Source organism: Xyrauchen texanus, chromosome 4 (assembly GCF_025860055.1).
Source record: "Xyrauchen texanus isolate HMW12.3.18 chromosome 4, RBS_HiC_50CHRs, whole genome shotgun sequence".
NCBI lineage: Eukaryota > Metazoa > Chordata > Actinopteri > Cypriniformes > Catostomidae > Xyrauchen > Xyrauchen texanus.
The window spans coordinates 41,372,996-41,445,084 of record NC_068279.1 but is presented as its reverse complement, the minus strand read 5'-3'; the positions used below and the strand labels follow the sequence as shown (position 1 = coordinate 41,445,084).

Sequence of the window (72,089 nt, the reverse complement as noted above, 5' to 3'; positions counted from 1 at the left end):
AATAAAAATAAAAAAAATGTATTGATTATTGATAGAGCAACAAATACTTTAGAGATAGCAGTTTGCTTTTGAGACACAGCTTATTCTAAATATCAGTGTCAGAAAAGGATGCACCATTTCGTTCATTTCAATTACATTTGTTATTTAATTCCATTTCAAGTATTTCCATAAACAAATGAATCTCCATTGTGATTGGATCGATCAATGTGAGCCCACTTAGAACATTTTTCATAACAAATCTTTTCAATCCATTTAAAGCTGAAGTACGTAATTTCTGCGCCACTAGCGCCACCAAATGGAATCGCAAAAATAAACTTTAGTGGTTTCTCGATGTCCATTCTTTTTGCGTTCTTGTGGACATGTTTGACGTCATCAGCCACCTTAAAAAAATAAACTAGTTATGAGGTTGTTGAATCTACATATCACAGCACATCTCAAAACTCACATGGATGCGTTTTATGGCGTGTTCACATACAATGCGAAGCGAGCGTTTCGCGATTACATACAAAGTCAATGCAAAGACGCAAATTCGTGCGAGGCGACGCGAATGGCGAGACTCGAATATGCAAAATCGCTTCATTCGCACCACCTGTCCTTTTCCGGAAGAGAAGGGGGAATACTCGTGGGTTTGCATTACTCACGCAAATCGAGTTTAAACACAAATTTAATCCTGCGGTCAAACTTGAGCGAGCAATGCAAAGCATTTTTTTTTTTTGCATTGTATGTGAACGCACCATTAGAATTGATAAACACCCATTTTCAATACAGTTTCTGAATATGCCTCCTGTCTGCCATTGGACAAAAAAAGAGGTAATTCCACCCCCAACTCACACAATTGGCTGAGGCAACATTATTGTGTTTGTATAGACTGGTCACTTAAAACAAACATTGGATTTTCATAGCGCTATATTGAAAAACAGTGCTTACAGTTTTCGAGAAAATTAAGCTATGAATGGTTTACTTATAGTTGACTCTACCTATTAAGCTGGGATAGGAGAAAGTATTTTAACACAGAAAAAATTACGTACTTCAGCTTTAAGAAAAACAATGGGTTTTATGGGGGCCATTAGCCCCTGCAGCAGGGGATTGTTGTAGGGGCTAAAAATACTATCCTTTCAGGTACTGGACAGTTATTTCAAAACTTTTGATTTAATGTACAAAAACTGAAATAACAAAAAAGTATTTTGTCTCAAATTAAATGTGATAATTTCAGGGATTTTCACAAGCTAAATAAATGTGCAACATTTTAAAATCGAATCAAATATTAGATAAAATTGCCTTAAAATAAACCTTTAGACATAACACTCACTGATCTCATTGATCAGGAACATTTTGCAGTGCACAGTGACAAACAGGTGTGTAGGAATGTTGTTGCTATTTAGTGATTTGGGCGAAAATAAAATGTGCCATTTACCACAAAGGGCCTTTAGCCCCGTTGTACCCTATTATCAAGCAAGTGGTGCAGAAGTTGCCATGTAACATACCACTCCAGTTCTTTGCCATCTTGAACATGTTGGCAGCTCTCACATACATGTCACACGCCTCCTCAACCTTGGAGGAACTCCTGCAATCAACAAAAGCGAGGAGGAAGGTTCACACCGTTCATTGAATAGTCAAGAGGCGAGGGGAGCAGATTTACTCAAGCAACTAGGCGGCGCTATTTGCATCTGTCGACTGCACTCGCACCGCGTGTTTTCAGACTTGAAATGGACAACATGAAGCAAGAAGAGCCCGAAACCAGCGTGAAAGCCCAGGCCCGATGTTGCTCTTTAGCCTGGAAGTACTTCATCAAAAACGAGGACGATGGCACTGTTTATTGCAAGCTGTGCAAAACGAACTTTAAGTTCTGTTCAAATACAGCTAATATGATTAAACACCTCAGAGTGAAACATCGACTGATCCTCCCCACAACCGCATACGGGGCTGAAAGACTCTTTGCGGAAGATCCGGAGCACAGCAGCATCGGTGAGTTGTCCCAGTGTTTGATTCAGACAAATAAAAACGTCGCTGTTTTTTTATTTTTATTATTATTTTAGTCATTTAAATACAGGAAGGCGCTCTCTTGAGTGTCCAGAAATATATTTATTTGTATATTTCATAATTGCAATGTGAGGCTACTTGGATTAATTTAGTTTCGATAAAATAATAATAATAATAATAATTGTAGACTAGGAAAATCATCTAAATGTATAGCGACATTATAGCTAAACACGAGCAACGCTCGTTATGTTAGTAATAATGCAGTTCTACAAGCTGGGATTATAAATAAAAACATTATAGACAGGATCATTACTTATTGCAAACACACATTTTATACTTAGCCCTTGTGTTACTGTTATATACGTTCAAGGTCTGTACATTCATTGTTGCCGAGCTGCAAATGTGCATCATTTCTGTATTTACCTTAAAAACGATCCAAACAACGAATGTGACGTTTTCATCTTCTTGTCTGCCTCAGCCATAATGGCCAAAGCTTCCTTTTCTTTCCCAGAATTATCCATTGTGTCAGGTCAGATTTGCGCTGGGCTCTGTAGAAAGATATCCAAGCAGTGTCCAATTCACGTCTCATGTAATCAAGTTATTTGTTTTATTGACGCATGACGCGGAAATCGGAAGTAAATTCGCACCGACGCAAACGCACCGTTGGGGATTGTCGCAAAATAAATATTTTCAAAATAACTGTGAAGCAGTTTTACGATATTTAAAGTACAACTTCGCTTATAAATAACTGTAAGCTGTTAACTCGCTTTACGTATGAGAATTATGCATGAGCGATTTCATTTTGTTATCCCCGCATAAACATACATTTTTTGAGGTTTTTCGCTTTTCTTGACTGTGCAATTTCCCCTGGAGCCCTAGTGGCCAACGCGCCAGGCACAGCCAGTTCTAGCGTGTTGGCGAACGCGCGACGAAGAGTATGCAGGTATTTTATGATGTTTTACTTTTCACACGTGAGGTATTGTTGCTTTTGAAGGCATTTTAAATATATAATTTATTTTTAATATGAATCAGCATCGGAGGTGATTAAATGTTGATGGCCATCATTATGCTGGCCCGGAAGAAATGCATCCAGTTAAACGTTGGATATGTTAAATGAAAATAATTGCGATTTCCACTTTGTGTATTGTATGCGTTCTTTAGTAGTATCCCCTAGATAAACACTTTGTGACGAATGATTGGGATATGCTGATGTTTAGTTATTATTATTTTAACATAAAATGTGTTATTTATTCTTGATCTTCACAGCAAGCAAAAAAAAAAAAAAAAATGCTGTCAGGTTGTTCATTTTACGTTTAAAGCACTTTCATGTCTAGCAGTATGACATAATCTATTCGAAACTATTTTCTCTCTCACATCAATAATCACAACAGTGCCCGCCCACCTTTTCAGCCTTCTTTGTTCCCATTCATCTCTTCTTTGGGATTTAATAGAAAACTTAATAAATTAATTCAAAGCCAAAACAGCTCAGAGGTGAATCACAACATTACAAACTTTGTTTTGAGGCAAAAAGGTATTTGAAAATTGGACAAAATGACAAATACTTTTTTTTTAGTATTGTATACATAACATAAACAGAATAAATACCGACTACAATTAAACAGAGAGAAAAGAAGAAAAAGATCAGGGGTCTAAATATCTTTTAAAAATCAATCATCCAAAAAGATTTTAAAATATAAATTCCCAATACGCTCTTAAGTCCTCGTGGTGGTGTAGTAACTCACCTCAATCTGGGTGGCGGAGGATGCATCTCAGTTGCCTCCGTGTCTGAGACCGTCAATCTGTGCAATTTATCTAATCTTAGCGCGTTACCGCAAAGACATAGCGCGACTCCAGGTGTGTCATGCCCGTTTCACACATACTCCGTTTGCAGTGTGTATTTTTTTCTGTACCTATGTTAACAGGTTAGAGCTTTTACACTGCACGCGGATGCAGTCCGTCGATCCGTTCCAGTTGCGGTGCATATACAGCAGGGCAGCGATTGTTTACGGACCGAGTCTATTTTTGCTGTGCTGCACCGCACTGAATTAAAGTGGCAGTGCATTGTTCACATTAAAATAGACATAGATTGTCAAGAAACTGTAATAATTTCATCATATACGCATAATTACAGTTAATGTGTTCTACAGTTACTAAATTACAGGGTCAAGAAAAACAAAAAAGTATGAATATAGTCCCAAAAGTTGCAAAATGCCATCATATATGATTTTTTTTTACCCTTAAAAAAAGACAGAGTGAACCCAAATGTGTCTCATTCTTCTCCTTATTAGCAACAGATATAGCGCGATAGCTTTTCTTCAGTCAACAACTCGAACTACATGTAAAACAAAGAAACACAATGATTAAAATTAATTTTCATACTGATTCAATGCCTTAAACAATGTCAAAGTTAACGTTTTGATTTAAAATCAAAATTCCTTACACATTTTTGATTTTGTGGCACACAGAATCTGCGGATCAGTAGCGCACTGCAAACGCAACATATGTGAAAGCACTATAGCGCGTGCTGCTCCTGTACCGGATACGCAACGTACACGGAGTATGTGTGAAACGGGCGTTAGTATGCGTTAATACTCGCTCTGCTACCCAGGCCCCCCTTGATACACATTTTTTCATGGAAAAGTGATTGTTAAAGTTCCTTTTTTATTTAAAACAATGTTCAAAGTAAAAATCAAAGGATCACTTTTCCAAGTTTGCAGCAGAACAGGCACAGGTAGTAAAGCTGCATCAGCAACACTAATTAGGGGGAATGGGGCTTAGCAGGGGTCAGCTTCAAGCTTGAACTCATTCCCTTTCTCTTTTTCTCTCTAGTACTTTTTAAAAGTTATTGGCAGGCCCAAACGTAATCTGTGTTCATAGAACTCAGCAGAAAACATCTGTCATTCCAGATCTAAACATTCCCCACCCCTTGCATGTTTGTATATGAAATATTTTGACTAATTTCATAATGCTTTTAGCTACCAATAAGAGTGTTCAGCTGCATTAAATACATTTTACTATGTTTAAATTCTTTCTACAAAATTGTGCTTATTTTCACTCAAATTAACAATGAAAATCTGTCTGGGCCTAGTTATTGGTAAACATATTTTGAAGAAGTATTTGCACCCATCCTGATTTCTTCTGTTTTTGTGTATACAGGATCTCGTGCTAAATTAAAATTTTTCAAAAATTCAAACAAAATCTGTCAACACAAAATAGAGTTTTAAATGATTATGTTATTTATTGAAGCAGAAAAGTTATCCAATACCAACTGGGCCTGTGTGAAAAAGTATTTGCCCCCAGTTACTAAATCCCCAAATCTATGAAACTGCATTCATAATGGGGTTCAGCTGGACTAGACACACCCAGACCGGATTACTGCCAGCCCTGTTCAATCAAATCAACACCTAAACTTAACTATTTCAACAGCATGAAGTTGGCTAAAAGGTCTCTCCAAGTAGCACGCAATGCCAAGGTCAAAAGGAATTATGAGGAAAAAGGTGATTGAAATACATCAGTCTGGGAAGGGTTACAAACCTATTTCAAAGGCTCTGGGACTCCAAAGAACCACATTGATAGCCATTATCTCCAAATGGAGAAAACCTTGCACTGTAGTGAACCTTCCCAGAAGTGGCCGACCCTCCAAAATTCCTCCAAGAGCACAGCGATGACTCATCCAGGAAGTCACAAAAAAGCCAAGGACAACATCCGAGGAACTGCATGCCTCTTTTGCATCAGTACAGGTCACTGTTCATGACACTATCAGTAAAAACACTGGCCACAAATGCCATCCATGGAAGAGTGGTGAGGTGAAATCCACTGCTAACCCAGAAGAACATTCAGGGTCATTTTAATTTTGCCAAAACACACCTCGATGATCCTCAAACCTTTTGGGAGAATGTTCTGTGTTCTGATGAGTTGAAAGTGGAACTGTTTGGAAGACAGGGGTCCCGTTACATCTGGTGTAAATCAAACACAGAATTTCACAAAAAGAACATCATAACTACGGTCAAACACGGTGGTTGTTGTGTGAATGTTGTGGGGACACTTTGCAGCTTCAGGGCCAGGGTGTCTTGTAATAATTGAGGGAAACATGAATTCTGCACAATACCAGAAAATCCTAAAGGTGAATGTCCAGTCATCAGTCTGTGAATTGAAGTTCAAGCTCAATTGGATTATGCAGCAAGACAATTATCCAAAGTATAGGAGTAAGTCCACCTCTGAATGACTCAAAAGAAGCAAAATTAAAGTTCTGGAGTGGCTTAGTCAAAGTCCTGACTTGAACCCGATTGAGATGCTGTGGTAGGACCTTAAATCGGCAGTTCATGCTCAAAAACCCTCTGTGGCTGAACTAAAGCAGTTCTGCAAAGAAGAGTGGGACAAAATTCCAACACAGTGTTGTGAAAGACCGATCTCCAGTTATTGGAACCGTTTGGTTGCAGTTGTTGCTGCCAACTGCAACCAAACACTTCCTATAACTGAAGATCGGTCTTTCACCTGGGGCTGGTTTTCAATACTGATATCTTGATTTTGATATCGGTTCCTAAACTATACTTTTTTTGATACAAAAAACTCAGCAGGAAAGCGACGTACACCGGTATTACTGCTGGTTGGACGCTAGGTGTTTCTACTGGATAATTTTCGGTAAACATGGCTTGGGTTAAGCTTACACAATAAAGCAAAACACCTTGATTTCAAACTTTGAACTTTATTTTTATTTATTTTAACTAAAAGTTCAAATGAAACTGGAAAAAATGTAATGCATTTAAAATGTGTTTTACAACTTTTTGAAAGATGGTTTTACAACAGTTGTGAACATCTCTCTGGCAAAGAAGCTTCATCAGTGCATTCTCTACCCGTCGGGTGTTTCGTTGTCCAGGAAAATATATAATGTGTGTGAATACATTTGTTTAGTTCCCTCCTTCACGATATATATATATATATATATATATATATATATATATATCTCTCTCTCTCTCTCTCTCTCTCTCTCTCTCTCTCTCTCTCTCTCTCTCTATATATATAAATCTCCAATTACATCGGAAACCTCTGGGCTGAGGGATTAGTGAATATCTTTGCTTTAGTGATTTTGCATTTAAAAAACGAAGAATTTAAATCAAATACATTTCCAAATGAAATGAAAAAGCAAATAAATATATATATATATATGTATAATGTACGTAACCACCTTTCCATTTACCGTCAGGCAAGAATCCCTCTTTTGGTTTCTCCAAACGTGTGTCTTTGTGTCTACGGGCAAATTATTTGTAAAATGCATTTGATAATAATAATAGCCTAATAATAATTTAATAGATTAAAGGGGAAATGAGCCAAATATTGTCATGACATGGTCAAAGGCATCCGCTATTGGTGATCACTCTGACCATCATTGATTCCAAGATCATCGTCTGTTTGCTCAACCCGAATGTGCATTTCTCTCTATAAATTAACAAAATGTTCAGAGAGTCTCTTGCTGGTTTTTCCGACACATTCAGGATCATTACCGCTTTTCCCGGTGTCACTGCGGCTCGCTTTGTAAAATTTATATTTTAAAGGCTCATTTTTATGGTTTGGTTTTTCTCTGTAATGTAGAACAGTGTTAGCAATGATACTTTATACATTCTTTCTCAGCCCTGAACTCAAACAATTTTCTGATATTAGTGTTTTTCCTTGATGCCTAAACAGAGCCAATCAGCAGCACTTTTAGATTTGGGCACATCTACCATGCTACATGCTTATCACTGACGTTGACGAGATTAACCCCTTAAGTATTAAAATTTGGTACCGAACAACTAGACATTTTTCGATTGTTTAGAGGCAATTCGGTCGGTGCCTAAAATGTATCAAACCAAAAGTTTAAGGGGGCAGTTTGTTTTTCACATGGGTGATATTGGTGTTGGATAATCTTTTTGCTTCTATATATATATATATATATATATTTGAAAACAGTATTTTATGTTTACTCAGGTTGCATTGTTTTATGTTTTATCTCGTTTGGAGATCTGAATCATTTTAGTATGAAAAATACACAAAAATAGAAGAAATCAGGAAGGTGGCAAATACTTTTCCACAGCACTGTATTTACTTTCCTGTGTAATAATTTTACTGAAATTAATCCTTAGAATTTTTTATTTCATATTTCACCACAGATATGGATCCTCCACCTCAAAGGTTTCCTGGAAGTCTTGGCACACCAAACCTTAAGAGAAAAATTGATCGTTTTTTGCCCTTTTCTGATCGACGCACATCAAAAGTGTGGAACCACTACACTCAGTTAAGTTTGCACCGTGTTGAGTGTAATCATTGTAAGAGACAGCTTTCCTTTCACAACAGCACCACTTCCATGAGAGAACACATAGGACGCAAACACGGCATTTGGGAAGGAGCAGCACCACCTCACAACACAGCAGGAATCCCCACCCCTACTTCCTTACATCCTCATATGGTTCAGAACACTTTACATCATAACAGATTAACAGCATGTAACACCACAGGGAATGTGCTGACTGCTGTATTTCAGCCAATGCTACCTGTTACTGTCAAAGAGGAACAGCAAGAGGTACTGCTTCCTGAGATGGGGGAGACCAAGCCTGCTCGGATCTCATGTGCCCCAGGCTTTGGTGGAGGCAGTACCTCTAGTTCTAATGCTGTTCCCCACCAAGTGAGCTGCCTAATGTATAATTTTTCTTCAGGGGAGATTAACAGCACAGCTGAAAGCCGTGGCAACTGCAGTGACGCAAAAGGCTGCACTAACAAGCGAGCTGAGGTGTTAACTGATCTTATCTTGGAGATGATATTTAGAGATCTTCAGCCATTGTCTGTGGTGGAAGAAAGGGGATTCAGACTCTTGCTGGGTTGCTTAGAGCCTAAATATTCTGTGCCTTCTCCATCTCTACTTGGCAGCCTACTTTGGCATCGCTACCATAATCTTAAACAATACCTTCAGCAGCATCTTAAGACTGGACTGGCCTCTCACTGTTTGGCACTCTGCACTGAACACTGGCAATCTGTAGAAGGATGTGGGGTTGGAGGAGATGGTCAGTCCTACCTTACGGTCAGTGCACATTTTGTAGATGCTCATTGGCGCCTGGCACGTTGTGTGCTTGAGACACGGCCAATACCAGAATTCAGTGGTAATGGATCTGGAATAGGGCATGCTCATTTTGTGGACACATTGAGAGCAATACTTTCTGAGTTCCAACTTCCAGAGAATTTTGTGTTCTGTGTTGTGCATGACAGTCCCTCTGGAACAGAGGCCAGGGGGCAAGAGAATATTGCCATTGATCCAGAATATCAACAAGAATTTGCTGGACCCAGCCACCCTCCTCCTAGTAATCTTCCTGAGGGTTGGGCACCTCTACTTTGTGCAGGACAGGCTCTGAAGCTCTGTGTCCAGGAGGGGCTTTGGGTTGAGACCGTCAGACAAGCTCTTGCGGATGCTCGGGGCATCGTCTTACATTTCCAGCATAATGTGAATGCTGCTACAGCTCTGAGCCAGAAAGCAGAGGCTGTTAGTAAAGAATCAGCAAACCTTGTGTTGAATGACCCCGAACGCTGGACCACTGCCATTGAGATGTGTGAGAGTCTACTGGATCTCAAATGGGTGATAAGCTCAGTATTAGAAGAGCAAAAAGTAGCACCGAACCTGGCAGATCATCAGTGGCGCCTTATACACGAACTTGTCCCCGTGCTTAAGACTGTCCGCATTGCAGCATCGTTTCTGTGCGAGGACATCAATGGCCCGATTTCTGCCCTAATGCCATGCCTCCAAGGAGTGTCCCGGCTCCTTGGACAGAAAATTGCAGAGTGTAGCTGTCCAGTGGTGAGGGGAGTTATGGAGAGAATTCGTGCTGGAATGGACAAACGCTGGAGTCTGAGTGATGAAGATGCTCTTCTGGACAGCCATGCTGCGCTGTCCTCATTTCTGGACCCACGTTTTAAAGAGTTGCGGTTTCTTAGCCCACACGCCCGCAGCAAGCTGCATGACAAGGTGAAAGAGCTGCTTTCGGCTCAAGCTTACACAAGTGAAGAAGAAAGGAGCGGAGAGAGGGTACAAAGTATGGAAATGGAAGACTGTGTGGATGAAAGAGGAGAACCTCCAATTTTTGAGTTGGATGATCCCATGCCAATGCCTGCGATGGCTTCTTTGGACTCACCTGAATCATGTGGCTCAGCAGAGGAGGGTGACAGCATTGAGTTTCAGCCATGCAAGCCCTCTGTTGCTGTGTCATCTCCAGAACAGGTAAATGCACTTGATGTTGGTTCGCCCATCAGCAGTCGTACTAGAAGAAGAATCAATAGAAGACCTTCTAGTGGGACTACTCTGACATCGTCATTGAGAGGAGATTTACAGCTCAATGCTCGCACACGAAAGAGTCCTATTCCCCAGAGTATGTATGACATTCTTTTGGGGGAGGACCCCACTGAAAGAATGCCTGAGATTCACCAGCAGCTGGAAAATTACATTGCAGAGCCCCTTTGTAAACGTAGCCTCTCACCACTGCAATGGTGGTGCAACAAGGAACACCGGTTTCCTGCTGTGGCTAGATTGGCAAGAAAATATCTATCCATACCGGCTACTGCCGTTTCTGCAGTTCAAGCCTTTGCTCCAAGAGACTCTCCAGTGACCCAAAGAAGGGCCACATTGGGATCTAAACATCTTGACCATATTTTATTTCTTCATCAGAACGCTGATTATGTAGATCAGCTAAAAGGTGGCACCTCTGGACTGGAAACTGACCAGAGGAATGCTGTAAGTGGGAACCAAAGCAGAGACAATCTTTACCAGACTCTTGTTTCCTATGAAAGTAAGACGAATGTGTCTGATGAGGAATCATGATCACGGTTTATGTATATATGGACAAGGTCATACTGACAGTTCTATTGTCAGAATGGAGGTAGAAATTTGCATTTGAACACAAGAAGGCTTTGTCTTATGCCACAAAATAAGCTCCTTTTAATATACTGCTTATCTGAAATGAGAGTTGTAGTGAGATATGAATACAATCAAGCTACACTGCTGTATTAATAAGCTTTGAAGTACCTAATGGTGATTCCTTGTACAAGGAGCTAGTGACATTTAATATAGTCTGGTCTCTAAGATATCTGAGGATTTGTGTAGTCATTGTCTTGTGACTAATCTAGATAATGTTTGACTAAATCAGTGATTGTAAACCACCTGTAATGCATTACATGATTATTATATGTTGTTACATGGTTAAATTCGGAATATAATGTTACTTTAATATTGTCACTTTATAGTGTTGTAAGCATTACATGGAATCCATTGTCAAGCTTGTGCATGCATTTCAACATCATCGCTTCCTCCTTAAATATTTATGATTGTTATGTACTAGGGCTTCACAACTTTCAATTTGTACTTGTCACTGTTACTCCACACACACTTGGCTTGTATGTAAACACTCCAATTGAACTCCATTAACAAATTAACCTTCTCTGATATCCACATCGCCCGTGTGGTTTGATTATAACATGCTTTATTAACACAATGTGCTAAGTGTCCACTTTCTTTTATACTTTTATATTTTGAGTAATCCTAAATGTATTTGGCCATTACAGTTTACTATTCAAAGCTATTAACACACAGCTACACAGAGAAAAGCTTTGTGGACAGAGGAATTATCTTCCTGCTGTCACCATATATATAACAAGCGCAACTGGCATAGGTGCAACTAGGGCTGGGTATCGAGTTCAATACATTTTAGGCACCGACCGAATTCCCTCTAAACAATCGAGAATCAAAAAATGTCTTTTCGTTCGGTACCAAATTTCAATATATCCCTATAGATGTAAAAGATGTGGAAAAGATAAAAAGTGTGGCTACATTTCACCAGGCTTGATGCCAACAGCACGCGATGCAATATTTGCGACAAGATAATTGCTGCCAAGACCGGCAACACAACAAATCTGATGAAGCACTTGACAGTGCACTGAATAAAATTAAGAGCAGAAAGTTGCTCCATCTTAGACTGCAAGAAGACCGAGCCAGTGCAGTTATCCTCTCAGCGTCCTGACACAGAGCTTCCTTGAACATGCCCACCACACGAGTCCTACAAATGACTGATGAATGCAGCTGCGCTATGACTGGGACTCTGACAGGTATGGTTAACGTTTAGCAAAAAAAACAACAAACAAAATCATCTAACTTGTAGTGGTACATGCTTGTGTACTTGTTAAATTAACATTTCTGTGCACGGTGACATAGTCCTATAAACTGGAACCTACATAACGTTAGATATTGTTTGGATGTATGGCTGTATGTGTATGTGTGTTAATAATTTATTTGCATACAAAAAAGTATCATGATCAGTTTTCTGGTTGTGTCTGATGATGACAATGAGTCAGGTTACCGCAGAAACCGTTGAGAGCGGCAAGCCCGGTGAAAAAGAAAATTGAGGACATTGAGAAAAAAACCCAACATGGATAAAAAAAACGGTGGAGCAGTGAAGATTTTGTGCCCAGGGGCCTCTGTTTTCTAAATCCGTGCCTGCTCGGGAGTTGAGTCTTTGAGTCTGGAAAAAAAAAGTCAAATCCAAAGTTTTGGAAAAAGTATTGTTTAGGAACCGAGATCAAGATATTTCTTGAACGATACCCAACCCACAATTATGAACTTGGAAATGAGGTACTGGTTGACTTTTTGCTACTTGCAACAGTGGACTTCATCCTTCACAGTGTACTCTATAGGCTGCATGTACATATTAAAGTGTTTTATCAAATATTTTGGAGTCTGGACATTACAGATGGAAATTGTTTTTATTTTGTTTAACAATACAATATTAAAAATGGAACATAACTAAACACCTTACAATATATAATAAACATTAAAACTCAACAATTTCTCACAAAGTTGTTGGATGATTCAGGGTTGCTAAATAACGCAAAGTAAATGTTTTAGTTTCATCCTGTTGTAATTTTCATTCTAAAATTGTGCCTTAGCAGTAATAAAAAAAACATCTAGCTCACATGGCTTTTATGAAATGTGAAAAGTAAAAGATAGGATAATCAGCTGACATGTGCATAACCAACTTAATATATCCTAATGACTATAGGTTTGTTGTAATCAAGGTATATGTATAGCATAACTTAATTCAAATGTATGCACTTTTAATGCAAAAAAGAGATGGGAGGCTCAATAGTAAATTTGTGAAAACATTGAATCTGAACTTTTTGAGAACATTTATAATCAGTCAAACGGGGGGGACTTTCAAAAAAAAAAAACATCACACAACAGTCACTGATCTAGTACATTTTAAATCTTTTTGTTTTGCCTTGAGTCCCATGTTTTTTGGAAATGTTTAATTCAGTTTAAAAAAAAAAAGTTAATTTAAAAATTAAAATCAAGGTAATGACACTTGTCATTTAAAAGAAATGGGCTACTCTATAGGTGAGGAAGCTCTAGACACCTATTCTCCACCTAATTCCCAAATATCTGAACATGTCTATGCCTAGTCAGTGACTTCTTAATTATATTTACAGTAAACTTAAATGTAATTCATGAGTTTGCAGTGGACTCCTCTACAACATTTAAGGGACATTTTACATCTGGCTTCTGCTCTGACCTTTGTCCTTGCTGGCCCACCGCTGTCTGGAGTTGTTCTGTCCTGATCAACATGGGAGAGTGTGTCTTCAAATATCTGTTGTTTAAAAGGTAAAAATTAAAAAAAATATATCTACCAATTTTAGAATAAAGGTGTAGAATGCAAAAATGAACTCATTAGTAATAAGCATGTCTCTTACTGTCCGTACATGTATCTTAACAAAAAACTAAAAATAACCTTCAAGCATCTGATTGGGTCATTGTATAATATATGTCTACAGCCTGAACAAACAGTACAGTTTAACACCAGATTAAGTAGTGTCATAACTGCATTTTCAGTGATGAATAGTGTTGAAAAATCTTCACAAATATTTCCTGTTTGTATAACTGTTAAGCTGATGTGTTATTTATTTTTTTTTAAATACGTCTGTGCGATCATGCACAACAGAAACATTGGCTCAACTATCTCAACCAATGAAAGATGGGAGGGGTTTACATTTCAATTTGGTGTGACACTAGTGGTGCAGAAATTACATGATTCTGTATTTCAATTTGTAGCTAATAGTATTTCAACATATTTATTTCAAGAGTTTTTCCAGTATTTTGTGTCTATAACCTGCTGCAAACCCCAACTTCAGAAGTTACTCTGTCTTGTGTTCCCTTCCGTATGTTCAAACTGGTTTTCTCTGGAGTTCTGGAACACCTTTTGGAAAAATGTAATAGAACATAGTCTGAAGACAAATACCACCACTCAAGTTTTTAGGTGATGCATATGTGATGTAAAAACGTATTTTGTGTTCATGTTCTGAGATGAAACATACAGAGTTCTTTCCACCTCCATCTTTTTTTCTGCCGCTCGACCACGTTGCTTGAACTTTTTCTGCTTCTTCATGTTATAGTAATATTCCACACACTGGGCAACTGATTTTGTCTGCAACTACAAAACAAACATCAATTTAGTAATTAGAGGTGCTTGCTAAAACAGATTACTACTGCTTATTCTTAGGGTTAAGGATTTGAACAAACCTTCCACCTTAAGTATTAAACTTTGGCACATTGCTCATTCAGCACCATTTGTTCAATGGACATAAATTATATCTCATATTGTGTCTTTACAAGGAGAGATGCACTCTTTCATCTGGCATACGATTAATACAGAAAATAAATAATCCCATAGATTTATGCTTTATGAGAGAACCAACCCATATGTACTGTATTGGCACCAGAATTTTAAAGAGATTGGGCTTCTTTTTACTTGGGCCAATAAGAAACCACCTAGGCCCAGGCATCTGAAGTAGAGGTCTCTGTGAAACAATAATGGGCATTTCTCAATCTGGTTTTCATACAGGGATGGGCATTTTTCAACTAAAATACACAAGAGATGCTGTCCGCACATTGAATAACAAACAGACTGAAAAAAAAGTCTATCAGATTTTTTTTATTTATTTTAAACTTGCAAAAGTTTTTAAACTATCCAGTGATAGTAAGGAATCTCAATGTAATAATCAGTGGGTGTTTCCAAACCAGGATGGGCATTTCTGAACTATCCAATGAAAGTAGGGAATCTCTGTGTAGTAGGCAAACCATGTAAAGTGGTTGAAAACGCCCACTCATTGGAAAACGCCATTTCTGCAGATACATGTCTATGACATCCTGGTGACTAGTTTTGAACATTCCAGCACTACTCTTAATTTCTTTAGAAAATATCAAAATCTAGTTTAGGAAGAACTGTTACCATTTCTATGTGAAATTACAGAGTAATCATACCACATTATGAATCTGTTGGAAGTCCTTGTCATGGTTAGTCAGAGCTTTTGTGAACAGTCTTATCTCGTGAAGGGTCCAGTGGTCCGAACCTGTCAATTGAAAAGAGCACTGTCAAAAAATAAAAAATGTCAAATTTTACAATCATATAAATTTATTGGGAAGTAAAGAGAAATTACCTGGGTAGTGGTAATCACTCAGAGGGTGCAAGAAGGTTCGATAATCTCCCCTCATTAACATTAAATCCAGTGCTGCCTGACAAGTGAATTATGGAGCTGTATCAAACAAACATCTGTAAAAAGGAAGGACTCAGCAGAACCATTATGCTCACCATTACGTTTCCTTGCACTTCATGAAGGCAGTGGAGAGCAAGTTCTATGTTGGTGCCTCCCCATGGTAGTGCACTGGAACAGCACATGTCTAGTAGCTCTGCAACTGAAGTACAAACAAGAGTATGCAAGCCAATCAAAAAATAAATAAATAAATCAAATGTGACCTTAGACATCCAGTAGAATTTTAATTTAACATGGTTCACTGCTAATTTGGTAAAACGAGAACTACTACATAAAAAGGATTGGGATTGCACATAGCTTTTATATAACAGTGGTGAAACACTTTCTTATGATCTTTTGCATTCATACGAGCAAACAGAAAAGTAAGTCTGAAGTAAGTTTGGAGCAGAAGAAATAGAAATAAACCTTGTGTAAATTGTCATCTTTACGCTAAGATAAAATGCTATTTCTAGCCATTTTACATGCACATGTTACCAGACACGATCATATTTTTTTTTATCAAGAAAATTCAGTTGGATCATAATTTCTTTTTTTTTTCTGGTAAGACCTTTGATATTAGGGCAAAAATCGTATTCTTGATCATTTTGGTATTTTCTTGTAAAAATATCTAAAAAAATCCTTCAAACAAGATCAGTTTGATTTCTCTTGTTTTAGAAATAACACTGCATAAGATATTCAGGTTTTTCACAGAATGTATTTTTAACATGTATTTTCTCTTACTGAACTGACAGAGTTTCTGTAGTCAAAACAAGTGAAAAAATCTACAAGAGCTGAAGAATTAATTACTGACCTTGAGTAATCTAGAGGAATACATTACAAACTACATTTTACAACATGTATTCTCTAATCTGTAGTGGAATACATTTCAAAAGTAACTATATCTATCTGCAAAGGTTTTAGGCACTTGTTAATAATGTTGTATAGTGAGGTTGTCTTCATAACTAGTTTTCATTTATCAATGAATGTAATTCAAAGTCCAGTAAACAAATGTTAAATCAATGTTTGGTGTGAACACCTTTTCCTTCAAAACAGCATCAATTATCCTAGGTACTCCTGGATACAGTTTTTCTTGGTTGTTGGCAGATAGGATGTACCGAGCTTCTTAAAGAATTCACCACCGTTCTTCTATCTAATCTCAGCAAAAAAAGAAACGTCCCTTTTTCAGGACACTATATTTTAAAGATAATTTTGTAAAAATCAGAATAACTTTACAAATCTAAATTGTAAAGGGTTTAAACAATGTTTTCCATGATTGTTCAATGAACCATAAACAATTAATGAGCATGCACCTGTGTAATGTCATTAAGACACTAACAACTTAAAGATGGTAGGCAATTAAGGTCACAGTTATAAAAACTTAGGACACTAAATAGACATTTCTACTGACTCTGAAAAACACCAAAAGAAAGATGCCCAGAGTCCCTGCTCATCTGCGTGAATGTGCCTTAGGCATGCTGCAGATGTGGCCAGGGCAATAAACTGCAATGTCCGTACTGTGAGACGTTTAAGACAGTGCTACAGGGAGCGAAGAAGGACAGCTAAACTTCCTTGAAGTGCTCTTCACTGATGAGTCATGGTTTTGTCTCACCAGGTGTGATGGTCAGACTCGCATTTATCATCGAAGGAATGAGCATTACACCGAGGCCTGTACTCTGGAGCGGGATCGATTTGGAGGTGGAGGGTCCATCATGGTCTGGGGCGGTGTGTCATAGCATCATCGGATGTCATTGCATTCAATCTCAACACTGTGCGTTACAGGGAAGACATCCTCCTCCCTCATGTGGTACCCTTCCTGCAGGCTCATCCTGACATGACCCTTCAGCATGACAATGCCACCAGCCATACTGCTCGTTCTTGTGAGTGATTTCCTGCAAGACAGGAATGTCAGTGTTCTGCTATGGCCAGCGAAGAGCCCGGATCTCAATCCCACTGAGCACGTCTGGGACCTGTTTGATCGGAGGATGAGGGCTAGGGCCATTCCCCCCAGAAAGGTCCGGGAACTTGCAAGTGCCTTGGTGGAAGAGTGGGGTAACATCTTGCAGCAAGAACTGGCAAATCTGGTGCAGTCCATGAGGAGGAGATGCACTGCAGTACTTAATGCAGCTGGTGGCCACACCAGATACTGACTGTTACTTTTGATTTTGTATCAAAATACAAAAGTATTTAGTTTGTTTGTTCAGGGACACATTATTCCATTTCTGTTAGTCACATGTCTGTAAAACTTGTTCAATTTATGTCTTAGTTGTTGAATCTTTTTATGTCCATACAAATATTTACATGTTAAGTTTGCTGAAAATAAAAGCAGCTGAAAGTGAGAGGACGTTTCTTTTTTTGCTGAGTTTATATTTATACACCTTCGACTTTCAACAATCACGTTCAGTTATAAAAGAGTAAATGAAACAATTGCTTGTTCAATGAATTCATTTGGCAATTCAGATGATACATTGGTACCAACCCTGTTTACTATATGACATCTCAGAGCAGTAGCTAGTGGGGTGAAATGTGGTAACGATTCTAGGAGCCCAAAGGTCCAGGGGGCTCCACAACAAATTTATTAATAGGAAAGGACATACCCTTGCTGTGAGATTGTTTTGTGCAATGGTTTCATTGTAAGAGTGTTAGTGTGTCTTCCCCACCCCTTTTTTGTGTCTCTGTGTTGGTAGATAGATCTTTCCAAGGATACCATACGAGCTGAGCAGGGTGTTCTTCATACAATGTGTACATCAGGTCGCGCAGTGCAGGAACCTCTGCCTGAAAACGCGAACCCACGTTAATCCTCCTAAAAGGCAAAGAATTTGTCATTAACACAGGGAAATGGACAACATTTTCCTTTGATAGATAAGTGTGCAGATGGGCAAAAATTATTCCAAAATAATATGTTTCTTTTTTATTTCTCTGGAAATAAATTACCTAAATTTGACATAGTATGTCAAAAGATCATGACCCCTTTAATGTAAATTTGATTAATTCAATTTGCAATTACAATATTAAGGGAAATAATTTGCAAATATTATTTTTGTAATAATCGTACAGCCCTACCTCAATCTAATTTTTAATTGCCTAGAGGAAAGCTTAGTAGAAAATTGATTATCTGCACACACTCTTCCCTACAGCTTAATACAACTAAAATGTAAAAGTTTAATTCAGTGCATCTAATTCAAGAATTTAATTTCTCTATTTGAATTTTGAACAATGTGGAAGTGACTCACGGCTTTATGTTGACAATTGTGTTGTCAATGGTTACAGAGATCCGATCTTTGCCATCTGCAGGGATTGATAATGTTATAAATATCTTAGGGAGTGTGCAATAATATAATTATGCTTGCATTTTTATTTTTCTCCATTCTTTACAAAGGTTTACTGTTCATCAATCATTGAAACACAATCAAGACTGGTATGATAGGTTTAGTGCTCACCACAGGCATTGTAGGTGCTGAATGGGGGTGGGTATGGCTGATTCTGAGACAGGGTGTTTAAGTAGAGTCCATTCCCAGGACGGAGAGGGCTCAGCATGGGTGGAGGGGTATATGGTGGTGGATGAAAAATAGAGCTCTGCGATTGGTCTGCTAGATAGGTGGGTGAGCGCAGCTGGCTTGGGTAACCACCTGTGGCAAAGCATCTCTGCCAACCCTTGGTTTCCTGATCATGGGTCCACTGTGGGGAGGATGGGCAAGGTGGAGGTGGAATGGGGATGATCAGGCAGTTTAAAGGGTCCAGACGAGATCTCTTATAGAAACCTTTACAGGTCTGTGACTTTTCTCCCTAGGAAAGATATTCACTTTTAACTCATTTTTGAGTGGTTAGTACAAGAATACATCTTTAAAATGTGCCAAACCCATAATAATAATCCCTCATCCTGGGACATTGACTGAATATTATTATTATTATAACTCAATTAAAATTGAGGCATTACCTGATCTGTAAAAGGTTTGGAGTCAGGAGTCACTGGAACAGAGACAGGCATGATCAGTGGGGACAGGTTTGTTCCTTTGGTCTTTCGATTTTGCCCTAAAGCTCCTTTTTGTCTTTCATCCTGTGACAAAGAAAAAAAAAAATATTATATCCGCCATGCACCATTCATTTAAAATATGAAATAGAGTCCACACTGTGCTCACATTAATATGTTGGTAACACTACAATAAGGTTGTAGTTCTAAAAATTAGTTGACATACATTTGTTACCATTAACTAACAATGAGAAATACTTTTTCAGCACTTTCTAATCTTGGTTTGTGTTAATTTCAACATATACTAATACATTTAAAAAAAATAAATGTTAGCATTAGAACAACATTATGAACCAACATAATGAAAAATATTATTTTGATGAATTAACATTAACGAAGATTACTAATGCTGTAAATAGTTATTGTTAATTGTTAATGTTACTTAATGAATTTACTAATGTTAACAAACTGAACCTCATTTACAAGTTCTACCATAAATTCAAATTACGTTCATAATACTATTGAAATGAATGATTCCATGATTATTCCAGTTGTTCAGATTACTAGATGAGGATTTATAACACATTCTTTTTTAACAAATTCCAGATTTCTCATGACCATGGGAACCCTGTGTATAGGATAATGTACATAAGTATGATGTTTTGTACCTTCAAGAAAAATGGGTTGACTTGGGCAGTGCTGAAAGATGCCAATGCCACCCGACTAGGTGAGACAAGGTAGGAAGAGCGTAGTCGTGAACGTTTATGACAAGTGGGCTGAGGAACAGGTAGTGGAGGGGTTGGAAGCTTAGACAGGACTTCCTTAGAATCCTTAGAGCAGGACTTCCTCTTCCTGCTTTTGGGCAATGGTGAAGAAATGGGGGACATTGCTACAGGCTCAGGAAAGTCACAGTCAAAATCCCTCTTTGGTTCAGGGTTTAAGGTGGAATTATTAAAAATGGAAAGCAGGCGTCGACGCTTTAACTTATTCTGAGGTTTGGGCTCTTTCAGACTGTGTTTTAGCAGGATGGGACAATTCTGCTTGGAACGGAACAAAGCAGGTGGCCTGAAGGAGCAACCCACACTGGAGGAAGCTGCCTTTCTGCTTGGTTGAAAGGATGCCATCTTGTTCCATTCTGAGAAATCAAGACTGCTTTCCATCCCATGGACATTTATTGAGTTTACTCTATCGTTCTGTGAAATTACAGGATTCTCTTGAACGGCATGGAGTACGGACTCTAGACCCGGGGCAAAATGAATGGTGGTTTGCATCTCTGGGCTTTCTTCGAGCTCATGAGACTCACTGGCTGTCGCTAAAGTCCAGCTTTTTTTACACATTGAAGAAAGGGGTTTTACTTTAGGTAAATGGGTGTCTTCTGCATAGCACCCTAACTCAAGCCCTTCATATGAAATGCCACAGCAGTTGAAGAGGTGTCCTGGATCACTGGAATATTTTAGCAGAGGATATGCCACAGACTTTGGGGGAGTGATAGAGAGACTGTGGCAGTCTGAGGTGCATGATCGGTCCTTGGACAATGCTTGATTTGAGGCTGGAAGGTCAATGTTGGACGTGCAGCTGATGGAGGAGGGAGACATGAAGTGGAGTCCATGTCGAGAGGCACAGTGATGTTTTAGAGAGTTTTTGTCACTGTAGGTTTTGTGGCAGCCACGCTGAGCACATTGATAGGTCTTCTTTGTCTGGTGGGTCAACATGTGGGATGTGCTAAAGGGAAATAGGCGATAAAAGTGTAATACTATATTATAAAAGATGCCATAACATAAGGCTGACTTTCAGTGAAGAGTCTGACTTTATATTTGTGCTCATGATTCAAAGTTTATCATTTCTAAAAGGAAACTACATTTTTTAAAGGATATATATATATATATTTTACATTTGTTGTAGTGGTGTTTGCTTATGTAAGATAAAATGCTAGGAATAATTTTTGTGTATTTTGAAGTTTCTTTGGCCAATAGTAACAGCATTTAATGTTTAGGGTTTTTTATGACCCCAATAGCATTTTTCATCATTGTATATTGACTTCGTTATTTACATTGAAATCAATGTTTTCCCACCTAATCATATCTCTTTCAAGAAAAATTGCTAATTTGTTATACTTTGGAAGTCTTTATGTAGAAGTCACACTAGCTATAGTGAAACTAACCAGTATAATAATGCAGGTTATTATAAGGTTAAAAACAGATATTAGCAAACCAAAATAAGTAAAATTAGTAAAAATCTCTTAAGAACACAATCAAATTTGGTCATCTGTGTCTTCCATTACAAAACGTTACAATGTTAACAGCAGTTTCTGCCACAATGTCATAGACACTCACATAGTTGTTATTGGGAATAAATGGTGGGAACTTGCTTTTAGTCACCGCTTTCATCATAAATATGTTAGTGTGATATGTAAACTATGATATTAAATTTTGTTTTATTTACATTACATTTTTCTATGATTTTCAATGTGTGAACCAATGCAGAATTGAAAGTGCACTTTTACCATAAATGGTCATCTCAAACCTTTGATTGAGCATGTTTTTTTTTTAATTGTTTTTTTAACTCATTAACCTTTTTTCCATATATAGTTGATTTGATCTGTTAAGCAAGAGCTCAATCTATTTTACATAAAAACAATATGCTAGACTTTCAATTCACGAAAGTGATCCCACATTATTTTTATTATTTTACTACTGCTTAAATGCTGAAGGCAAAAATGGTGTATTGTTGAAAACTGCAATGATAACGGATCAATCTTTTGTACTTAACATACAGTACCCAAGTGGTAGAGAAGCTTCAGGTTGTGCTGAGTTAACAAAAAATAACAGGATGTCATAGCTGCATGTTAAAAGGCTCCAGGATGTTTCACTTGTTTTATCATCCGCCAGGCAAAAATGGTCAAATCATTTAGAAATATAATAGCACACCTCTCATCAATAAGCCATATGATTTGAGGTTTCATTCATGTCCATAGCATAAATTGTGTAGGATATGTGCTGAATTTAATGGAAGATTAACAATAAATAATCTAAATCCAACTTTCAGACCACATTTTTCTTCAAGAATGTGTATTATCCATAAGAACAGTCTTGTTTTTATGATTAATCTGAAGATAAAATATCCCATAACACATTTGTATGCAGATATAAGTGTGTGTATTGTGTCTGCAGAGCTAGAGAATGAGTTACTATGACTGAAGTACTTGAGATACTCACAGCTGATAATGTAGTTTAAACGATCTCTGACAGATGCCACAGATATGAGTCCTCTCTTGTCTGTGAATGATGAGGTGTTTATTAAGTGCACCAGCAGTTCTACACTCTTTCCCACAAATATGGCACTTATTCACAGACACTCTGCTACTCTTCTTTGAGCTCACAGGTGTCAGAAGCTCTGTGTCTTCTGCATTAGGATGGACGGAGGTTAAGACCGGTAATGATGCTGAGGACCCTCTGCTCTCTGGTAACAAATGAAAAGTATTAATTTTGTTTTGGATATTTAAGGTGCACTCAGTAACTTTTGTCTTTGTATCATCTTGGTCTTACAGTGACACCTAGTGGCTTGGATGCAGCATCATTTAAAATCAATAGTTTTCAGTTTCAGATGTCATTATAGAAATGTAGTATTCACAGTCAGCCATGATTAAAATAATCAAAGAGTGAAATTGTCAAATAACACGACAGTTACTGTGATTAAGCCAGCAGGATTCGGCTGGTCATGTAATTCTAACATGGCGGACCCTCTCCATGTAGAATAAAACTGCTTTTATAAGGATACTGATATGACTGGAGTCTTAATTTTAATGTGAGTGCTCGTTATTTCCAACTAGGGCTGAAAAGATTAGTTGATGTTATTAACAATAACAAATTGTCAACAGAAATTTTAGTTGTCAAATAGTCATTTGATAAAATTTAACGTAACAGGAGATCACATTAAACTCTAATGATGACTCATGAGAGCAGCACTGCAGTTCACGCCAGACTGAGGAGAGGAAGAAAGAACAGCTCACAGTCCAGACGCACTCTAAACTTTCCAAACAGCTTCAGGTGATGTAGATCACAAAGTATGAGGGAATTATAATGCAAAAATACAAAGTAAGTACAGAAGCCCTCTCATTGTGGAATAAATGGAGCTGGAGCACTTTAAAGGAAACACCCTGACGTTACATCTTAAATGCAGTTATATTTAATGCATTATAGCTTTATTAAAGTTCAAATAATAGGGAAGCAGATCATGTAAATAACTACAAACTTCGAAACTGGCATTTCTCTGTTTGGTCAGCGCCTCTTCTATGAGTTGCGCGAATGTCCTGATCTGAGGGGGAGAGACTGAAACTGCATCCAGCTGATACACACTCTGGTGCGGGGACACTCGTCCCTCGATCGTTCACGCTTGCTGCAGCTAGATTAGAACGTGATGGCTCGCGACTTATTGAATCACAATATATGTCACTGTGCATTTCTTATCGTGAAGTAAATTGGCAATATACAGCTTTTATTAATAATAGAGTGTTTGTTTTTTTGGATTGAAGTGAACAGAAGAACAGGTGAGAGAGAGGAAGTCTTCACCCCATTATACACTGCAACAAAATATGTGTTTGATTTGTTTTGGCTTGTTTTCTAAATATGTAAAACTCTTTTAAACAACAATTTAATTAAAAACAGCTATACAGCTGAAGAAAAAATTGTTATCTGAGAATGTTGAATATAATAATAAAAATATTTTAAAAAATCTTTAAAACAAGATAAATTTACTTGAGAAGCAGCATATAAGATATTCTGACTTACTTTTCGAGAATAGATCTTGAATATAAGTGTATTTTGTCTTTACTGCACTTGCGTATCCAAGTAAAAAATACACTTACAATATATTTAAGATACATTCTCTTAAAGCAAGTCTAAATATCTTATATGTTGCTTCTCAAGTAAATGTAGCTTGCATTAAGGATTTTTAGACATTTTTAAATGGAAAACAAGACAAAAACACTTAATAACAATAGAATTTTTTTTTGCAGTGAATTTCATTTAGAGATATTTTTAAAAGATGATTTTGTCCTCTTTATTGTTAGTAAGCACATTTAATACAATCTTAAGTCGGGGCAGATTAATCGTTGCAATAATCACCCGGATAGTCAAATAATTGTTCTAATAATCGTTAGATTATTCTATTATAAAAATAATCTTTAGTTGCAGCCCTATTTCCTACATGTATTGGAAAATTACAATTAATGTTTTTAGGAGTTAAACTTTTTTAATGAGGAAAAAAAAACTACTGAGTGCACCTTTAAGACCAATTGATGCTGACTACCACCCCTGGAGTCGCGAGTTTGAATCCAGGGCGTGCTAAATTACTCCAGCCAGGTCTCCTAAGCAACCAAATTGGCCCGGTTGCTATGGAGGGTAGAGTCACATGGGGTAACCTCCTCATGGTCATGATTTGGGGTTCTCACTCTCAATGGGGTGCGTGGTAAGTTGTGTGTGGAACGCTGAGAGTAGCATGAGCCTCACTCAGCATGCTGTGAGTCTCCACTGTGTCATGCACAGCAAGCCACGTGATAAAATACACGGATTGACGGTCTCAGAAGCGGAGGCAACTGAGTTGCTACCCGAATTGAGGTGAGTAACTGCGCCACCACGAGGAGCTACTAAGTAGTGGGAATTGGGCATTCCAAATTGGGAAAAAATAGAATAAATAAATAATAAAAAAGATCAACATAAATGAATGCACCTTCACCACAGAGCTGAAAAATGTTGCTTACTTGGATTAGACTTGGTGTCCAGCCAAAGTTCTGAACCTAAAGTTGGCAGGTCTGGGAGTGAAATGATATAAGTTGCATCACTGTCCATATCATCGGATGCTAAGAGCAAAGGTAGACTTAGATCAGAGGGGTCTTATATCTCTATAAACTGATCAATGAGATCCCTGTTGCTCAAGTGAGAAATGCGTTTCAATTATTTAAAAAAAAAACTGCATAATATATAATACGTTTAGGTCAAAACATCCGTAAAAATGCAATTTTGCTAGCACATTCTCACGGGCTAGCTTGAAAAACAGTCCAGAGATTTACAATCACGTTTTATATAAAGCAAAGGGATTGATAAAACAGGGTTATTCATTTATTACAATGAAATTTATTCTAAGATAAACAGCGGATGGTTTCTGAATAAAAAGCTAGTTTTTTACTCTCGTGTCAGATAACATAAATCGCACGTGAAACAATCTCAAGTACAAACTAAAATCTCTACATGTAAAACCCAGACTAAAGTCAATTTTACGTAAACACAGATATTTTACGGTTACAAATCAACACTTACATTTTTTTAGCAAGCTTCTTACGTGTCCCGTCACAAGTTTGAATGATAACGTGACGATGCAAGAAGCGCGCGGAGGGAATCGATTCTCTTATTCAAATAACCGAACCACTGATTCGTTTCGCAATGGTACATTCTTCTGCGATTCATTCAGTTGAGTCGTTACTGAAAAGTGATTGAATATGTAGTGTGTTATTTGACATGTTTTAACATACCTTGGTAGTATTAATCAAGTTTGCTATCATGTTTTTGATTAAGTTAGATAGAGGTATTGTAATTAATTAGTGTGAATTCACGTGCTCGAGTTCTGTTTGGGTGAGGTTTGAATGGACATGAGAGGAAGTGCTTAGTTTGTGCTTTTGTGAGCCATCACGTCCCTTTTTTATCATTCCATTAATTTACCGATTTTACACATTCTGCCTCAGGGATGTGACCTGCCAGTGAAACTATAAAATTCATCTTATATGTGAATGCAAGTACTCTTCTTCTTCTTCAGTTTGAATGTCTTCTGAAATAGGTCTGGGCCAGCTGCAAAAATAATTAAAACCCTTAGTGACAGCAACTGGATCCAGATCTTAAAGGGATAGTTCACCCCAAAAAACATTTTTCTCATAATTTACTCACCCTCATGCCATAACAGATGTGTATGACTTTACTCTGCAGAACACAAATTAAGATTTTTAGGGAAGAATATCTCAGCTCTGTAGGTCCATACAATGCAAGGGAATGGTGATCAAAAATCGGAAGGTCCAAAAGCACATAAAGGCAGCATAAAAGTAATCCACATGACTCCAGTGGTTAAATTAATGTTTTCAGAAGTGATATGGTGTGTGGGGGTGAGAAATAGGTAAATATTTAAGTCCTTTTTTACTATCAATCTCCACCTTTGACCAGCACTGACCAGTAGATGGTAGAATGTGGAAGTGAAAGTGTAGATTTTCAGTAAAAAATACTTATATATTGATTTTTTTCTTACTATCATATCACTTCTGAATCTGAAGATATGGATTTAACCACTGGAGTATTGCTTTTATGCTGCTTTTATTTAATTTTTTGGGTGAACCCTTTAAAATGGACTTTAAATCTTTAAAAGTGGATAATTGAAAGTGTCATAATGCAAGAGAAGAATTACAAGCAGTTTATGTATTGCTTGTTTTGCTGACTAACATTTGATTCTGTTGAAGTTTTGTTTTGATATTTCTGATCACATCTTGAAATGTAAAGTATTTATGGAATTAAATAATTATTATAACAGTGTAAGAAATTGTATAAGTGCAAGAGTATTATTATTTTTTGAATTAGATAAATGAGTAGATATAGATCAAGTTGTTTTTCTGCTGATCAGTGCTGTATGTTCTTATTTGTTGAGAGAGTTCAGTGCATTGTTGTTCTCTCTGCAGCTTGTGGAGGTGTAATATTACTGATAAGGCTTGTGCTACTTTGGCTTCAGCCCTGAGAACAAACCCCTCACACCTGAAAGAGTTGACTCTGTCTGAGCATAAACTAGGTGACGCAGGAGTGATGCTTTAGTTTTTTGTGATTTTTAGGTTTAGTGAAACTAAACCAGAGGGTTAGAATCTAAATCAACATATAAAACAATTTGTATCTAATAAAATTACAGTATACACAGTGTCTCAGCACAATTATGTTGAAGAATGAAAAATATGGCATTGTTCTCTGCAGGATGAGATATTGCTTTGCTGCTCTGGCATCAGTTCTGGGATCAAACCTCTCACACCTGAGACTGCTAAATCTGTCTGGGAATAAACTAGGAAACTCAGGACTAGGAGTGATGCTGCTCTCTGCTGGACTGGAGAATCCTATCTGTACACTGGAAATACTGAGGTACGTTTGTTTATCTGAGAGTTACAAATGATCCACTCTTCAATAAGGAATTATTTTTCAGTTATAATGAAGCTAACTGGCAAGACAATAACATGGATTCATCTGTAATAATATAAACACTCCAAATCACAATCTGCAATATGATATTATAGCTGAGAATAGTCCTTGTAAATGTAGTTTTAACTGAAGTAAAAATCAAAAAGGTAAAAACTGATAAAGGTATAAAGAAAACAATTAACTACAGTGGGGTCCAAAAGCCTGTAATTATATATATATATATATATATATATATATATATATATATATATATATATATATATATATATATATATATATATATATATATATATATATATATAGATAGATATATATAGATATAGATAGCCTTTTCTCCCCAGTTTGGAATGCCCAATTCCCAGTTTGGAATGCCTACTGCTTAGTAGGTCTTCGGTTTGGCGCGGTTAATCACCTAAATCCAGGTGGCGGAGGACAAGTCTCAGTGTCCTCCTGTTCTAAAACAGTCAATCCGCACATCTCATCACGTGGCTTGTTGTGCATGACACTGCAGAGACTCCCAGCATGTGGAGGCTCATGCTACCCTCAGTGATCCACGCACATACACCCCTCACATTTTTTAAATATTTGATTATATCTTTTCAAGTGACAACACTGAAGAAATGACACTTTGCTGCAATGTAAAGTAGTGAGTGTACAGCTTGTATAACAGTGTAAATTTGCTGTCTCCTTAAAATAACTAAACACACAGCCAATAATGTTTAAACCGCTGGCAACAAAAGTAAAAAGAGTACACCCCTAAGTGAAAATGTCAATATTTTGTGTGGCCACCATTATTTTCCAGCACTGCTTTAACCCTCTTGGGCATGGAGTTCACCAGAGCTTCACAGGTTGCCACTGGAGTCCTCTTCCACTCCTCCATGAGCTGGTGGATGTTAGAAACCTTTTGCTCCTCCACCTTCCATTTGAGGATGCCCCACAGATGCTCAATGGGTTTTAGGTCTGGAGACATGCTTGGCCAGTCCATCACCTTCACCCTCAGCTTCTTTAGCAAGGCAGTGGTCATCTTGGAGGTGTGTTTGGGATCGTTATCATGCTGGAATACTGCCCTGCGGCCCAGTCTCCAAAGGGAGGGGATTATGCTCTGCTTCAGTATGTCACAGTACATGTTGGCATTCATGGTTCCCTCAATGAACTGTAGCTCCCCAGTGCCGGCAGCACTCATGCAGCCCCAGACCATGACACTCCCACCACCATGCTTGACTGTAGGCAAGACACACTTGTCTTTGTACTCCTCACCTGGTTGCCGCCACACACGCTTGACACCATCTGAACCAAATAAGTTTATCTTGGTCTCATCAGACCACAGGACATGGTTCCAGTAATCCATGTCCTTAGTCTGCTTGTCTTCAGCAAACTGTTTGCGGGCTTTCTTGTGCATCATCTTTACAAGAGGCTTCCTTCTGGGACAACAGTCATGCAGACCAATTTGATGCAGTGTGCGGCATATGGTCTGAGCACTGACAGGCTGACCCCCCACCCCTTCAACCTCTGCAGCAATGCTGGCAGCACTCATACCTCTATTTCCCAAAGACAACCTCTGGATATGACACTGAGCACGTGCACTCAACTTCTTTGATCGACCATGGCGAGGCCTGTTCTGAGTGGAACCTGTCCTGTTAAACCGCTGTATGGTCTTGGTCACCGTGCTGCAGCTCAGTGTCAGGGTCTTGGCAATCTTCTTATAGCCTAGGCCATCTTTATGTAGAGCAACAATTCTTTTTTTCAGATCCTCAGAGAGTTCTTTGCCATGAGGTGCCATGTTGAAATTCCAGTGACCAGTATGAGGGAGTGTGAGAGCGATGACACCAAATTTAACACACCTGCTCCCCATTCACACCTGAGACCTTGTAAGACTAACGAGTCACATGACACCGGGGAGGGAAAATGGCTAATTGGGCCCAATTTGGACATTTTCACTTAGGGGTGTACTCACTTTTGTTGCCAGCGGTTTAAACATTAATGGCTGTGTGTTGAGTTATTTTGAAGGGACAGCAAATTTACATTGTTATACAAGCTGTACACTCACTACTTTACATTGTAGCAAAGTGTCATTTCTTCAGTGTTGTCACATGAAAAGATACAATCAAATATTTACAAATATGTGAGGGGTGTACTCACTTTTGTGAGATACTGTATATGCATGTATCTCTGTTGACTCTGCAGCTGCAAATACTTATAGAAATGACTGCATTGGCAATGAATCTTCGCGATAAATCTGTATTTCACAGTTTCCAATTTCGTCCCGTGCTTTCCCCATATGCCGCTTGAAAAACAATTTGTTGCCTCCAGAGTAATTCGTCCTCATTTCATTGCCATTTACAACAGACTAAAATAAGCTCAGATAAATTAATAAGATTTATGTTTAGTGTGTCTAATTTATTTGGGTTAAAACAACTTCAGGGATAACAGTGAAAAAACATGTCCTGAATAATTCCAGTTTATTTTGGCAAAATATAATGTATTACTTTTTTTATTTGATTTTGGTGTAAAATGTGATCTATCTTTATGTTAGATTCACCTATGTCTGCCTGCTTTCATTTAATTCATTTGGGTCCTGGTGACCAGAAAATTGTGCTTTGTCACTATAACACAATGTGTGACATACCTACAGGAGGTGCTTTTGCCCAAAAATGTGGGAGCCATTCACTTGGAGATGCTAGCAAATAAATGTATGTGTGGAAAATGTCTTTTTGGGAGAGAAATGCACTTTATGATTAAAATGTAGTTCTGCAATTCCTCTAAACTGCATGTGCCTGCTTGTTTTGTTGTGGTCAGTAGATATGTAAATAGAGTGCTAAAACATATATGTGGCTTATCTTATTTCATTCCTTCACCCACAGACTCACGCTTACATCATTAGCACTCTAAAAGAACAGATGCTTTTAGTTTTCTGCAGAGATAGAAAGAAGTGAGATCTTATCTATGACCTTCCCCTCATCTTCTCAAGAATCCAACCAAGGCACCAGATTTCACCAGGGGAAAGATTGCACAAAGATGCAGGTTTTTAACTGTTCATGTATTTTCATCAAGTATACATCAAGCATAAACTACAATCACTACAATATACACCAATTAAGCATGCTAAAAAATATATTTTTCTCTCTTAATTTCAGTAAAGAGCATGAGAGTTCAAAGTTATGGAAAAACATTACTATATGCTTGTATATGTTAACATCAGTTAATGCAATAGTTAACATGATCTAAACAATGAACAGAAGTTATACAGCATTTATTAATTATTGTTCATTCTTATTTCAACATATCCTAATACATTTTAACATTAAAAGCTATATATGTGGTGAAGTGTGACCAGTTATATTATATCTGTTTGATACACATTTTTATTCACACATACACACACACAGGAGCGACAAATCAGTTATGATTTTGCCAAGTTTAAATGCCTCAAGCCAAAGCACTTAGCTGACATTGCACAGTTGATGCCTCTACTACGCCAAGAATAATTGGAAGCAGCTGGCTAACTGGTGGTGCAAGGAGCCTTATTAGGGACCAGCCTTTTATAGAAGGGAACCCCTTTCATCGCAGTGGATCCAATGGAGAAAGTGATCATGTCTCAAATTAAGAATTGGTGGTATCAAAATATAAGCCAAAGTTTGATGAGATCTTTTACAACCTCTCACCACATGAGGGCAAGCTGAGTGGGTCTAAAGTGAAGGACTGGATGATGAGGACTCGTCTGCCTAGCTCAGTCCTGGGATGAATCTGGAAATGATCAGATGTGGACTGTGATGGCATGTTAGATGATGAGTTTGCTTGGGCCAGCCATCTCATTGAGATTAAGTTGGAGGGCTTTGGGCTCCCTCATGAGCTGCCTGCACATCTGGTGCCACCCTCCAAAAGAAGGGGCAAGAGCTCGGACACTGAGAATAGAGACAACTAGAATGTTAAAGTTTGTCAAGACAAACTTTGATTTTGGCTTGATAAAGAATTCTCTGAAATATAAAAGAGTTCAAAGCCATAAACCAAACCAACCATCATTTGATTTGAAACAATTTTTTTAAATATGATGATTATAAATGAACGATCAATATATTTTAAGAATATAGAAAAATATTCAGATATATACATATATTTGAATAGATTGAGAGTGCAGGGAGGCGGACTCCATTGTGTTATTCACTTGTGGGCGTTTGGCGGGAAAGTCTTTGTTTGAATATCAGTGTAATGTTATTTGTTTCAACTTTTAAGTGTATACTAGTATACTGATTCTTGAGATAAGGGACAAAATGCATCTTACATAAAAAAAATATTTTTATGTTAAAAATCAAGAAATTCATAATTATACAAATACTGGAACAGTTAAATCTAAACTAAAGGAATTGTGTATACTCAGGGCATTCATTACTTATATTTTATATATAATTTCATTATAATTTCTTTAATGAATGCTCTATAATTTACATTTACATTTATGCATTTGCAGACGCTTTTATCCAAAGCGACTTACAGAGCCCTTATTACAGGGACAATCCCCCCGGAGCAACCTGGAGTTAAGTGCCTTGCTCAAGGACACAATGGTGGTGGCTGTGGGGCTCGAACCACTGATTACCAGATTACCAGTTATGTGCTTTAGACCACTATGCCACCACCACTCATAATTAAAAGCACTCTAATTGAAAGCACATGGTACATAACCTGTCCCCACCAAGAGGTCACAATGTTAAACTTCCAAACAAAGTGTTTAAAAATGCAATAAATTCATAAATATAAATATCAAATGAACGGTAGGAATCTGTATTATATCAAACAATACATAAAGTTAACTTTAAATTATATTAAAACTCTCAAAGTTGTGTCCTCACTTTACATAATTTTTTATAATCCTGAATAAATCAGACAATGGACGAATTCCAAATGGCATTTTTGCACCCTTGAAGGGCACTGCGGTAAGGGGATGCCACACAAAGGTGTGTTCCAAAGAAAGTGAGCAACTCGACCCCTCCACGAAGGGCGCTTCCACAAGGCCATTAGCCATGGGTACATGCGATGGTCACTTCAAGGAAGTAATTTTACCATTTATGATAAAAAATATAAATATATTATATACTATATTACATATTATAGAAATATTAAAGTTGTTTTGTGAGATATTACACACATTTTCATCATGCATACAGTAAATATTAAATATGTAGTTTAAATAAGGTTTGTTATTGTGCTAATAGTAACTATGTTAGTTAAATGTGACTACATGCAGGAATCAGCGAAGAGAATAAAGTTGAAGTAGACCAATTTTGCAACGATGTATAAGTTGCTGCACTACGTTGTCATGGTAACATTCCGGGTGAAGATAAAGAGGAAGTGACATTGTCTGTCATCGCTCCCTTCGCAAAGTATGTTCAAGGGTGCGGGAATGGATTTTGAACAGGGGGGTGGGAGCTACTGTGGAAATAACAAAAATACCCCTTAACATTTTCGTCATTGCTTTCGTTGATGAGATTAACACAGAATATGACGGTTTGACAGCTCTTAACAGGGAGTGCTGGAGCACACCCTACGCCCCTACTTCCCGTGGCTATGAGTGTGTTCCAAACATCCACATTATGAGACACGAGTGCCCTGCTCCCTCCAGAGTTCACACTTCAAGGGCTCTGCCCTTCGGAGTGAGTAGGACATGGGGATACTCACTTCCTATTGGAAATCACCCAATGTCATGGTCAGCTATAACTCTGAGTACTCCTTTCCAACTTCCTGTTCATGGTGGATGCAACAGTAGGACACATGGTCTGATAACTTTCATATTTTAAACAAGCAATGCTTAAATCTCTGCGGTCTGAGTTTCAACATGTCAATTCTGTCAATGGTTCATTAGCTGATACCTTTGTCAACAAATAGGTCCATTTAGAATGAATTTAGAAATTAAAAATACAACCTAAGATTAAACATGTTTTGTCCCTTATATCAAGAATCAGTGATAGGTGGCATCAAAGCTATTAGACATGGACTAAAGGCCACAAAACGAACATTTAGATTTCACTTGGTCTTTACAAGATGCAAAGGTTTGTGTTTTATTCAACATTTAAGTAAGGAACAATACTAAACTAAGTGTATAGATAAGAAAATATCTACTCACCCCTAAAATGCCTGAACCACGTGTGCAAGCTTCAAGTTGAAATTCATATAGCAAAAGAATCTCAAAAGACAGGTTGTGTTGGTGGTTTTAGACAAGGGTTGGGAACAGCTTGTCTTGGACTAACACCCTTGAGACTGTTGATATGACGACACCACATTATGTGGGCACACAAGTCAACTAGTAAAGATGTTGCAGATTTTTTATATTTTTACCATATAGTGTTTCATTTTGAAGTTATGAACTTATTTTTTTTCTTCAAATGACAGTGTTTCAATAAATACCTGCACCTAAATGGAAGACCTGTAACTACATGTTTATGGTCTGGAGCCAAAGATATTTTTAACTATATGATGTCTCAGACTTTGAGTGCACTGTGCAACATTACACAATTTATATGATTTACAGATTTACGTCTATGACGTGCCCATCAGCCCAGTAAGATGGTAGATTCCAAAATTGTTTATCATTTTTTAGTTATTTTGTATTTCTCCTAAATCAGAAAAGGGTATTAGAAATCTGTCATTAAGTTTCCAAAATTACCACTTTATATAATTTAGGCCTCTATTTAAAATCCCCTTTTGTTGTAAATCCATGACTGCAGTGTGTACATAAAGTAAAGCGTGGGTGTGTTTTATCAGAGACTATTTTTCAGAGACGGGCCACTTGTATTTAAATGAATGGGAGAAATTGGAACGCCCAACAGACGTAGAAAGGAAGTGCCGCCTTACAGGTAAAAGAGCCAATCATATTTCAGGTATAGACATCGCTTGTCAATCAACTCGAAAACGCGCATGCGCATTAGCTAAACAAGCAGGAAAAATATCTTTTTTTTTTGCTTTATCTGAGAAAAAGAAGAACAATTTATGATACCAGTATTGTCAGATTTTACTGCTGATTTGAAATATGTTATTTTCTCGTAATCTTGACCAACCATTTTGGAGATTTTGGTCTTTTCCTATTCAAGTAGATAGGAGATGCACTTGTACGCCGCCTGTTTACGTAGAAAAATAGCTGGCGAGCCTGTTTGAGAGATGGCCGCGAGTGACCTGACTTGCTAAAACACTTTGGTTTTATGGCTTTATTCTGCACTGGCTCCGCCTCAACCCTTTCATTAGCAGCGAAATATCTGCCAGGACTGTAAGCATTCCCACAGTACACTGTCTGCACACGCAACAACGCAAACATCGCTAGATCCAGTCAGAAACCGCTGCGACTCTCAGGATGACTGTTAAAGTTCATATAATCTACTGGTATGTAATTGTGCTATTTATGTACAGTGTGTTGCTGCTATTTAAAGTCTGGGACTTTTGACTGGAGTACAATATCCAAATAGATTCGATTCATAAATCAAAATGGATTAAAAATGTTAGTGAGTGCAGAGCTGATTAAAGCTAGTTTAATGATCTGTATTGTCGGGCATAATATGTCCGATCAAAAGTAATCAGGGCAAGAAGAGCATCATGTTCGGTTGATAGGCGGACCCGTGTGTTTCCTTGTTCAGCAGATTCAGTAGTGTTTGGAGACCCGCGGCTTTCTCTTTACATAACAAACCACAAGCCTGCGCGTTAGGCATGGCTTGTGTCACTAGAATCAGATATTTGAAAAAGGTGCATTCGCTGATTCAAGACCAAACGGTTATTTGCAACATGTCCAAATAGTCCCAGAGGAGACAAACCCATTATTACATCACCATGCAAATTACAGTTTGAGTAATGAGCTGAATAACATCAAAAATTCTTTCTATTTTGTCCTCTCCTAGTGGTGGATGAGGGTACAGGCCCAAGGTAAGTGTTATTGTTTTATCTACTTTGTAAGTTTTTATTTTCTTGTAATAACCATTTTACCTTGTACAGCATTTTGGTCAACCATGCTTGTTTTTAAATGTGCTTTCTAAATAAATATTGATTGATCGATATTGACTCATTCACAAGTTATTCTAATATAACATACACCGATCAGCCACAACATTAAAACCACCTGCCTAATATTGTGTAGGTCCCACATGTCCTGCCAAACCAGAGCCAACTTGCACACTATTCTTCTCAACACAATTGTGCCAAAACGTCCAGTGAGCGGCAGCTCTGTCTGTGGATGGAAACACTTTGTTGATGAGAGAGGTCAACAGAGAATGGCCAGAGTGGTTCAAATTGACAAAGTCTACAGTAACACAGATAACTGCTCTGTACAATTGTGTTGAGAAGAATATAATCTCTGAATGCTGTTCTGAGATGCGGGGTAGTGCACGAGGGGGACCTACACAATATTAGGCAGGTGGTTTTAATGTTGTGACTGATTGGTGTGTGTGGGATACTGTTTACATGCTTTATGAACATGTTCTTCTTTTTATAGTTCACCAAACTCAAGACGTTGCTTGAGGATGAATTCCCAGGCGAACTTGAGATTGTATGTGCTGTATTTGATTACAATTTATGTGATTATGTATTTGTTATTGGAAATATACTTTGTTAAATGCTTACACAAATGCACAAAGCTTGAAGGGATAGTTCACCCAAAAAGGAATGTTCCCTCATCATTTACTCACACTCATGCCATCCCAGATGTGTATGACTTACTTTCAAGACTTTTAGAAGAATATTTAAATTCTGTTGGCCCATACAGTGCAAATGAATGGTGGCCAGAACTTTGAAGATCCATAAATCATATAAAGGCAGCATAAAAGTAATCCACATGACTCCAGTTGTTGAATTAATGTCTTCAGAAGTGATATGATAAGTGTGGGTGACAAACAAATCCATATTTAAGTCATTTTTTACTATTAATCTCCCCATACACTTCCACATTCTTCTTGTTTTGTTTTTTGGTATTTCACATTCTTCATGCATATCGCCACCTGGGCTGGGGCTGCCTTCAGGTTGAGATTTATCTGATGGTGCAGAATGCTGCTCCACTTGTTCTGCCTCAACTCTTTCATAACAATTAAGGAAACAACAGCTATTATTTGCCAGAACTGAAAGCAATTCCCACAGTACAATGTCTGCACATGCAACAACACAACCATCTCTGGAACCAGACACCCACTGAACCAGTTTAACCACTGGAGTCATATGGGTTACTTTTATGATGCATTTATGTACATTTTTGAGCTTCAAAGTTCTGGCCACCATTCAGTTGCATTGTATGGCCCTACAGAGCTGAAATATTCTTCTAAAAGTCTTCATTTTTGTTCTGAAGAAGTCATACACATCTGGGATGGCATGAGGGTGAGTAAATTATGATCATTTTCATTTTTGGGTGAACTATCCCTTTAATGTCCAATGTTTCAGCATATTTATCCTCCCATCTCACTTCACTATCAATTTCCAGACTGGTGTGGGCACACCCTCTACAACAGGGTGGTTTGAGGTGGAAGTAAACGGCAAGTTGGTGCACTCAAAGAAGGTTAGAGTGTTATTTACACCCCCCCTTTCTTGTGCCGCATACTTGAACTGATTTATTGTACACTTACATGCCTGCTCTTAGTATTGCACAGTACAGCAGAGCTAACCTAAAAAACTAAGTTGAAAGTTGCATTATTAGGTTTTGTCAACATTTCCTCTTGATAGCAATTTAAGTGATGAAAGCCAAAACAGGATGATATAGACTAATCTGATGTAATTGCTATGTTGAACTGGTTTAACCTGTATGAATAAGTTATTTATTTATTTACTGGTTTGGTACACAGTTATAACTATGGCAAAGTATGGCTGTGACATTTTACATTTGTCTGATCCTTACTTTGGCAGAATGGAAATGGATTTGTTGACAGCGATTCAAAAATGAAAACAATTGTGAGTGCCATTGAGAAGGCCATGGGAAAATAAGCATGTGCTGATCATAGAGGTGGGAATAAAATATTGGCAAAATACACATTAACTCACTCCCGTCTTGTATTTCTCTCTTCTGCAATAATGTTTTGTCTCCTTTTTTCTCTCGTCTCATTCTGTATCTATTCTCCCTGCAGTTTTTCTTCTCTGCGTGTTAGTCTCTTAGGCAGTGCAACAATGATGGCGACCTCCAAAGTGTTTTTGGCACGGATGTTGCTTGATGCTCTCTGCCCTTCCTCGGAGAAGACTCTCAGAGTGGGAAGCTCCCTATGTTAAAATGCTTTAGATTACGGCTTTAAAGTTTGGGAAACAAATTAAGGGAATATATAAAATTAAAGGATTTGTCCTTGTTGTTTTTTTTCCAGTGTGTTTACGTCTGTCATAACGCACAAGTTTAAGAAATATGTTGGCATTGTTCTCAAGATTTTCATGCAATAAAAGAGAATAATGGTGAAATGTTTTCTATGACATTATTTAATAATTGAAGTCATTCACACATTTATAAAACATGGTTGAAAAGGGAGAAATTTCTAAATTTCATAGACTACAATTTTGATTGGGGTGTAAAATATGTTTTTAATAACACTGACAATATTATGTATTATAATATTATGTGCATTAGTGATGCAGGGGGTTTGATAGGTGATGTCTGTGTCAAAGCTAAAAAAAACTAAGCTTGTTAATTAAACAATAAGACATGGGAGGCCATGCTAAGTTGTGAGTATAATCATGGGCATGGCTAATGGGCATTCTTAGACACGACACAAAGCGGAGTAATGCCTGCAACCCCATTAAGCTGTGACTGTGGCACAGCCACAAGTGCCTTATTGCTTTCATTAAACAGTCATCACATAATAAAAATATTAAGGACACAATTTTTCCATTTTATTTCCACTGAATTCCTTCCTTCCGCCAGAATAACTGTCAGCTATGGGTGCTGCGGAGTGATACAAACAGAAGTTCCATGAAGAGGTCAGAGCTGTTTTATCATGAATAAAACACAGCTGTTGACCAATCAGCATCCAGGACCGGAACTATCTTTTTTTTTTTTTACACAAAATCTGTGTTATAATACACAACTACCACATTTGGAGCATGTAATGTTTAGTGTCTATTATTGATCTATTCATAAGATTGCTCTGGCTCATAAAAATCATGCTCAAAGACAAATAAACATGTAAGTATTAAAATTTTGACTACTGGAGAAACAGAGCCTCTATTTTTAATAGGCAACTGGTTGAGTCCCATTATTAAATTGCAGATTTCATATTTACAATAAATGAAACAAAAGTAAATTTAAAAAATAAATATGCAGTTATTCTTGGTATATTCTTTATCATTTACTTTCCTCTCACACTTGAATTTCAGTTCCTTGGGCTACCCAAGGAGTAAAATAAATGTCTTCATTCACTGGGAAAATATTGCGATTAGAGGGATAGATAAATGGAGCATTAAAGTAATCCATTCAACTCCAGTTTTTTAATCCATGTCTTCTGAAGTGTTATAAGTAAGTATGTATATAAGTATGGTGAGTAATATATATATATTTTTACTCTAAATCTACACTTTCATATTCAGCCACCTTCTGGTTGGAGCTGCACAAAGGTGGAGATTTATAGTAAAAAAAAAGATTTAAATATTGGTCTGTTTCTCACCCACACCTAACATATCACTTCTGAAGACATGGAATAAACCACTGGAGGATTACTTTTTATGTGATTTTTTGAGCTTCAGAGTTTTGGTCACCATTCACTTGCATTGTGAGGACCTACAGATCAGAAATATTCTTCTAAAAATCTTAATTTGTGTTCTGCAGAAGAAAGAGTACACATCTGGGATGGCATGAGGGTGAGTAAATGATAGATTAATTTTTAATTTTTGGGTGAACTATTCCTTTAAAGGGTTAAGTTCCTTACCTGGTGCATATTAAAATTATTTAGTTTCTTGGTTTGACAAGTTTTCTTTTTCAAAGTAGTCTCTCAGTTAATATCATGGAAGTCATAAAGCATAATGTATGGTATAATGATTATACAAGAATGAGCAACACATTGTTTTACGTGGTATAGCATGTCACACCGCAGGACACTGCTGTCGCTGCTTCTACCCCATTTAACTTAATTAACCGTACATTTAAAAAAATAAATTAGTGCAGTCAGGGTTACTCCATCTGCTGTGTCCTGAATGGGAATGAAGTCTTTTCATTTGTCAGGTATTTTCCCATGATTCAAGCTGAAGCCGACGCAGACACTCCGGAAGTGAAGCGTTTATTGACAATATGGCGACCTGGCCAGTTGAGAAGGGACTGGACGATTTTCGGTTTTGCCAGTAACTGCAGAAATCGTTTATCAAAGTGAAAGCTGCGTGTGAAGGAGTCTTATGAATGAAGGGAGTCAGGCGTTCACGGGATGTTGTCTCTGAGCTGAGCAAGCGTTCACAGCTTCAGATTCATCATGTCGTTTTTCAGGCGGAAAGGTAAGGAAGTGCTCAGCCCGATGATGGGATGATCGCCGGACAGTTCGGGCTTTTCTGAACCGATGCTGAGCTTTTGTCTGCATGAAAATGTATTGGTCATTTGTTCCTCTCATGCAATGCTATCTTTATCACAGCGTGTAGAGACGTTATCGGATGTTCCTGGTTCAAGTGCACGTTTAATGATTAAAATTGCACCCCTTCATAAGTTTATAACATTTTACATGCTGTAGTGCTGGTGTCATAAGTCCTTTGGGGACCTTTTCTAATGGGATCAAAGAACACACATCAAAGAATCTAGATTCTACTGGATAGATGGGAAAAATATAGTCTAAAGTATAATTTTCAATTTGTCCAGTTGGGTCTTAAAGGGAAAGTTCACCCAAAAATGTAAATGTTCTCATCATTTACTCTCCCTCGTGCCATCCCGGATGTGTATGACTTTCTTTCTTCTGCTGAACACAGAGATTTTTAGGTGAATATCTCAGCTCTGTTGGTCCTCAAAATATGAATGGTGACCAGAACTTTGGAGCTCCAATAAGCTCATAAAGGCAGCATTAATGTAATCCATATGACTCCAGTGGTTTAATCCATGTCTTGGATTAAACAATATGAAACGTGTGGGTGAGAAAAACCCCAAAAGTTAACTTCCTTTTCTCTGTACGACTTACCATTACAGTCTCTACGACTATGACTTCATGCTCGATTACACTTTCTTGTGCTTGACGCATGAGCAGAGCGCTAGAAAGTGTAATCAAGCTGCTACATTCTTCATTATTTACAACTGTTTTGTCAGACCAGCAGCACAGCCAGATAACTCCTCCCCTTCCGCTATCTACAACAAGCTGCGTGCGTTGAGCGCATGAAGTGTCAAATATTCCACACTCCATTTTGATGGTAGAATTGCGCAGAAGTGTGCAGTTTGGCATATATGGCAGATGTAAAAAACTTAAACAAGTTAAAGAGCCAATCAACTTTCAGATACAGACATCACCAGTCAGTCAACTTGAACACAGGAATACATGCTACATAAGCTGAACCAGTTTGAATTCTTTTTTTTTCTTCTTTTTTTTTTTTTTTGCATGATCCCAGCTAAAGAAGCGTAATTGATGATAAAGGTGTTGACTGAAAATAGGTGCCCGGGAGAGGTCCAAAGATGGCTGCAGAGTGGACTGCCTTGCCTTGAAAAGGGACTTTAATCAGTGTCGCTAAGGAGATTGCTAATGTCAAATTTGTTTTTATATTTTAGTCTGTTCCCATTCAAAATCGATTAGCATGTTTCAGAAGACATTAATTAATCCACTGAAGTCATATGGATTACTTTTATGTTGCCTTTATGTGCATTTTGGAGCTTCAAAGTTCTGACCACCATTCACTTGCATTGTATGGACCTACAGAGCTGAAATATTCCTCTAAAAATCTTCGTTTATGTTCAGCAGAACACAATCTGGGATGGCATGAGGGCGAGTAAATGAAAGAATTAGAATTTTTTGGATGAACTATCCCTTTAATTGCTTCTTATTTGACTCCAAATAAGAAGTCACTCTTGATTCCATTAGGATTGTTCCCCAAATACTATAGAAATTGCATTAGCATTAAATTAGGAGTTATTGCCAAACAATGTTTATCATTGCATGTTTGATGATGAGATGAAAGGGTTGAAATTTCAAGAGCCTGTTGGACTTTAGATGTAAATTATTAATCAGTTTTGCATATAGGCTCTTCAGGCTCTACTCAGTTTCAGTTTTAGTTTTACAATACATATTGTTCCAAAGCAGCTTTACAGAAAATATTAAATAAATACATAGTGTAACAGTGTATTACAAAAAGACCAAAGGCAACAGTGGCAAGAAAAAACTCATAGCTCCACTAACTAGCAATGAACTAGCAAAAAAACTAAAAATGATCTGAGGAAATCTTTTGCATCATCCATTCATCCATAGCCGCTTGTCCTATGTAGGGTCACGGGTACTGTTGGAGCCTATCCCAGCTGTCTCTGGCTGTGCGTAAATACAAAATATTAACAGATGTAATTTAGCCATATAGTATTATGATATTGAATATTTCATGATTTATGACACTATTGTAATCTGCACGATGTGCAGTTTGTTACCCTCCCTGCTGTCTTTGGTGTTCAAACATTATAAATCATAATAGGTCTGCACTTTCTGTCTTCACTAAAAATGAGACCATGTTTGCCAGAATCCCTCTTTACATAACCGAGACCATGTAGATGGTCACCATATACATGTGACTTCATAATCTTTAGCAATTCAGTGTGTGTATATAAATGTGGTTGCCCTGAGGAAAGAAAAGATGCCCTCTTAGCCTGTGCCCTAGTTATAAGGATCCTTCAGTTCTTTCTCATTGTTCTCAGTCATGTCATTATATAGTCTGCTTCAAGTTAATATTTAATAAGAACAGTAGAGGACTTTGAAATGCTTGAAACGGTTTCATATATGCCCATTTTAATCTGATAATGATGTGAATTCTTGTTGTTTGTGCCCATTTTTCTAGTCTGTCTGTCTGTGTATTTATCGTTAACAAACAAGAGCAAGGCCTCACCCTATGCAAATAACCAGCGAACAGAAGCAGAGTGACTTGCTCCTGCTCACATTCTTTTCTGAGCAGTTGTTTTCTTAATTGATGGGTTTTAGAGAGAGAGAGAGAGATTCAGAAGCATCTTTTGTGCTGAGTGGGGCGTCAGGCCAGAGATGCTGATGAAGTACTACTTTAATTTGAAATTGTAAAATTGCATTTCTTTCCTCTCTTGCAGCTAAAGGGAAGGAGCCTGAGAGACCAGTAGATGCCAAAGCCAGCAAAGGTGAGGACACTATGCTGCTTAATGTGTTTTACTTTGCATGTGTTTACTCCTAACTGTTTATTTATAGGAAATGCACAACATACATAAGAATGCAAAGAGCATTTGTTGAAAGCAAGTTGCCAAAATGACTAATTCTCTACTTCCTCCCCATTGTGATGTCACACTGTGGTAGACATTTGCATCTGGCTGCCTCCACAACAACACATCAACTTTACATTATCACTTCCGTAGCCCCACTCAGTAGCGATGAGCAGTGAGATTGCTGGTCAGTCAAGAACAGTGAGCCAAACATAACAGTGGCTGTTTACTGCCAAGTCTTAAAGGAGACAATACATATCGAATCGGCTAAGAATCATTGTAATTGTAATATCGAATCGGGAGGTCTGTGGGAAATCCCAGCCTTAATAAATGCCAATTCAGATGCAGCTTCTGTGCCACCTTTGCAGTGTATATAGGTTTTAGTTAGGCCTATCCTTAACATATGACCAAGACTGTGGGAATTTACTAGCTCTGAATGAAAGAGGCTTACACTCTACTGTTTATAGTTAGCTTTTTCTTTGAGAGCATTGCACACTAGTCGTATATTGTTAAAAGACAAATTTGGGTGAGCTTTTGTACAGCTTAATTCTACACGGAAATGTTCAAGTAATAACTGTTTTTTTAAGTATATTCTGTCAACTCCATTTGATGAACAATATAGACATATATGTAGACAGATAACTATTTTAAAAATGTGATTATTTTTGATGTTGGAAGTGGAACCCCCAAAAGCTTTACAAGTTTAGTTTATAGATTTAAATGAATAACTAGCCAGATGGGGAGATTACGGAGTATTTAGTTGAGATTGTGGAAGTTGTAAGAAAATTTCAGTGCACTTCCATTAAATGGATTGATGGATGGATTAATTCACACAGTCATGCATTCATTCATTCATTCATGCATGCATGCATTCATTAATGCAGTCATTCTGTATTTAATGTTGAGGTGATATAATAATGTTCCTCCTCGGTTTGTTCCTTTCCAGCCCCAGTGTCCCCCCACTCCCACTCCCTCAGCAGCCGTAATCATCATGCTATCTTGGAAGCAGCAGGGCCCAGCCATGTGGCCATCAATGCCATCTCAGCCAACATGGACTCCTTTGCCCGAGGTCGAACTGCCATCCTCAAAACACAGCCCAGCCACATGGAGGCAGCACACTTTGGAGACCTAGGTAAACAAACCATGGATTCATACCATTATACATTGATTTCAAATGTACAATAACATGTCCCGAAATGGCTTAATATGTGTTTTAATGTGATTTATTCGTCAACTCATAAAGAAGGTTACTTTATGGAAAAGATGTTAATCTCCATGAACCCTTTGCCCTCAAAGCTACTTTATTTAAAACTGAAAGAATCCTTGTATCCGGCTGTACATTTTGCCTTTAACTGATATGGTCTGTTAGGTCTGATTTGGGAAATAAGTGCTCATTAAGGCAGAGCTTGTAGTGGCATTTGATTTATGACTTTAATTTTGTGCTGAGTGTGTTACTCAAGGTAAAATTTTATGAAGTGTGCCCAGGTCTCGGGAATCAAGAATTATCACATTTGAAGGGGATTTTGTGAAGGGAGGGAGTTTTCTGGAGTGTTAGGTAGAGTAAGTGAAATGGGTTTTGCAGATCACTGGCCTTCTGGATTTGTACAGTGTGTGGAGTGCTGTAATCTCTTAACCTTTTACAGTCGTGTGCAGCCTCCAACAAAACAGAATGTTTTTACGGTGAGTGTGTCAAAGATTCACAAATTTGAGCAGTAAATCACAATTTTACGCAGTTCCCAAAATCAGCATAACAGTTGGCGCTAAAGCACAGAAAGCCGTTTTGACCACCGAGATTAAACGCCGAAGGAACTCTTGAGAAAATCCTGATCAGTAAGGATGTGTTTTACTTGCATCAAATGCCTTAACTGAAACATGTTTTTCCTCATATGGGTTCTTGCATGTAAATGATGTTGCTGCATCACTGCCTTGCATCCTCTTTAAAAAGCTCTCTGATCTTACATGGATTGTCTTCATATATTGCAGATATTTTCCTTTGCGTTTAATCTTACGTGAGTTCTATTATATATTATAATATATTATATATTGCGGCATATTTGCCTTTATTACCTTTTTGTTATAAACAACTGTACAGATCTTAAGTGTTTTTATTCACCAAATATTAAAACAATTAATGCTGTGACTTGAAGTGCACTGTATGTCTTTTTTATCTAAATGCCTTTGTATACAAAAAACGAGGTACTATCTCCTCAATCGTTATTTCTGTGCAATTGTTAATAGTCATGTCATGACTATTCATGTGACGCCATGCAAGGTTTGGATGTGTGAACGTCGCTTTGCTAGTTTTACTGCTTTTATGTCATTAAACCCGGTGAGATTCAATACACCCTGATCATTAACTGTTCTAGGAAGACAATATGTAAAATAATTCAAAATCCTCAGGATCTGGAGACATTAATAGACTCTTACGTGCTAAAGCTCAAATCCCTGAACAGCAGGCCGTGAGCCAGGGAGACGATTTGGTCAGAGAAGTAAAGGAAAGTCGGCGAGAATCTTTGAACGTGTCGGCAATGCTGACGAAGGTCGTTGCTGGCTGGGATCTTGCTGTAATACGTTGATCGATCACTGCCATGGAGACGAAATTCACTGAGCTGGTTACAAGAGTGGGGGATGTTGAGAAAAGTATCGATTATCTGGAGTCATCGGAGAGGAAATTAGCTGGTAATCTGCTAGCGACCATTATGCATTTGGAGCACATCTGGGAAAAGCTAGTGGACTTTGAGAACTGCAACCGGCAAAATAACGTCAAAATTGTTGGAATTCCTGAGGACGAAGAATTCCTGGACGGGCTCTTTCCGAGTCTGCTCAACATAACTCGAGCAAGCGAGGGTTCCTGCTCGGTGATCCACTGAGGGAGACAGGCCCCGATCAATTCTGGCTACATTTCTGTTACACGAGGTGTGGAGTAAAAGAAAGCTTTCTTGGAAGAACCACAGCATTTTCTTGTTCCCAGACATTGTGAATTCATCAAGAGAAAAACGTGATCCATTCAAGGAATGCAAGAAAATGGTCTGGACTCGCTGAATGGACTCACTGAACATTTGTTTGAAAAAAATGTTGTGCTGGTTCCGCTAGCAGCAAGAGTTTGTTTTATGGAGTAACACACTTTCGGGACGGTTTTGTGGATGAATCTACATGTTCTTTGTGTTTATTCCACCTATTGGCTGGAGTTTGTTTTATAGATTATCTTCTGTTGTGCAATTCATTCTAGAATAGATTTATTTTATTTATCTAAGTCCCTCATTTCATCTGTTGTTGAATGCTCATCTTTGTCTCAGATTATACACTGGTGATTTTAGAGGTGTTTCCACATACTGAGAAAAATAAATCATATAATTGCCGCTTTAATGTATCCCTTTTGCAAAATACTGAATTTCCAACTGGTCCTCAGTATCCTTTGTGGGCAGGGCTTGGGAGGCACTTAAGGCGGTTCTTAGGGGTCGGATCATACTGTAGGATATTTGGTATGCTACATTTATAAGGGAAACGTTAGAGGGAATTTAGGGTCTCGAAATATGTGAGCTATGAACTAAATTAAACTGTCCTTATTGTACATTATTAGGTAATGAAATGTATAATGGAATTAGTCGCATTTGACGACCATTATAAATTAGATAAATTACAAATAACTAGATTATTTGAACCATTAAAATGATAATACAATGTCTTGTTGTATCCGCTCACAATTTCTACTGTAAGGAATTCGCTTTTAATAAGTGATTTATTATTGATTCACTTATTGGAGTGATATTATTCTCATGTCTTATTGAAAATAATATCACACATGTTTAGGCACAGCTTTGAAGCGAAATCTTTAAAAAACAGGGATGAGATTATTTATCAAACTATACCACAGTCATTAATCTTTGAATTCAGACAAACTTTATTGCTATTCTAAACATAAATCTAATCTAACACATATATACATAAGACAGGTTGGTGAGAAGAGTGTCCGAATGTGAAATAAATGATCAATGCCTTGACAAAAACAAAGAGTTTATTGACAATACCTTAACGCTTTCCCCGCCAAACACGGAATTTTCCGGGTTTTATGAAAAAACGCTTCCCCGCCAAACACGGAATTTTCCGGGTATCCGTGTTTTAGGTGTTATACGGTAAGGAAGACCCGCACGCATGTTTTGAAAGAGTACACAACTCTTTGATCAAAGAAACAGACTGCGATCGTCTCAAACGTGAAGTGGAACACCATACTAATACTAAAGCACTTGTTTGATAAAAATGCCTTTTTCTCAGCTTTTTGTCCGAAATGTTGTTTTTGACAAAACCTACCTCTGTTCAAGTGGCAATAAAAAAGAACAAATGAAGATAAAATAAAATCGTTTTTTTTTGCCTAAAAGCAGAGGCTCAGATCTTTATTTTGATATATAGCATCTTCATATATTCATGGAAGAAAATATTCTGCGGGCCATTAAAGTTTAGCGAAAATCGTCAAAAACCCTGGCGGTGGCTGGCAACTTTTTTTTAAAAACGCTGGCGGGGAAAGAGTTAAGACCCATTTAACCTTATTTGAGTCTACATCGATTTGCTATCAGATTACCCAAAGTATTTAACAAATACACCAGCATTTTGAGCACAATATTGGAGATGTACTTGCATGTAGTGGTGTTTCCTTGCATTGCTTGGTTCTTGGCTCTTTGTTGAATGTTTGTTCTGTCGATGTTTTGGACCTCTGTAAGACCAGATAGTTATTGTCTGTATGAATGATGAGGTTGGCTTTGAAGCAAGGCCTTCTCATGGGTGTGTGAACCGTAGAGAGTGACAAGCTTCCTTGGACCTCACATGGCATGGATCTGGTTCTGACGAGATCCAGAGAAGACTACAAGGGAAGAGTCAGAGCAAAGTCTTAGCAGTCAGAAGAACTGGAGAGAGCAGACATGAGACGACGACAGAAGAGCGTGTGTTCTTCCCATTTGGAAACATTTGAACTGAAATTGACTGCATCCCCAAAGGTGTCCTGTGCCAAACAAAAGTGAATTTTCAGAGTCACGTGTTCAACTGGGCTGTCTTTTCCGACAGTTGATTTTATTGTCCTTTGTTTCAGATTCTTTTACGAAATTCCTGCTCAAAATAGTGTATATTTAATCATGAACTTTTATATCTTGAGAATGGTAAAGAGACATGATATTCGTTGTCATCAGCTTCCTCCATGTAAACAAGTGAGCGTTTAACATACTAAACCTGACATTTTTTTCATTAATATTGTAAGTGTAGGTAACAAAACACGAAAATCCCTGGTTACAAATCATACTGGTTAATTCCTTGGTTATACAACATAAAATATTACACATTTTAAAGAGGTACATCAGGCTATAATCATTAATGTGTCAGTTATACAAGTTACCACAGTTCAAAGCAATTTTCAGAATTACCTAGCAAGCCAAGGTATTGTTTAAATTTAAATTTACAATTCTGTAAATTTTAGAAGGTTAAATCGGTAAAGTACTGTGACTTTGTGTGAGATGTTTCTGGATTAAGGAATGTCCTTTTTAAGATGCTGTTTGCTGAACAATGATCACGATGTCACATGATCTGATGAGTCTAAGTGTAGCAAACTGGTTTATATCGGAGGACAGATTCTTGTGTGTCCCGAGTCTCCAAGAACTCCAAGAGTGTGTGTTCTGTCTTTTATTGCTTTGACCTTTGAACTTGGAGCCTCTTTGCAGTGAAGTTTTCAAGTCATATGGGATCTAGACAAGTCACTTTGTTAGTTTTATTGGCCAGATGTGAGACTTACTGGCACCAAAGTCTTTCCATTTATGATGTTGTGGAATTCCAGGATTAAGATTGGGAAAATCCTAGATTCAGATCATGTTGTTTCAATTCTTCTGCATGTATAATCCAACAATACAGTATGCCTCCATCAAGAAATCAAATGCATGAGAACTCATGGAGTTGGAAGGGAATATTAAAAGTGCCGAGGCAGAGATGAAGCGCCAAATGTTGTCTGATGGGCTCAGAATTGACCTGATTGAAATACAGATATAGTACTATTTTGTCACGGAAGGTGGAGTTTTGCTATTCAGGGCACGACAGTCATATTTTGAGTCGGGGGACAAAGCGGGGAAACTTTTGGATAGATATATAAAGCAGAGAGAGTCTTTTTCTACCATTTCCTCAGTGAAATCTTTCTGGAAGTAAAATAATTATCTTGGCCATTGATATTAATTATGCTTTTAAAGAATCTTGATCTTTATAGTTCCAAGTCTTCCTCTGCTGATGAAGTTGTTAGAAATTTGTGGAACCATTAGATCTCCCCAAACTGATGACTGAGCAAAAAAATTATGTTGATTCTGAGATGACCTTGGAGGAGCTTGGCGAGGTAATTAAGGCCTTGCCTACAGGCAAGGCTCCGGGACCAGATGACTTTGCAGCTGAATTATTTAGCTCTTATGCTACAGAACTGGCTCCACTTTTGTTAGAAGTTTATACAGAAACATTAAAGAATGGAAAGCTTCTGCCAACCATGACACAAGCCCAGATCAGCCTGATTCTGAAAAAGGACAGGGATAAAAGGGAGTGTAAGAGTTAGTGTCCAATTTCCCTGATCCATCTAGACATTAAAATATTGTCAATAATTTTGTCTAACTGATTTAGTAAAGTTATGACATCTCTTATAGATACAGATCAGGAAGGGTTTTTTCGGGGCCGCAGCTCCTGATAACATTAGGCGTTTCATTAATATCATATGGTAAGTGGCAAATGATCAGACTCTGGTCACTGCCATCTCACTTGATGCCAAAAAGGCATTTGATATTGTAGAATGGTATTATCTTTTTAAGATTTTGGAAATATGCAGGTTCAGGAATACATTTATTGTATGGATTAATTTGTTTATAGACTCCCGGTAGCGACGTTACAAGCAAATGGATTAATTTCAGATTATTTTACTCTGGATAAGGGGCAACTGGCAGGGTTGCCCTCTTTCCCCATTATTGTTCTTTCTTGCCCTGGAGTGCAGTGTTGAGATCCTTTGAAAATATAGTTGAACATTTTAGGATTGCCAGATCCCAGTTCTTTAGGTATTTACAGCGCCACCTACTCTGTACTATTTATGGGAGTAGTATACACCCCAATAAAGCGGCAGATACTCTGGAAGTGGTGATTACTGCTTTTGGAAAAGGTTATGAGGCATGAGTGTATTACTCCTTGTTAATTCTTAATGTTCAGGAGTTTAATATATATAATTTGATTCTGTATTTTATGTTGTGTTTATTTGTTTTGTGAATGGAATCAATAAAAATTGTTAATAACAAATAGTTAATAACAGCTCTCGTTGGCAAGTATTAAAGTATTTAATAATCTGTAATACTGAAGATGGTTTAGTTGGTTGAGGTGTTGTATTTCTTGCATTATATTGACTCTGAGCATTTAAATGCAGTCACATTTAATTAGTAACATGTTTTCAGCAAATTTATATACACATGCAATAAAAAACAATCAGTATAGTTAAAGTTGACATCATCTGTTACTACAGTCATTATACTGTTGAAGTCAGTAGTTTACATACACTTTGGTTGAAGTCATTAAAACAAATTTTTTAACCACTTCACAGATTTCATATTAGCAAACTATAGTTTTGGCAAGTCATTTAGGACATCTATTTTTTGTTTACAAACGGATTGTTTCACTTTTAATTAACTATCACAATTCAAGTGGGTCAGAAGTTTACTTACACTAAGATAAATGTGCCTTTAAGCAGCTTTTAAAATTCCAAAGCCTTTAGGCAATTAGCTTCTGATAGGCTAATTGGTGACAACTGGAGGTGTACTTGAAGTATTTTAAGGCCTACCTTCAAACTCTGTGCCTCTTTGGTTGACTTCTTGAGAAAATCAAAAGAAATCAGCCAAGAACTCAGAAAAACTATTGTGGTTCATCCTTGGGAGCAATTTCCAAACGCCTGGAGGTACCACATTCATCTGTACAAACAATAGTACGCAAGTATAAACACCATGGGACCACACAGCCATCATACAGCTCAGGAAGAATATGCATTCTGCCTCCTAGAGATGAATGTAGTTTGGTGCGAAAAGTGCAAATCTATCCCAGAACAACAACAAAAGACCTTGTGAAGATGCTGGAGGAAACAGGTAGACAAGTATCTACATCCACAGTAAAGGTTCAGGAAGGAAGAAGCCAGTGCTCCAAAACCATCGTAAAAAGCCAAACTACATTTTCCATGTGAACATGGTGACAAATATATTTTTGGGGAAATGTCCATCGTTATGTTTGGAGGAAAAGGGGCGAGGCTTGCAAGCTGAAGAACACCATCACAACCGTGAAACATGGGGTGGCAGCATCATGTTGTGGGGGTGCTTTGCTACAGGATGGACTGGTGCACTTCACAAAATAGATGGCATCATGAGAAAGGAAAATTATGTGGATATATTGAAGCAACATCTCAGGATATCTGCCAGGAAGTTTAAACTTGGTTGCAAATGGGTCTTCCAAATGTACAATAACCCCAAGTATACCTCCAAAGTTGTGGCAAAATGGCTTAAGGGCAACAAAGTCAAGGTATTGGAGTGGCCATCACAAAGACCTGACCTTAATCCAATAGAAAATTTGTGGGCAGAACTGAAAAAGCATGTGCGAGTAAGGAGGCCTACAAAATTGACAAATTTACACCAGTTCTGTCTGGAGGAATGGGCCAAAATTCCAGCAACTTATTGTGAGAAGCATGTTGAAGGCTACCCCAAAACATTCAACCCAAGTTAAACAATTTAAAGGCAATGCTACCAAATACTAACAAAGTGTATGTAAACTTCTGACCCACTGGGAATGTGATGAAAGAAATAAAAGCTGAAAGAAATAATTTTTTCTACCATTATTCTGACATTTCACATTCTTAAAATAAAATAGTGATACTAACTGAAACCTAAGACAGGGAATGTTTTCTATGATTAAATGCCAGGAGTTGTGAAAAACAGGGTTTAAATGTATTTGGCTAAGGTCTAATATTTTAACTCCTCGGTTAAAGAAATGCAACAGAAAATTTGTGTTGATAAACCAGTGTTGCAAAGTTGAACCTTAGGGAATGCTGCAAGGTGTCTCAATGTGGTAATCCCTGTGTTAAGTTCACCTCCTAGTAAATGTGTTAAACTCCGGTGTTGAAAGAGGAATGTGTGGTCTTCCGAAGTATTTAAAGGAAGTCACTGCTCTATTATAAGATTTTTCCTTTTTGTGTTTATTTATTGAACACAGCCTGTGCCACTGGTTTATATTAGAAGTAGAAGACTGGGTGTAATCTGGACAGATGCCAGCCAGATCATGTGTTTGAATGAGGTAATAAAGGTGTTCTGTGTTGTAAAGGCATTGCTAGTTAGTGGTGCATTTGAACTTATTTTTGGTTTGAAATTAGGGCAAGTCATAAAACGCTGTGTAAACACAGTACTTCACATACCGTTTCTAAGGTGATTAAATCAGCTAAATATGCTTTCCCGATGAAGAAAACATTAATGTTAATTTAGAGTGAAACACTTTAACACTGTTTACATTGAGCCCGCTTCATCTCTGACCTGTATGATACTTCTGTGATTTGGATAAGATATGACATGCAGCGCTTAAGTTTCCTCTAGCGACGTGTGACTGTATAGACAGCCTTTTCAATGTCTGCTGGCTGATTTCTGTATGCATTTGTCCTGAAATTATTAATTGACGATCGATAAGCTTAATCGATCACATTTTTTATGACAATCGATTTTTCTTTTAAACATTAACATCCCTTATTACTATTTCTTATACTTGGGGATCAGACATTTGAACAAACCCTTAACATTCCTACTCTCTGTGACCTGAAGAAAATGTGCATTTTCATAAAAATATCAAAAGATTAGATTTTTATTTCTTCAAATGTTGGTTACGCCACCTGACTTTTTTTCACTGCTTATTTTTAAGAACTAATAACACAAAAATATTCCAAACTACTTATGCCAACATTAATTTTTTCAAGAATTGCTGATTTGCATGACTTATTTTTTTTACTGTCTCCAGACACATAGACATTTTTAACTAAGTCTCAGAATAAAAATATTAAAATAACTTGGAACTGAGATTTTAAAACCATGTTCATCAAGTTATGGCTTTGCATTAATTGCATTTTTATTGCCTTTTTGAATAACTTAATAGATCCCAATTTCTTTTTTAAATGGGCGTAACATCGTTGATCCATATTTAAGAGTCTATGTCTTTTGAGGTAAATGCATTTTGGATACCAGTCATTTAAAAAGTGTGTGTTTTTCAGGTCGCTCCAGTGTCAACTACCAGGTTCAAGAGACTCGATCTCGGCTTTCTAAAACAGTAGACCAGATCTTGCGGGACAATGTGGCCATGCCCTATTTTATACAGTTCATGGAGACCCGCTCGGCTGAGCACCAGGTGCGCTTCTGGCTTGAGGCTGAGAGCTTTCGTTCTACCAGCTGGTCTCGGGTCAGAGCGCACAGCCTCAACTCAGTCAAGCACAGCACCTTGGCTGAGCCTGCCTCTGCTCTGGGATCACCCGATTCCACAGACTCCCCTTACGACCCCAGCAGTTCCTCCACTCTGGACGAGGTAGACGGCAAGGACCCTTTTTCTTCCCAGAACCCTTCCAGACCTCACACCCCCAGCCCTCTGGACTCTGACTCCTTTACCAGGGCTCTGATTAGCCACCGGAACTCTGTTAGCTCCGATGGGGCGGCTAGGCCTGGTACACCCCAGCTACAGCCCGCTCTAAGATCAGAAACTCCCACCAGACAGCCCTCCTCCAGGACAGGCACACCAGTTAAAGGCCAGTCTACTGGTGGCCTCCGTGAGCTCTCTGATAAGCTTATGAAAAGTAAGTGCAAATCAAAATTGATAAGATTTGTTTCATTTAGTCCTTCTTAAAGCTGAAGTGTAACTTTTCGGTGTTCAAATACCACCTCCTATCCCAAATGATTCCGCAGATAAAACTATAACTGTAAGCCATAGGTAAATTTTCTCGAAAACTGTAAACACTCTGTGGGTCCATCGAGGCAGAAACAGCAACTTCGACTCAACCAATGGTGAGTTTGGGGGGGGGGGGAGAGACTACGTCGTTCTATCAAACGAAGACGTGGACATATTTGCAAATTAGTTTGAATACAATGTATTATTTGCAATTCCCTTTTGTGGTGCTAGTAAGAAATTACAAACTTCAGATGTAAACAGCCTCTTTATACATAAGAGCATTCTATACTTAACTCTGATTAGTTTTTCATGGTTAGTGGCCTTCTACCATTATACGTGTTAGGCAACATGTTCCTTTGATGTTAGACATTGACATCTCATTTCTTATGGAACATAGGCTTTATTGAGAAGCCACCATAAATGATCCCATTTAGCATCTTGGTAGTGGACTGCATTGAACAGAATGGCCTGCATATGCTATAAAGTCATGAGTTGAGTAGTCATTAATGGGTAATACAAAGAAGTTCCTGGCTGTTAAAGTAGTGAATGGAAAGAGTCAGTTGAGCTGAAAGACATCAGATCAGCTTAGAGGGAGAATCAGATACCGCAACGAGAGCTTTCAGTGTCTTAAAGGGAAAACCATCTTTGTCCACTTCATTGCATTTTATAAGCGTTTCAAATGGATTTCATGAAAACCGTTTCAACAATTAAACATGCACTAATGAGATTCCTCATCCAGAAGACCACCATTAAACTCTTCGACAGACCCTTGCTTCTTATGGCTGACTCTACGTCTTGGAAATGAATCCCTAGCACAATTTCAGTTGTTTAATCATTAATACCATTAGTAGGGCAGTGTCGATACATTATCTGTGTATATTGATTATGGCTGTCCATTTATTGCATTAATTCAGTGTGATTAATTATATAAAAATGAAAGTTTTAGAAACACAACGCAATTATTCACAAGGGAACCTTACATGAATTCCATTCTAAGCAATGTCCCTACCAACGGAGTAATGCCAGATGTTCAGAAACTTCATGTTTTTGTGAGTCCGAGTCAGGAAGGGGCCGTAACCACAACTCTAGCTGCACAAGCAACAAACTGACAGCTGGATGGAGCAGAGTGTAGGGTCCTCTAGACACATGTTTTATAAAGTTTCAAACTACTTCACACAGCGTCATAAAAAATGCAGTGTTTTATTAGAGCCGCTGAAAACCAGTGAAATGTGGCGTAACCTGATGTGCATGTAGAGATGGAACAGAAGAAAGCGTCATGTGAAAACAGCCCAAGTCTATCTGTCCTAGTTATTTCTTTGATTAATAGAGACACTTACATGTACATAAGGTTTTGATGAATATACATGACTGAAATTTGAATTATTAGAGTTCTGTAAGTCTTTGAAAAGTTCTGCTTAATTTGAAAAAGGTTTTTGCTTTGAGGGGAGTCTGATATGTCCTTCATTTCTCTTCCCTCTATCATTATTCAGTTTCTATAAAACCTTTTTCTTTTGTTTGTAGGTATAGAGAGGGATGCAGTTAAAATTTTCACTAGGTACATATCTCCAGATGCTACTAGACCTATTCCCATCACTGAACAGATACGCAACGACATTGTTGGTAAGAAAATTCCTAATTGCGGTGTCTTCAGTTTAATGACTGCTTAAGAAGTACTGCAATGTTTTTTTCTTTTCTGTTTTTGGACAAAGCTCAAAATTTGGACACCGTCAACATTTTCATTATTGACAGTGATGTACATTTTGGATGTTGAAGTAATTTACTTTATTCCTTCTTAATATGCAGAAACAACTATTACTTAAGTAATCCCTTTGTTGGTTGATTGAACCAAAATGTGGAAACACTGTGGCTCTGTATCACTTTCAATACCTTCCTCTGTTTAAGCATTCCAACCAGCCCAACATAGCAACATTGGCTCAACCAATGTTTTCTGCACCCCCATTGGTAGTCACTGCATCACAGTGTTGTGTCACTGTGAAAACCCCTTTAAAATGATTTTCATTGATTTGGATGTTGCAGCACATTAACATGTAATGTTTGTATAGATCCAACTAATAAATAAATAAACATTTTTGCCAGCGAAAATCTGTGGGGAGGATGGACAGGTGGACCCAAACTGCTTTGTCATTGCACAATCTGTTGTGATCTCCATCATTGAACAACAGTAAGTAATTTCTCTCTCAGCGGCCTGTCCTTCACAGCAATCTCTCTCATATCTTTACATATTTACATGTGACTGCAAAGAGAGATTTCTTTAAAATATTTGACCTGAAATGCATTTCTGTATGCTAGAGTGCTCACCCACGCAGCATGAAATGTCTGTAATTTGTTTCTCAGGCACTTTAGTGAGTTCTTGCGCAGTCATTATTTCTGTAAGTACCAGATCGAGGTGCTGACCAGTGGCTCTGTGTTCCTGGCGGACATCCTGTTTTGCGAGTCGGCTCTGTTCTACTTCTCTGAGGTGAAGACACTTACAAGATCACTGACCAATGTCCTTAAACTTCTGAGCACATTTAAAGGAATACAAGTTGTATGGTTGTGCCATAGAGTTACATTGTAAAAGCACAATTGTCAACATGTTTGTTTTTACAAACTGAATTCAGTGCAGTTAATTATATAAAAAAATAAAGCATTAAAATATTTACGCAATTTATCATGCCTCTTGACTTATGTAAATTTTGCTACAAGGAATGATCTTAACAATGGAGCAATTCAATTTATGCAAGTTTGCATTTGACTTTATAAAGCATCCTAAAACGTAGCATTTATGCACGAGACGCTGAAAACCACAGTGAGATGCTCCAAAAGCCTTCGTCTGATGCATGTGTGCTAAAATAACGCACCCTGTGAGAGCAGCCTTAAAGGGATAGTACACCCAAAAATGTAAGTTCTGTCCGCATTTACTCACCATCGTCACTCCAAACTTGTATGACTTCCTTTCTTCTGAGGAACCCAAAGAAGAGATTTTGAATAATGTTTTAACTGTTTTTGTTCATTCAAAGAAAGTCAATGGGCTCCAAAATAATATTGGACACCACTGACTTTCATTGTATGGGCAAAAGTTTTTTTGTGTGTGTCCCACAGAGGAAAAACCACATACAATTAAATTTTTTGGGTGAGTCTACCTAGGACAGATTGATGAACTGGGTTGATGTGGACTGTAGGCCAAAGATAGGCTCATGCTGATATTATATGGAAATAAACCAATTCTTTTGATAATTATACATTGAATTATTTTTATTTGGGGGCTTTTCTCAACAAAGATTGATGTGATTAATTGTGATTCATTTAATTAATCGGCATGTTATGTAATTTTTTAATTAGAATTTTAATTAATTGACAGTTTAGATATTTATGCATAATATTTTATATATTAAATTAAGATTTATCTAATGTTATTTTCTCTTTAAATGTGTGTTAAATTGGAATTCATGGTTTAAGATTCCAGATGCACAGTATGTAGCCCATTTTCACTTTTTAAAACCATATTTATTCTGAATTTATACATGGAGCTAAAGAAATATGCTGACTTTCAGAATTTGCCCAAAACCTTTTTCTAAATGGCTACATGTACCAAAAGTGCAAGTGTATAAATTTATGGAATTTTGATCCAAGTACTTCGAAAGGGTCCAAGGGATTAGAAAGTGGGATTGAAAGATAATTCAAATTGTGTGTGTGCACATAATTTGTCTGTGTGTGTGTGTGTGTGTGTGTGTGTGTGTGTGTGTGTGATGTAGTATATGGAGAAGGAGGACGCAATGAATGTGCTGCAGTTCTGGCTGGCTGCAGAAAACTTTCAAGTTCAGTTGGCTTCCAAAAAAGGCCAGTACGATGGACAGGAGGCCCAGAATGATGCCATGATCCTCTATGACAAGTATGATCTATCGCAACATCACTACAAATTGGCACATTATTTGAGTCTTGTATCTTAGAACAGTGTACCATAGAAAAACCATGCCTCATGGTAGACAGAGGGAAAATTAACAATTTATGTTTGTGTCTCTAGGTATTTTTCACTCCAAGCTACAAATCCATTGGGTTTCGGTGACTCTGTACGAATGGAGATTGAATCCAATATCTGTCGAGAGGGCGGACCTCTCCCAGACTGCTTCAACACTCCAATAAGACAGGCCTGGACCACCATGGAAAAGGTGGGTTATGTCGACTCAACACTTGCTCAAGTGAATGGGGATGCTTAATGCCAAGTAGAACTTAGTTGGGAAATCCTTTTTGTTGAATTAATATGAACTATTATCCGATGTTCCTATATAATTCTGTTTTGGCAATGGCCGGAGCATGATTTTTTTGGTTTGTGCATCAGATTATACTGATTATGCTGTATGTATGTATATACATGCAGCTGGTGAAGACAACAAAATAAAATGATGTGTTTACTTAAAATATAATTTAATATGCCATGGCACTGTTGATTAAGTGGTGGTGCAATGCATCCGCTGAATAATGCTGCAGAAAACACTGACCTTTTCTCGTTGCAAATGTTAAAGTGTATTGTAAAAATGGTAAAGGTCAACAGAGGTGGGAGGATAATAAGAATAATCCTGGTCATGTTATCATTTTCTTTTGTTGTCTTCACCTCAGGTCTATATGCCAGGCTTTCTGTCCAGCAACCTTTACTACAAGTATTTGAGTGACCTTATCAACTCCGTAAGAGTGGATGAGTTCATGGGAGGAAATGCCAACACTTCGAGCCAGGGCTGGACCTCAGAAGGCGACCGCAACTCGAGTGCTACTGAAGGGTCACAAGGCCAGGTGATCACTCAACCCCTTACACAAACAGATCTTTACAGTCTCATTTGCAAATCTGCACTTGTGGGGTTTTATATGTTAACATGACATTTTTTCCCTGAATGCACTTATCAGTGAGCACTGTTCATATGTGCATTAGTAAAGGCTGTTAGACAGAAGAGTCCACCGATCAGCCTGTGTTATTGTTCAATTAGACATAAAGTGGCTCAAAAAGTATTTGAACACACTTAAAATATACTAATGTCATTGCCTCAAATGATAACAAAATAATAAACCAAGGCTCAATGCTTCAGATTTTTTCTTGCCCTGCCAAAATTTTCACTGGCCCTAACACAAAAATGAAAAATAGCAATTTTTACCATCATGGCTTAAACAAAATGTGTCCAAAGCTGAATATTTTTATATATATATTATGTTTTTTTAGGACAATTTCCCCCAAAATTGTATCACATTTATAATTTGAAAGATATGATTTATGCCTTATGTAACCTCATGTAAGCACTTTATAGATATAAATTCATAAATACATCATATTAACCTAGTCCTGCCATAACTTTGCTCTGTGAACAGGAAGTGTTGCAGGAATACTTAAAATGTTGTGTAAGACATGCAATCCCGCTACAAACTTCTAGCTATTTTCTATGCATTGGTAATTGCTGCTGCTAAGAAACTTGGAAACGAGTGAGGACAGTTCTAGGAGATACTGCTCGGTGTCTGCATGCTCTTGTGCGCACACGTGCCTGTGCTTTGGCGCACCTGAGAATATTTAGCAGAGATGGGCCACTTCTATTCAAATGAATGGGAGAAATTGGAATGCCCAACCAAGAAGCTCAAGCACCCTACGGTCAGTGGATATAGAAAGGAAGTCCCACCTTACAGGTAAAAGAGCCAATCACCTTTTAGATACAGACATCGCCTGTCAATCAACTTGAGAACATGCATGCGCATCAACTATACAAGTCGGGAAAATTCTATTTTTTAGCATAATATGAGATAATGAAACATAATGTATGATAACAGTTTTGTCAGATTTTACTGTTCATTTAAATTATGCTCTTTGATTTTAATCTTGACCAACCATTTTTTAGATTTCGTTGTTCCCCCATTCAAGTAGATATGAGCTGCACTGTCATGACTGGAAATAGCCTCCCGGGAATGTTCCAAAGATGGCCGACAGTGGACTGAGTTGCTAGAAGACTATGTTTGCTCCATGTTATTTTTGTGCTCTCTTGCTTGGTGTCAGCTTGCACTAATGTTACAAACGGAGCACTGGCCCAATCGGGCAGTGACAGTTCTACTAACTGGCCGAATCTGTCTCTCACTGGCCCCGAGCCATCGGACAGTTCTTATTGACGAGCCCTGAATAAACTGTGTGATATCTACAGATAAATTATTCTAGACCTTTACTTGACATCTCTGAGCCATTTTTAACCAATTGGTCTGAAGGTGATTTTTAGTGGATGCATGAAGTTTGACATAATGTCTAGATAATTAATGTTGAACTCTACATATATTATATATATGTGTACAGAATATAAAGTTTATGTGTATAAATGTGTGAGTGTGTGTGTGTGTGTGTGTGTGTGTGTGTGTGTGTATATACACACCGATCAGCCACAACATGAAAACCACTTGCCTAATATTGTGTAGGTCACCCACGAGCTGCTAAAACAGCGCCAGCCCGCATCTCAGAACAGCATACAGAGATGATATTCTTCTCACCACAATTGTACAGAAAAAAAATGTGATGTCAGTGATTTGGACCGTGGCATGATTGTTGGTGCCAGACGGGCTGGTTTGAGTATTTCTGTAACTGCTGATCTCCTGGGATTCACACACAACAGTCTCTAGAATTTACTCTGAATTGTGGCAAAAACTAAAAAAAAAACATCCAGTGCGGGGCAGTTCTGCAGATGGAAACACCTTGTTGATGAGAGAGGTCAACAGAGAATGACCAGACTGGTTCGAACTGACAAAGTCTACAGTAACTCAGATAACTGCTCTGTACAGTTGTGGTGAGAAGAATATCAACTCTGAAAGCTATTCTGAGATGCGGGTTGGAGCTGTTTTGGTGGCACGAGGGGGACCTTCACAATATTAGGCAGGTGGTTTTAATCTTGTGATTGATCGGTGTGTATAGTTTTTGTGTGTGTGTGTGTGTGTGTGTGTGTGTGTGTGTGTGTGTGTATATATATACAGTATCTCACAAAAGTGAGTACACCCCTCACATATTTGTAAATATTTGATTGTATCTTTTCATGTGACAACACTGAAGAAATGACACTTTGCTACAATGTAAAGTAGTGAGTGTACAGCTTGTATAACAGTGTAAATTTGCTGTCCCCTCAAAATAACTCAACATACAGCCATTAATGTCTAAACCGCTGGCAACAAAAGTGAGTACACCCCTAAGTGAAAATGTCCAAACTGGGCCCAATTAGCCATTTCCCCTCCCCGGTGTCATGTGACTCGTTAGTGTTACAAGGTCTCAGGTGTGAATGGGGAGGAGGTGTTATATTTTGTGTCATCGCTCTCACACTCCCTCATACTGGTCACTGGAAGTTCAACATGGCACCTCATGGCAAAGAACTCTCTGAGGATCTGAAAAAAAGGTGTCAGTCACGTAGTCAGGATTGCCATTTCCTGCAGCTGAAAAAACACCCACATAATAGGATTACCCACCTCCATGCTTGACTGTGAGGATGGTGTCGTTCTTGTCATCACCTTGCCTTTCTTACTCCAGATGTACTGCCTTACCCATAGGTCTAAAACTCATTGTACCATTTGATTTACACAACATTCCTACCACTTTGAAAGTGCAAAGTATTTTTTATTGTGACAAACAATAATTCAAATCTTGAGTGTGCATAAGTATTCACTTTGGGCCATTGTCCTGCTGGAAGGTGAACCTCTGTGCCAGTCTCAAATCTCTGTCAGACTGTAACGGGTTTTCCCAGTCTTTAGTGCCACCATCTTTCCTTCAATCCTGACCAGTCTTCCAGTAACTGCCAATGAAAATCATCCCAACATCTTGATGTTGCCACCACCACGCTTCACTGTGAGAATGGTGTTCTCGGGGTGATTGGAAGTGTTGGCACATGACACATAGCATTTCCCATGATGTCCAAAAAGTTTTCTTTCAGCAATGGCTTTTTTCTGGCCACTCTTCCATAAAGCACCGATCTGTGGAGTGTACTGCTTAAAGTGGTCCTATGGACCGATACTCCCATCTCCGCTGTTGATCTTTGGTGTCTGTGTTGAATCTCTGATTAATGCCCTCCTTGCCTAGTCTGTAAGTTTTGGTAGGCGACCTTCTCTTGTCAGGTTGGTAGTGGTGCCATATTCTTTCCATTTTGTTATCATGGATTTAATGGTGCTACGTGGAATGTTCAAAGTTTGGGATATTTTTATAACCCAACACTGATCTATACTTCTCCAGAACTTTGTCTCTGACCTGTTTGGAGAACTCCTTAGTCTTCATGTTGCTTGTTTGGTGGTGTTGCAGTCTCAGGGGCCTTTCAGTATAGGTGTATTTACAATGACATCATGTGGCAGATCATGTGACACTTTGATTGCACACAGGTTGACCTTAATCAACTAATTATGTGACTACTGAAGTTAATTGGTTGGACCAGATCTTATTTAGGGGTTTCAAAGCAAAGGGGCTGAATACATATGCACTCTTAGCTTTTCAGTTTCAAATTTTTTTCATTCCACTTCAACAATTTGGACTATTTTGTTAGGTCCATTATATAAAATAAATTTAATTCCAGATTGTAATGCAACAAAACTGCAAAAACACCAAGGGGTTGTGAATCATTTGCAAGGCACTGCATAGCAGATGTTACAAATAAAAACATTTTTTTTGCTCAGAGCCCCTTACATTTCTGACCCTGATTCATACATTGTATGTGGTTGAATTGTCCAAGTACTGTACTACTTAGTGCCAGTGTACATGAAGTGAAACGTTTTAATTCACCAATTTAGTAGTTAGGAATCAGCATTTGTTTTGTTCATTTACACAAAGTAACTTAAAGAATACTTGAGCAACCATGGGAACATTTTGTCATTGATTTTATCATCAAAATATTTGTGCTTTTAATTATAGCAAGGTACTAAAAAGGTGGCAGTCAAGATCCTGAAGAACTTTGACGAGGCAATAACAGTGGACATCGCAAGTCTTGATCCTGAATCCCTGTACCAGAGACCATACGCTGGGTAAGTCAGTGCTGAAACCGCCGCTTCCCGTTACCATCCAGTCATGTGACCTCAGATTGAGAAGTCATAAGCATAATCCAAGCACAGCACTCTGTTCTGCTGAATTCTGATGTCTTTTCACATTCTTTTCAGAAGAATGACCTTTGGGAAGGTGAATGAGCTGGGCCAGTTCATCAGAGAGGCTGAGCCTGAACCAGACATGAAGAAGTCCAAAGGTAGGACAAACAGCAAAAGTGAATAGATAGAAATATCCTTAAAAGATGTGTTGTCCTTTGCCCATGGCTGTCCCTGTCCTCATGTGTTTCTCTCTGTTACACACTTGCACATGTTGTGTATTGTGTGAAGTGGCTCTTATTTGTGACTTATGCTGAAGTGCCCTCAGTTTAAATGCTGAGAGATTGTGTTGCCATGGTGATAAGTAGATGGTGTGATTGTGGTGAAGAGAGCAGTGGGAAGCAGGATTCACAGCTATGTCCAGCTCACTCACTCACTCACTCACTCACTCACTCACTCATTCTTTCCTTCCTACTAGGTTCCATGTTTTCTCAAGCAATGAAGAAATGGGTGCAAGGAAACTCAGATGAGGTGTGCACAAGATAACTGCATTCAAATTACACATGCAATCAGTGTTTGATGATAAAGATAAATACTCTTTTGCCATTTTATGTTGGATAGTCAGTTACAGAGCATTGTAGCACTGTTGTTTCAAGCCCTGTTTGTGGATCAGGCTCAAGAGGAGATGGCATGGAAGATTGCAAAGATGATCGTCAATGATGTCATGATACAGGGACAACATGGGAGCCCTGAAGTGAAGTCAACAAAAGTATGTTTTTTCCCCTTGCTTTCACTTGGTTTGTTTGTTCAACTTAACAGTTTAATTCACCCAAAATTTTTAATTCTGTTAGCATTTACTCACCCTCATGTTGTTCCGAACCCATTTGACTTTCTTCCATGGAACACAAAAGGAGATGTTAGGCAGAATGTCTGAGCTGCTCTCACATACAATGAAACTGTATGGGATCCAGTAGCTGTCAAGCTCCATAAAGGACAATAAAGCACCCTAAATGTAGACCATGTGGCTTTACTATATAATTATTGCATATCTTATAATAAATGTTATCTTTGTATAAGGAACATACAAAAATTGAAGTTGTTTTTTTTTTTTTTGGCTGACAATTGTCTTTAATCTTGCTTGAAAGCTGTGGTCACCATTCACTTTCCAGGCTGATCGGAATCGTAAACAGTAGGTTGAACCGTAAACAGTAGGTTGACTTTTCTTAAGCTGAAACTGGTCCATGACTCTGTGGTTACTGAAATGCGAAACAGTTCTCCCAGTGGCCAAAGCAGTAAGTGTTATTGGGCATATGGGCATGTGTGAGCTCCATTTTCCAGGTGTAATGTCCACGGAGGGGCGCCAAAAGTGAGTTGTTATCAGCTTTACATGCTGAATTATAGTGAGAAAGAATGCATATTTTATTCAGTGTATCCCCCAACCCAAACCTAAATTTAACCATCAATGGAGTACAAATATAATGCTAGAGGTAAAATGCAACCTCTGAACAGCCACTGATTATGCAAACGTGGTTGGTATCAATGAGAGTTTCAAACCTGTGTATCCCACACTGCTGACACAACATACTTCCAGTCATGCCACAGGGGTAGGTAAACAGATTGAAGATGTGTTTGATAGGAGATGGCACTTTTCAGTGAGTTGGCATAATTTGGGCGATCCTTGGGTACTGGAACTCTCAGAAACAACATGGTGACTTCCTGTGGGATCATGTTGTAATTTAATTGTAAGTAAAGAGCAGCTTTGACATTCTGTGTTAAATACCGCTTATTTATTTTATTTCTCGCTCTCTTTCTCTCTCACTATATATATATATATATATATATATATATATATATATATATACACACACACACAGCTGAGAGACACAACAGACTGATTAATTACACAAACCCAAGGCTTTCCACATTGGAGAGGAAATACTGTTCAAAATGGTGGAGGAGATTGCGGTTTCTATAGTGAAAGACTCTTGCGCACCGGCTACTGCGAAATAGGGAGGAATACCCCTGCTTGTACGGCTATTTTTCCACTGAGAAAATAGGATGAATTTCACCAAAGTCACATTATCTTCAGAAAGCTGACTAACAGACTACAGCATCTTCAAAAGGCCATCGCCCACGCTCCATATCTCGCTCTCTCTCACACACACATACACGCATACATCCTCATTTCTCCAATAACATGTTATAAACAGCCCAAGTTCTAAAGTTGTGGAACAACTCACCATAACACACTCAACAAGCCACGTGATAAGGTGAGTCACTATGCAACCACGAGGACATGGAGCTCATTTGGAATTGGGCATTCCATATTGTGGAGGTTTCATGCTAATCTCCACAGCATCCACGCACAACTCACCTCGCGCCCCACCAAGAGCAAACCACATTATAACGACCATGAGGAGGTTACCCCATGTGACTCTACCCTCCCTAGCAACCGGGCCTATTTGGTTGCTTAGGAGACCTGGCTGGAGTCACTCAGCACAACCTGGATGCAAACTCACGACTCCAGGGGTGGTAGTCAGCATCAATACTTGCCCACTGCATCCCTATTGTTAACCAATCTTCAGATTTTATTTAGTTTCTTATTTTAATTGAAATGTTAACATTTGTGCTGTCCATAATTATTTTTCTTATGCAAAGTTAATTGAAAACAATTGAAATAAATACCCAATTTGTATTTTGGGGTGTATTATTAGTGCTAAATAAGTTGTGTATTTGGGTGTTTAATAATTAGATATTTTTTTATGAAAATTGTACAGTTATGAATTTCTGTCAAAAATGTTCACAAAAGGTTTCAAGCATGTTCTCTTTTGTTTTTATCAGCTATGACCCTCTCCTTCAGTATGGAACCCACTCCAACCCTCCTAACATAACGTCTACAGACTGCAAACAACCTGAAGATCAAGACTCATTAACAAATCAGTGAGGACAGAAAAGGCATTCCATGACATCCTGCGTGTGTGTTTGTGTATGTGTGTAAGAGCGTGATTTTTTTTGAGTATGCACTAATAGCCAAAACCCCATAATTTCTAGCGCTCTGAAGGATTTCATTTAATATTTGAAGAGGCGTGAAATGAGTGAACAACAGACATAAACACACAAGCAAGAGCTGTCGCACAATTGTGAATGAACTTTCAGAACAAAGCTGAATGAGTACTGACACAAAGTACCTGCGTCACCATTGTGTTCTGCTGTTACCACGCCGACCAACAGGAAGCACACAGAAACCTAAAAGTGGTCAGAAGTACCACTTTTAAGACCAGGCTTACCCATTTTATTCCTCACCTTTGTTCTTATCTCTCACCTCTCTTTCCATTCACTCCATTTTTAAAGAATGGCTATGAAGTGATAAGATATTTTTTTTGGCAAGAAAAACAAGGTGACTGTTTTATCAGTAAACCTGCACTGTTCTGTCCCGCTTCAATGCCGTTGTACTCATCAGCCTGGCAAACTCTCTGTTGACTGCCCCCTTGTGCTGTTGAAGAACTCCCTCTAGAACCCTGTCCTGATCAGATTCTAGATCGGTGCAGACTGTAGGATACTCCAGACAAACTGAACTGCTAGGGCAGTGTTTATCCCCATTCTATAAAAATGTGGATTCATGGTTTACCACCATATATTAATGTTAGTTCTTTTTATGGTGATTTTTTGTATTTTTTTTTTTTTGGTATGATGTCAAAAACTCTGTCGAAGCATATCTCAGTGATGACGGTTCCTTTAAAAAACGTGTACTCATCGGACATGTAAATGTTAATGCTTTGAACTGATTGAGATGTGGACGAGAAACAAAGACGTTTGGTACTATGTACCACTAATATGTTTTCTGACATTTATGTGTACTTAATCTATAATATATTTAAATGTGTTTTGATTTAAATACATATATTGTTGAAACGTCATTTGGCTTAGTCTTTGTACCCCCCTTTAATCCTAGATGGTGTGTACAAACATTTTATAGTTACCAGTGTAGGATACTACCTTAAACTGCATCAAGTTTTTTTTCCTTTTAATATGAAATTTTGATTAAAGACGAATGTAGACTGGCCTTACAGGGAAAGGTTCTTCCCAGACACAGATAGTTTATAAACAAAATATGTCTGATTTTTGTTTTTGTTTTTAATTCTAAACATTACCTTTTGGCCCATGTGATGTTTGTGCACAATTTAAAGGGATGGTTTGTGCTGGACACAAACAAAGATTTTTAGAGGAATATTTCAGCTCTGTTGGTCCATACAATACAAGTGAATGGCGGTCAGAACTTTGAAGCTCAAAAAAGCACATAAAGGCAGCATAAAAGTAATCCATACGACTCCAGTTGTTAAATCCATGTCTTCAGAAGCAACATAATCAATTTTGGGTGAGAACAGACCAAAATCCTTGTAAGTGACACTTTTTTTTTTCAATGTACGTCTTACCATTGCATTATCTAGGCATGTTCATGATTTCAAACTCAATCACAATCACACTTCCTAGTGCTTGATGCATACGCAGTCACCATTTGCTTGCAATCAGTGGTGGCCCTGTACTTTCTGGCCAAGAGCGGCCCACCAAACCTGGCCCGCAACACACTATATCATTGATTTCATTTTCCGGCTCAGTTTAAATGTTTGTGTTGAGAGAAAAATACATTTCTATTCACTGCTAGTCATGACAACGTGCCTCACCAATGCAAAAATTGTCATAACATTAAAAAGTCTTTAGAACCACTGTAAATGTGATGAGTGGAATTTTTTTTTTTTAGAGAAAGCACTAAAAATAAGCACTTTATATCTCAGTCAATTAACGTGTCTGAGAACTCTTTGCCCAACATGCAGATGTTAAGTTAAAATGTACATGAACAAGGGAGAGTTTGTATTTTTTGTGCTGTGACAAGTCAGTCTATCTTCATGCTTATAAAGATCTTAATCACCTTTCAATGTTTTTCTAGAAGTACAAATAAATGATTGAATTATTAATATGAGGTAGTGGAAATGAGTATAATACAAATATATTATATATTTATATATAACTATACACGATCAGAAAATGTTGTTTAAAATCGTTAGATGACGAAAGTGTCACACCACTGGACACTGATGACAGTGCTTACAATTTCATGTCAGTCACTCACATAACTAAGTGTAAATGTTTAATAAAAATCAATGAAAGCAGAATATGTATAAATATTAACAAATATAAATATATGTAAAATATAAACATACCTCTTAAAGTGCAGGTCTTTGCAGATATTTAGCAGATTCATATTTTCACTCTGTGAGTTTGTTGCATCTTTATATCTACAGTTTTAATTTCTTTCCCCAGAATATTCTGGAGAAAAAGTGAACAGCCCAATGCTTTTACAGGCGCCCCCATCCTTTAAACAAAGTAAGCCTCAAACACTCAAATAGCCACTAAGTAATATTTGTCATGACTTATTTTCTGCATTTCTGTCAGATGTGAGCATAATTCGGCAAGGTGTGCAATCTGTGTCTAATAATACTGTGATAAGAAGCCAGCGTTTCAGCTCCCAGAAATGCTTTGCGGTATTAATCAATTACGCAAATGTCAATGTACTGCTCAAAGCTTTCCTGTTTGCCGATTTTATTTATGCTGCTGGTATTGTATTTGTTGTAACTTGCAGTTATTTGTCATTTTGTGATTATTGAGAGCTCATCTTATACTTGATGTGTTTTTGGTTGTCTCCATTATTATGATTTTTATGTCAAATTATGAAGTCCACGCGAGTAACAAAGTAAACGCGCATATACAGATATGCGTTTGAAAGTGTAAGTAATTTTAAATTAAAAGTCATGATTTCAAAATAAAAGCCATATTCTCTTAACCTTTCAAAGTTTATTCAGTTCTCGCTCTGTAATGGGGTCCACGCAGAAATGTAGGAGCCCAGTTGCTGCCTATATCGCAGGTAGGACTGGCCGGCCCTGATCAATACTATCATTACTTTTTATAAATAAAAAAACTATTTAATTACCCAGCGGCCCAACGGGAATACGCCCGGTACTCCCGATGGCCAGTCCGCCCGCCCCTGCTTGCTATGAGAGGACCTACAGAGCTGAAATATCCTTCTAAAAATCTTCAAATGTGTTCAACAGAAGAAAGACATACATATCTGGGATGGCATGTGGGTGAGTAAATGATGAGAGAATTTTCATTTTTGAGTGAACTATCCCTTTAATGTTTAATATTTGGAAGAAGAAAAAAATGCATAAAATACAAGGCTATCACAATTTGCTTTTAATCCACCAGTGTTACTAGTCATAATTCAATTCAATATATCTTGTACTACATTTTCTCTAGTAAAATGCTATTTTAAAAATAATTAATTTTACTAGTCATAATTAAATTTTTACAAGGAAGAATTGCTATTTAATTTGGCAAAATTGAGATACAGATTTTACAATTTTTTTTTTTGTACCAGTAACAATGTTATTGATCTGCATTTGAATTGTCACTAGTCAGAACTCGTTTTCATAAAATGCAAATACGTCACATGTTACAGCGGTTCTACATCCGTTCAATCATTTTGCCTCAAATCTAATCCAAGTGAAAATGCGAATTAAAAATGACCACCAGATGGCAGTCTAAGACGCGCAACACTTTATTACTATATTTTGGACAATAATTTAAATTCCTGTTACGAGATAAAGCTCAAATATTAATCTTTCCTTTTGTTTTTAAAGTTAAGTGTAAAAGTTTCCACCTGAAACTTGTTTATGGCCGTTCAATATAAAGTTGAAGTCAGATCTCCAGTGGGGTCAGACAGATGAACGCATCGCAGCCGTACATGGGAAACTGATGGCGTGCATATGCTGTGTGGCGTTTGAGGTTGTGAGATAAATTCAAACGCTGATGAAACAATGGTAGTATGTACACCTTCGCAGTGGAGGTGACGCCCACATCCATGTGACGGGCGAATAGCGCCGCAAGTTTCTGCAGTGAAAGAGCTGCAACTGAACGTCCAGCACTTCAGCGCGCAGGAGGAGGAGGAGGAGGATGATGATGTTTATCTCTTGTGAGTAATGTAACGCAGAGAGGATTCAGATCTTACTGCACAGTGAGCACCTGCTGGCGGCGGCTCAGCTCTCACAGAGTGCGGGGTGTGACGGTGCTTTGTTGAGCTCCACATGCTTCCAGATAAATAAACTGGAATATCTTCTCCATAGAACTGGATCGTGCTGGAATTACATTCAAGTAAAAAGTTACGATTGCATTTGCGCACGAGTTGTTGCGCACTAGTTGACGGGATCTGGTACCCATGTGTGATCATTTGTGCTTACCCAATGTAACATTTCCAAAATGCACGTTGCATTCACTTTTACACAGTGAGTGAGCGCACTCCAGATGCATGCACTGTTTGATCGCAATTGGAAAGTGCTGGGAATCGATCTGTCTCCGCCGGTCTCGTTGCCCACCGCTGCCGTGAGGATGTTCAGCTGTGTCGGGTGTTTTTGGGTGCTTCTCTCCTCCGCCCTGGTCGCGGTGTGCAGTTTCAGTTTTATCTCCCCTGCGTGGTTTGTGAAGGAGCATCTTAAAAACAAGGACTCGGTGAGTTTCGGGCTCCTCTGGCACTGCTCCGAGTCTCTGGATCACATGTACAGATGTTACACCTTCGGCGGGCTGGGCAAATTTCAAGAGATTCCTTCAAGCTCCTGGCAGGTAGGCTGGATGGATGTGTATCTGTATTTGGGCAAATATTAGTATAAAACATAATTATGACATATTAGCTTTTACAATTATTCATTAAACACAACTTTTGAATAGAGCACACAGATCGAACTGCATGATTACATGAACATCAGCCAGCTCATCCCAACACATATAGGCTACTTAAAGGAACAGTTCACCCAGCTAATCGTTTTCTCACCCTCATGCCATCCCAGATGTGTATGACTTTCTTTCTTCTGCTGAACACAAATGAAGAATTGTGACCAAAACTTTGAAACTCCAAAAAGCACATAAAGGCAGCATAAAAGTAATCCATATCACTCCAGTTGTTAAGTCCATGTCTTCATAAGTGATATGATTGGTGTGAGTGACAAACAGATCAATATATAAAGTCCTTTTTGACTATAAACCTAATGCATGAAATGCATGAAGAAAGTGAATCACCAAAAAAACAAAAGGCACAGTCACATTGAAAATCACATGAAAGAATCCCCCCCCCCCCCCTCCCCTCGTGGATTTTGACAGGTGAATTTGTCACGTTGACCAATAAGTTGCTTGATTAGGCAGTGACTTCTGTGTCATTTTAGAGGCAATTTTATTTTTTACTTCAGAGTATAAAGTGCAGCATTAAAAGAGGCTGGTTAGTAATAATTAACGTCCGCCCACACCCTCTCGCCCAGGTCTTTTGGAGAAAAGAGTGCTTAGGAGGGCTGTTTGAAAGTGGAAATTTATAATAAAAAAAGGGACTTAAATATTGATCTGTTTCTCAGATGTGCATTTAACACTGGAGTCATATGAATGAATGTTTTGCTGCCTTTATGTGCTTTTTGGAGCTTCAAAGCTGGAATGGCATGAGGGTGAGTAAATGATGAGAGAATATACATTTTTGGGTGAACTATCCACTGTCCCTCTATATGATGGGGAAATGAGCAAACATTTCACTTACAAGGGTCTATTCTTAGCACAAGAATGCCTCTGTCTTATTCAATAATTTAAACTCATAAAAGATGAGTCAACATGGGACTATGCCAGTAAACGCTGATTCAGTCCCACTGGAACCTTGTATTTATTTCTTTTACACACCCTAAAATGTTTTGATTTTGTTTTGACACATTTTATTATATGTTTTTGAATAAAGTCAGACACAAAGAAAGTGTAATCTCACTTATATTTTTATATTCAAAGCTGATTTGTGCAGCTTCAACAAGTGTTTATTCAGTACACCAAGGGTTAAACCTTGATCAGTTCACTGCACAAGGAAAGCCCCCTCCAGACATGGCCATGACCCACTTGAATTGTATAGCTCTATACGACTGTCCACAAAACATTGCAAGCTTTCAGTCCCATT

The 72,089-nt window shown here is 38.0% G+C and overlaps 3 protein-coding genes and 1 pseudogene across 4 annotated transcripts in view; 3 read left to right on the top strand and 1 right to left on the bottom strand.

Moving 5' to 3' along the window:
• LOC127643096 (alpha-soluble NSF attachment protein-like) overlaps nt 1-2,573 on the bottom strand; it is a 7,968-nt gene extending 5,395 nt beyond the window's left edge. The window contains exons 1-2 of the mRNA XM_052125660.1: nt 2,404-2,573; nt 1,485-1,564 (exon numbers count right to left, since the gene is read on the bottom strand). Of these exons, the coding sequence (XP_051981620.1) occupies nt 1,485-1,564; nt 2,404-2,501 (178 nt within the window). The 5' untranslated portion in view covers nt 2,502-2,573. The remainder of the gene's footprint in view (nt 1-1,484; nt 1,565-2,403) is intronic.
• Nucleotides 1,598-12,833, top strand: LOC127643095 (uncharacterized). The gene is made up of 2 exons (XM_052125659.1): nt 1,598-1,965; nt 8,127-12,833. Exons 1-2 carry the CDS (start codon nt 1,707-1,709, stop codon nt 10,814-10,816), a joined length of 2,949 nt encoding a protein of 982 aa, XP_051981619.1. The 5' UTR covers nt 1,598-1,706; the 3' UTR covers nt 10,817-12,833.
• A 22,098-nt stretch (nt 12,834-34,931) lies between these two features.
• On the top strand, nt 34,932-38,145 carry LOC127640254 (selenoprotein W-like; annotated as a pseudogene).
• Nucleotides 38,146-39,950: 1,805 nt separating this feature from the next.
• LOC127643051 (A-kinase anchor protein 10, mitochondrial-like) lies at nt 39,951-68,880 on the top strand. 2 transcript variants are annotated; one of them, XM_052125590.1, is made up of 15 exons: nt 39,951-40,161; nt 42,935-42,982; nt 44,007-44,192; nt 53,340-53,912; nt 55,526-55,624; nt 56,102-56,186; nt 56,360-56,483; nt 57,760-57,896; nt 58,029-58,173; nt 58,622-58,792; nt 62,898-63,007; nt 63,143-63,222; nt 63,540-63,592; nt 63,735-63,830; nt 65,903-68,880. In XM_052125590.1, the coding sequence occupies exons 1-15, from the start codon at nt 40,140-40,142 to the stop codon at nt 65,906-65,908; spliced, it is 1,935 nt and encodes a 644-aa protein (XP_051981550.1). In that variant the 5' UTR covers nt 39,951-40,139; the 3' UTR covers nt 65,909-68,880. The 2 variants fall into 2 exon arrangements, with proteins under 2 accessions (XP_051981550.1, XP_051981549.1); XM_052125589.1 differs by having other exon boundaries at nt 63,140-63,222.
• Nucleotides 68,881-72,089: the final 3,209 nt, after the last annotated feature.

Coding starts and splice junctions, on each gene's coding strand:
- LOC127643051 (XM_052125589.1), top strand. CDS start 40,140: ATGTCGTTTTTCAGGCGGAAAG. Junction 58,174..58,621: donor CCTGGACCACCATGGAAAAG/GTGGGTTATGTC, acceptor TCTTCACCTCAG/GTCTATATGCCAGGCTTTCT. Junction 58,793..62,897: donor CTGAAGGGTCACAAGGCCAG/GTGATCACTCAA, acceptor TTTTAATTATAG/CAAGGTACTAAAAAGGTGGC.
- LOC127643095 (XM_052125659.1), top strand. CDS start 1,707: ATGGACAACATGAAGCAAGAAGAGCCCGAAACCAGCGTGAAAGCCCAG. Junction 1,966..8,126: donor TCCGGAGCACAGCAGCATCG/GTGAGTTGTCCC, acceptor ATTTCACCACAG/ATATGGATCCTCCACCTCAA.